We start from the raw sequence: 72,089 nt of genomic DNA on the forward strand, positions 1-72,089 counted from the left end.
GTGTTAGTTTTTCAATCAGCTTCAGGTTCTTATACCGTGTATTATGATGCCTCGAGGAAAGGCATTGGTTGTTTTTTGATGTAGGAGGGTAGAGTGATTACCTACACCTTGCGCCAGTTGAAGACCCATGAGAAGAATTGCCCGTTGCATGATCTTAAGTTAGCAGCCATTATTCGTGCCTTAAAGATTTGGCGTCATTATTTGTATGGGGTTCATTGTGAGATTCATATTGATCACCGGAGTCTGCAGCACCTGTTTAAGAAAAAGGATCTTAATTTGCTTCCGCAGAGATGGTTGGAGCTTCTTAAGGACTATAATATCACTATTCTATACCATCCGGGGAAGGCCAATATGGTGGCTAATGAGTTGAGTCACTGGGCAGAGAGTTTAGGGAGTTTAGCATATCTTTCAGCAGCAGAGAGGCCTTTAGCATTGGATGTTCAGGCCCTAGCGGGCCAGCGTGTGAGATTGGATATATTGGAGCCTAGTCGGGTATTGGCTTGCGTAGTCTCTAGGTCTTCTCTTTATGACCGTATCAGGGAACACCAGTATGATGACCCACACTTGCTCGTTTTTCAGGACAGGGCCCGGCGAGGTGATGCTAGGGATGTGACTATTGGTGATGATGGTGTGATGAGGATGCAGGGCCGGATATGTGTGCCTAATGTAGATGGGATCGGGAGTTGATTCTTGAGGAGGCCTACAGCTCGCGATATTCCATCCATCCAGGTGCCGCGAAGATGTACCAGGATTTTAGACAATACTATTGGTGGAAGAGAATGAAGAAAGATATAGTGGGGTTTGTAGCTCGGTGTCTCAATTGTCAGCAGGTGAAATATGAGTACCAGAGACCGGGTGGCTTGCTTCAGTAGATAGATATTCCAGAGTGGAAGTGGGAGCAGATCACCATGGATTTTGTAGTTGGACTCCCATGGAATTTGAGGAAGTTCGATGCTATTTGGGCGATTGTGGATCGGCTGACCAAGTCCGTGCACTTCATTCCTGTGTGTACTACCTATTCTTTAGAGCAGTTAGCTGAGATTTATATCCGAGAGATTGTTCGCCTACATGGTGTCTCAATTTTCATCATTTCAGATAGAGATACTCAATTTACATTGCAGTTTTGGAGGGCCGTGCAGCGAGAGTTGGGTGCCCAGGTTAAGTTGAGCACAACTTTTCACCCTTAGACGGACGGGCAGTCCGAGCGCAGTATTTAGATATTGGAGGACATGTTGCACGCTTGCGTCATTGATTTTGGGGGTTTATGGGACCAATTTCTATCGCTCGCGGAGTTTGCTTATAATAACAGTTATCAGTCGAGTATTCAAATCACTCCGTATGAGGCTTTATATGGGAGACAGTGTAGATCTCCAGTAGGTTGGTTTGAGCCGAGCGAGGCTAGGCTTTTGGGTACAAACTTGGTGCATGATGCTTTGGACAAGGTTAAAGTGATTCAGGGGCGGCTTCGTACCACTCAGTCAAGACAAAAGAGTTATGCTGACAGAAAGGTTCGTGATGTGTCTTATATGGTTGGGGAGAAGGTTCTACGGAAGGTTTCACCCATGAAGGGTCTTATGAGATTTGGGAAGAAGGGCAAGTTGAGCCCTCGGTTCATTGGGCCCTTTGAGGTGCTTCATAGGATTGGGGAGGTGGCTTATGAGCTTGCTTTGCTACAGAGCTTGTCGGGGGTGCATCCAGGTATTTCATATTTCTATGCTCCGGAAGTATATTGGTGATCTGTCTCATGTCTTGGAATTCAACACGGTTCAGTTAGACGGTGATTTGACTTATGATGTGGAGCCAGTGTCTATTTTGGAGCGGCATGTCCGAAAGTTGAGATCAAAGGATATAACTTCAGTGAAAGGGTAGTGGAGTGGCTGGCCCATGGAGGAGCTACTTGGGAGATCGAGCAGGAGATGCGGAGTAGATATCCACACCTATTTGAGGCTTCAGGTATGTTTCTAGACTCGTTCAAGGATGAACGTTTGTTTAAGAGGGGGAGGACGTAACGACCTGGCCGATCATTTCGTGAATTATAGCCCCGTTTCCCTTATTTCTACTTCTTTATGTGCTCTTCAGTTCTATTTTATCGTATCGTGCTGGTTGGTTCGGGTTCGAAGTGATTTTGGTGTGGAATGATATACCTAGTCTCCTATTTAGAAGTTTAAGTTGGAAACGTCAATCGGATATTGACTTATGTGTAAACGATCTCGAATGGAAATTTTGATGGTTTGGTTAGCTCCGTTAGGTAATTTTGGACTTAGTAGCGTGTTCGGAATGTAATTTGGAGGTCCGTGGTAGGTTTTGGCTTGAATTGGCAAAATTGAAAATTTGGTGATTTCCGGTCAGTATTGGAAAATTAGATATCAGGGTCAGAATGGAATTCCGGAAGTTGGAGAAGGTTTATAGTGTCATTTGTGACGTGTGTGCAAAATTTCAGGTCATTCGGAGGTGATTTGATAGGTTTCGGCGTCGTTTGTGAAATTTGAGAGTTTATAAGTTCTTAGGTTTGAATCCGAGGGTAATTCAGTATTTTGGTGTTATTTTGAGTGATTCGAAGGTTCGCCTAAGTTTTAATGATGTTATAGAATGTGTTGGCATGTTTGGTTTAGGTTCTGAGGGCCTTGGGTGTGTTTCGGATGCTCAACGAGACATTTTTGGACTTGAAAGTTGGCAGATTTTGCTAGTATTTATATTGCAGAAGATCCTTCTTCGCGATCGCGTGAGGGGGCTCGTGATCGAGTAGAGCATTTTTGGAGACCAGTTAAGCTGTTCTTCGTGTTCGCAAAGAGAGGGATGCGATGGCGTAGGGTCCTCAGGTGATGCATCGTGAATGCGTGGGCTAAATCGAGTTTGCATAGAGTTAAGTGGACCAGAGCTGGGGCCACACGTTTGTTCATCGCGAACTCTATACGTGGTTCGCAATCGCGTATAAGTGAGAGGCAGAACATCGCATTCACGTGGTGTTTAACGCGTTCGCATACGGTAAAGTCAGGAGTCAGTGAAGTTGTTCTTCGCGTTCACGAGGATGTTTCCGCGATCGCGATTTAGGAAATAACTGTGCAGAATTTTAAAAGTTCAAAACGAGGATTTGAGTTCATAATTCCAAAATTCAATAGAGAGCTCGGGAGAAGGTGATTTTTGAGGAGATTTTCAGAGAAGTGACTGGGGTAAGTGTTCTTCACTTGATTTTGGTTAAATTCCATGATTGTATCTTGATTTTCATCATCTAAATTGGAAATTTGAGTGTAAAATTGGGGGAAAATGGAAGAGGATTGGAGAGATAATTTTGGGGATTTGAATGGACATTTGATATCGGATTTTGATGAATTTGATATGGGTAGACTCGTGAGTGAATGGACTTTCTAGTTTTGTAATTTTTATCGGATTTCGAGACGTGGACCTAGGGGCCGGGTTTGAGCCAAATTCGGAATTTTTGGTCTAATTTGATAATTTTCATGTGGAATTCATTCCTTTAGTGTATATTGATGATAATATACTGATTTTGGATAGATTCGGATCATTCGGACACTGAGTCGAGAGGCATAAGCATCACGGGTTAGAGTTTTATCTGATTTGAGGTAAGTAACGATTGTAAATCTAGTCTAGAGGGTATGAAACCCCAAATTTCGTATCATTTTTACTATTTTGAGATGACGCACATGCTAGGTGACGGGCATGTGGGCATGCACCGTTGGGGATTGTGACTTGGTCCGTCATGTAGCAACTGTAGAGTTGCGTATTTTGTTGAAAATTATATAATATCTATGTGTTTAGAAAGAATTCTTATAACTTGGGCTGAATGCCATGTTTGGGCCTCGTGCCTGTACTGTTTGGACCTTCAGGGGCATTTTCTTACTATCCTCTCACTGTTTTGATTTGAAATCTATACTTAGTCACGATTTTGCTAGTTTACTGCATAATTTAGTTATATTACTCTGTTTTGATGCACATAAATATTGTTTTGGGCTGAGTTCTCCTGATTTTATTGAAATGCCCGAGCGGCTTGTGGGGTTTATGACTGAGTGAGGCTGAGGGCCTGATTTGTGAGGATATTATATGAGATTGGGTTGCACGCCGCAACATGTTTATTATAGGCCGAGGGCCTGAGTGATTGACGCCATGATTTGGGTTGTTATAACGCTTGGGCTGAAGGAGCTCCTCCGGAGTCTGTACACACCCCCATTGAGCGCAGGTACCTACTGAGTGCGAGTGCCGACTAACGAGCGACTAGGAGGAATGAGGGATGGTGAGATATTCCTGAGGGACTATTTGTGAGTGGCTGTGAGGCTTGCCGGAGGGGCTGTTTATGAGTGATATTTTGCCCGAGGGGCTATTTTTAACTTCATTATCTTCACTCTATTTTGCATTGAGCCTCTACTAAAACTGTTGGAAAAATATCTGTAAAATAATTTTCACTGAAACTGAATTTTTACAAGATGATTTGACTCGGATACTGATTTGTAAGCATATTGTTTACTGAGATTTCATACTATGATCCTTATGTGTTTTACTACTCGACACTGCTACTCAGCCTTTATTTATGATTGTTACTTACTGAGTTGGCATACTCACGTTATTTCCTGCACTTTGTGTGCAAATCCAGATGTTACTGGACGTTCGAGTGAGTGTTGATTCATCCACTGTGGATCTTGGAGTTAGCAAGGTAGCTGCATGGCGATCGCAACCGTGCTCTTCTACCTCATATCTTCCTATAGCTATTTGTTAGATTTTGTAGACTGTATTGGTCTTAGCTTATTCAGACTTGTATCATAGATGCTCATGACTAGTGACACCCAATGTCTTTTTTTTTTGGCAATCCGCTAGGCAAGCGCCTAGGGCTAGTTTTTTATTAACAAGAGAACAGAAAAATACAACAATTAGGAAGAGTACAAATAAGGGGGACAATAGCACCAGTATTGTTACCCATATGCCTTGGCTATATAATCACTCCTCTGCGCCTCACATTGCCTTATGATGGCAGCCTCATGTAGAGGATTCATGGGGTAGCCGCCGGCAAAGTCTCACGAGGGCATATAATCTCATAGCCTTGAGGATATTTTCCAAAGGCATAAGACCAAGGCAACACTAACCGGGCTAAACCTTACCTTACTATTCCTATTGAGGCTTTAAGTAGCCTCATCTACTAGCATGCATGTAAAAAATAAGAGCTGGAAATTACCAAATATTCAATGATCATCACAGAGTTTATAACATACTCTGTGATGATATTACAAATGAGAATACTAATATAATGGTAGAATAAAATGATGAAGGAATTAAAATGTTGTCCCTTCTTGTCTGCACTTATAATTTCTTCAATTTGTAACTCTTTTTCATCACAATCCCAATTCTTCAAGACGTATTCAAAATTCATGATTTCTTTTTTGAACGATTGGACTTTGTAGATGTAGTTGGGGAGGCCTTCTTTTGTTTGGCAACTCTCATTGGGAGTCGCCTAACATTTAAAAAATCACTAACCTTGTCGTCCCAACTATTTTTCCTTGTATGAGATTTCCTATTTTTTCCATTATGCATAGGTGACAAATCACCTTTTCTTGCTGCCTCTTCCCTACATTGATTTAGAATATCATCTTCTTCACCTTCTTCATATGTATCTCTGCCCACAAGCACCTAATTTTGCAAGTCTTGAACATGTTCTTGAATTACCACACTGTTTCCATCCTGTTTATTAACCAACGCTGCCTTGTTTTTGTGTTGTAATATGCTTTGTATTTTGTTCCTGCTATTATTCACTCGACCAGTGCTTAAAGCAGTAAGATTTAATGAGCTAGCAGGCTTTGAGCTTACCATTGCATCCAATAGCTTTCTTTCCGCTGGTGTAATAGTAGGAGTGGTTGTCATAATTTGTTGTTGCCCAGAAATTGTTGTTACTATTGATGTGCGATCAGCAATAGGTTTAATAACTGGATCATTTTGATTAAGTTGCTGCTCCATTAAATCAAAGATTGGATTATCTGTTACAATATGCTGCTGCCCAGATTTTATTGTAGCAGCTGTTTGATCAGGTTCAGCTGGGACTAACTGCTTTGTATGTGTTGTTGCAGTTCGCTTCAAGCATCTATTTGGAGAATTTCTGGGCAAAAATATTGGAGCGTTGATGTTCAATTTGCTCCTATGACTTGCTGCTGGTCCCTCATCATATTTTGCCATTGGTCAGGCTTTTATTTCTGCATTTTTTCCTTGTTTTGGATTTCTTATGAAAGATTTTATGATTAAATAGTTTGAAAATATATTTCTAAAATGAAACATTGCGTGTTTTGGGTTATGAATCGGCTAGTCTAGTACTACGATATGCATCATCACGACTGGGTAGTTTGGATCGTGACAGCTACACAAATGATTTTTTAGAATGATCATGTCCGAATGGTTTCACTACCTAGCAATAAAATGATGAATTGGGTCATTATTGATTTCTTTCAACTTTGAACGTACTCAAAATATTTGATGATTTACTTAATGTATGTTATTATTTTTAATATAAAAATAAACTATCTCATCGAAATATATCTTGCACTCACTTATTATTTATAACTACTTTAATATTATACTCTAAATTTAGATATAATAACTTTATCTAAAAATTAAGCTAAAATTATTGAATTGCCTAATGATATGTAGTTTTCAATCTAGAGAAAGTTGACATAAAGGATATTTCAAATAGTAAATATTCATTAGCAAATTGTGACGACTCGGTCAGTCGTCTCATGAGTTACCGCTCTGTTTCCCCCTATTTCAGCTTCTTTACGCTTCGTTATCTGTGTTTTATGTGATCGGGTTGATTCGTTTGAGTTCAGAGAGGATTTGGTAAGAAATGAGGCACTTAATCTCTTTTAAGAAGGCTTAAGTTGGAAAAGTCATCCAGATGTTGACTTATGTGTTAGAAGGCTCGGAAGTGAGTTCCGATGGTTCGGTTAGCTTCGGGAGGTGATTTGTGACTTAGGAGAGTGATCGGAATGGGTTTTGGAGTTGTAGAGAAGTTTAGGCTTGAATTGGCGAAATGGATATTTTGGCAAATTCCGGTTGACAAGCGAGATTTTGATATAGGGGTCGGAATGGAATTCCGAGAGTTGCATAAGCTTCGTTGTGTCATTTGGGATGTTTGTGCAAAATTTCAGGTCATTCGGACGAGATTTGATAGACCTTTTGATCGAAAGCATAATTTAAGAGTTCTTGGAGTTCTTAGGCTTGAATCCTATGTTAAATTGGTGATTTGATGTTGTTGTAAGCGTTCCGAAGTGTTGAACAAGTTTGAGCGATGTCATGGGATGTGTTGGTACAATTAGTTTGAAGTTTCGGGGATCCCGGGTAGGTTCCGGGATGTTTTAGGCCGAAAATCATAGCTGTAGCAGGTCCAGGAGGGTTCCAGGCCCCGGAACTCACCCACGCGATCCACACAAAAATGAGTGCACCTGCGGTGAGTGCTGTGCGGACTGCACAAAAGTGGGCGCGGCCGCGGTAGGCGTCGCGCGGACCGCACAAAAGTGGTCGCGGCCGCAGTGAAGAACCTTCCCGCTTGTCCAACTTCGGACGCTCATATCATTTGATCTACAAGGAATTTTGAGGTTATACAAAAACAAAAGTTGTAGCCCTTCGTGTCTAGTTTCCAGAAAGGTAAAGATATTACAAGTTGGACATATGTAGAGAAAGTTATGGCAAAATACCAAAGCCTTTCACTGCAGAGGGAGGCCTGCGCGGATCGCACCGGCTTGTGCGGACCGCGGTCGATTTGGTGCGGCCCGCGGTAGCTAAAATCTGAGGGGGTACCTATAAATACGAGGTTTTGGGTTTTTATTTAATATTTTGACCTAGAGAGCTCGGATTTTGGCTATTGTTCGAAGGTTTTTCAAGAAATTCATCGGGGTAAGTGATTTTAACTCAGATTTGACTAGAATACATGAATCTATCACTGAATTCATCATTTAATTCGTTATTTGGGATGGAATTTGGGAAGAAAATTGTGAAACCTTTCAAAAATATAAAATGATGAGTTGAAGTACCAAAAGGTATCAGAATTGGATAATTTTGGTATGGTTAGACTCGTGAGGATATCAGGATTCTGAAAATGTAAATTTTACTCGATTCTGAGACGTGAGGCCGGGGTTCGGGTTTTGCTAATTTCGGGATTTTGATATTTTTCGAATGTTTTCACTTGGGCTATGTTCCCTTAGCATATTGCGACCTATTCGTTCTGATTTTGGATAGATTCGATGTGCGTGGAGGCCAATTTGAGAGGCAAGGGCATAGCGAGCTAGAGTTTTGGCCAGTTTAAGGTGAGTAATTTTAAATAATGTCCTGAGGGTTTGAAACCCCAGATTTTCACAACGTAGTGCTATACTAAGTTGAGATACATGCTGTGTGACGAGCGTGAGGTTCAATGCTATGGGTATTGTGACTTGGTCCATCCTGAATGATATTTTACTACATTTTTGATTGAGACATATACTTTATTATTGTGAATCGAACTTGTTTCCATGCTTGGGGCTTTGTGCCGACCTGTAGAACCCTTAGGGGATTTTTGACTGGTTTTCCTGACTTATTTTGTTAAAGAATTTATATCCTCAGTCATGTTTCCAATTATTTAAAAAATGATATGAACCAGATTTTTGAAATTTTAATCATAAATCGAAAGAGATATGAGGGCTGAGATCCCGACCATACATTATGCCGGAGAGGCTGTGATTTTTAAATGACTGAGAAGGATCGAGGACCCAATAGTGAGGATATTTTATATGATATGGATCGGGCTGCGCGCCGCAGCAGATATATATATTATACATATTATGGATCAGGTTGCACGCCGCAGCAATTACCTATATGGATCGGGCTGCACGTCGTAACAATTATATAGAGCTTAGGCTGAAGGAGCCCCTTCGGAGTCTGCACACCCCCAATGAGCGCAGTCGACTATTATTATTATGGATCGGGCTGTACGCCACAACGATATATGGATCGGGCTGCACGCCGAAGCGGTATATATATTTATTGATTCGGTTATCGTGAGAAGTATATGAATTGAGAACTGAGGATAAGAACGAATAAATGAACTGGAATGCATGATGAGATGATTTATACTGATTATATCTGTTTTACCTGGTTTAAAGAATTTTACATGATTTCCTCATTCACTGCTGCTTAAATGATTTTACTGTTTTGATATAGAACTGCTTAGTGCCTTTACGTGATTTCATACTGTTAGCCATTATTTATTGTTATTACTCACTGGGTCGGAGTACTCACATTACTCCCTGCACCATGTGTGCAGGTACAGGTTTTCCTGAGGCATAGAGCGAGCTTTCCTGCCGTTCTGTTTTCATCGAAGTTATCGAGGTAGCTGCATGGCGTTCGAAGACCCGATTTCTCCTTCTATCTCCACTTATTATTCCGCATTTTAGACATATTTCTGTATTAGATTGTTGAAACCTTGTATTAGAGGCTCAGACTTGTGACACTGGATCAGTGGGCTATTTTACAAAGATTTTTCGTGATTATGGTTTCCGCACATTTCATCTGTTAAATTCATACTTCTATTTATATTAAATTGGTATTAAATACCGAAAATTCGTATTGAAATATAAAGAAAGAGATTGTGAGATGTTAATTGGTCGGGCTTGCCTAGCATTGTGTTGGGCGCCATCAGGACCGGGGTTGGGGTCGTGACAAGTTGGTATCAGAGCCTAGGTTACTTGGTCTCGCGAGTCATAAGCCGGTTTAGTAGAGTCTCGCGGATCGGTACGGAGACGTCTGTATTTATCCTCGAGAGGCTGCATAACCTTTAGGAAAACTTCATATTCTTGAAACTCTTGTCGTGCGAACTTGTTGATCCGAGTGATAAACTTCTGTTATCCTATTCTCTCGCAGATGGCGAGGACTGGCACTACCGGACGAGGTGGACGCCCACTAGTGCCACCCATTGAGGTCACCAGAGGCCGTGGGAACGGTCGTGGCCGTGGTAGAGGCAGAGTAGTGAGGGCAACACTTGTTGACCCACCAGCTGCCCCAACTCCGGATCAGGCTCCAGCAGCAGCACCGGTTTAGGAACCAGCAGTGCCCATCATGATTCCGGGTCTACAGGAGGCCTTGACACAGATCTTGACAGTTTGCACAGGCCTGGCTCAGGCAGTTTCAGCCACCACAACAGCAGCTACTTCACAGGCTGGGGGAGGCAATCAGACCCACATTGCTCGCACACCTGAGCAGGTAGTGTAGGGTTTACAGACATCGAGGGCACCTCCAGCTCAACCGGTTGCACCAGCTTAGGAGTTTGTTGTGCCAGTCATGCCGGACGATGAGCAGCGTCGTCTTGAGAGGTTTGGTAGACTCTAGCCTCCGTCATTCAATGGTGCTGAGGGGGAAGATGCCCAGGATTTTCTTGATAAGTATCAGTGGATGCTCCGTACAATAGAGATTCTTGAGACTAGTGGTGTGGCATTTACCACCTTTCGGTTTACTGGGGCGGCCTTCACATGGTGGGAGGCGTATGAGAGGCGTAGGCCGGTTGGAGTAGTGCCCCTTACTTGGCAGTAGTTCTCCACTCTCTTCTTGGAGAAGTATGTGCCGCAGTCCAGTAGAGAGGAGCTGCATAGACATTTTGAGTGGTTGCAACAGGGGGATATGACTGTGTCACAGTATGAGTCGAGGTTTTCTGAGTTGGCTCGTCATGCCATTTGGATGGTTCCGACTGATCGTGAGAGGATCAGGAGATTTGTTGATGGCCTTAACTATCACCTCCATATTCTTATGACCCGAGAGAGGGTGTTGGGTGCTACGTTCGAGGAGGTGGTCGATATCGTTCGTGATATTAAGACGTTTCGCCGTCAGGATAGAGAGGAGAGGGAGGCCAAGAGGCCTCGAGGCTCTAGCAGTTTCAGTGGTGCTCCTTTGAGGGGCCAGTTCCAGCAAGGTAGAGGTCATTCTTTTAGACCCGCTCAGTCGGCCCGTCCAGAGTATCGTGGGGCATCCTCAGGTCGTGGTTATCATGGGTCGCAACAGGGCCAGTCATCACTCAGTGCCCTTCCAGCTCAGAGTTCATCTCGTGCCCCATCAGTCCAGGGTTCTTCCATGGCAGGTCCTTCTTCTGGCCATTCTGGTTCCAGGGGTTCCCTTCAGTCCCCATCTCCAGCACCGCATAGTTGTTACGCGTGCGGAGAGTTTGGGCATATAAGGAGGCAGTGTCCTCGACTTTACGATGGTCAATATCAGCAAAGGGGTCAGCCCTCGACTTCTGCTCCAGTCACTTCACCACCCGCCTAGCCAGCTAGGGGTGGAGGTCAGGCAGTCAGGGGTCGCCCTAGAGGTGGAGGTCGATCAGGCGGTGGCCAGGCTTGTTTCTATGCACTCCAGGAAGACCCGATGCTATTGCTTTAGATGCTGTTATCACAGGTATTGTTTCAGTCTGCCACAGAGATGCCTCTGTATTATTTGATCCCGGTTCCACCTTTTCTTATGTGTCATCATATTTTGCTCGTTATTTGGGCATGCCCCGTGAGTTTCTTGTTTTACCTGTTCATGTATCTACCCCGGTGGGCGATACTATTGTTGTAGACCGTGTGTACCAGTCATGTGTTGTGACTATTGAGGGTCTGGAGACCCGAGTTGATCTATTGCTATTGAGCATGGTAGACTTTGATGTTATTTTGGGCATGGATTGGTTATCTCCGTGTCATGCTATTCTAGACTGTCACGCTAAGACAGTCACTTTGGCTATGCCGGGTGTACCGCGGATCAAGTGGCATGGTGTGACTGATTATATCCCTAGTAGAGTGATCTCTTTCTTGAAGGCCCAACGTATAGTTGGGAAGGGTTGTCTTTCACATCTAGCGTTTGTGAGGGATGTTGGAGCTGAGACTCCTAGCATCGATTCGGTCCCAATTGTGAGGGATTTTCCCGATGTTTTCCCTGCAGACCTGCCGAGCATGCCACCAGACAAGGATATTGATTTTTGTATTGACCTGGTGCTGGGAAATCAGCCCATTTCTATTCCGCCATATTGTATGGCACCAGCAGAGTTGAAGGAATTGAAAGTATAGCTTCAGGAACTCCTAGATAAGGGGTTTATTCGGCCTAGTGTGTCCCCTTGAGGTGCACCAGTTTTGTTTGTGAAGAAGAAAGATGGCACGATGAGAATGTGCATTGATTATAGGCAATTGAACAAAGTAACAATTAAGAACAAGTATCCTTTGCCTCGCATTGATGATTTATTTGATCAGCTTCAGGGAGCGAGGGTGTTCTCCAAGATTGATCTCCGTTTGGGTTATCACCAGTTGAAGATCAGGGATTTAGATATTCTTAAGACTACTTTCAGGACCAGATATGGTCATTACGAGTTCCTGGTGATGTCTTTCGGGCTGACCAATGCCCCCACAGCGTTCATGCACTTGATGAACAGTGTATTTCGGCCTTATCTGGATTCGTTTATTATCGTATTCATTGATGATATTCTGGTGTACTCGCGTAGTCAGGAGGAGCACGCAGAGCATTTGAGAGTTGTGTTGCAGAGATTGAGGGAGGGGAAGCTTTATGAAAAATTCTCCAAGTGTGAGTTTTGGCTCAGTTCAGTGGCTTTCTTGGGGCACGTGGTGTCCACCGAGGGTATACAGGTTGATCCGAAGAAGATAGAGGCAGTTCAGAGTTGGCCCAGACCGTCCTCAACCACAGAGATTCATAGCTTTCTTGGGTTGGCAGGCTATTATCGCTGGTTTGTTCAAGGATTCTCATATATCACATCGCCCTTGACCAAGTTGACTCAGAAGGGTGTTTCTTTTGTATGATCGGACGAGTGTGAGGAGAGCTTTCAAAAGCTCAAGACATCTTTGACTACAGCTCCAGTACTGGTTTTGCCATCAGCTTTGGGTTCATATACCGTGTATTGTGATGCTTCGAGAGTTGGGATTGGTTGTGTATTGATGCATGAGGGTAGAGTTATTGCTTATGCTTCTCGTCAGTTGAAGCCCCATAAGAAGAACTACCCTGTTCATGATTTGGAGTCGGCTGCTATAGTTCATGTATTGAAGATTTGGAGGCACTACTTATATGGCGTATCTTGTGAGGTATTCACAGATCATCACAGTCTTCAGCATTTGTTTAAACAAAAGTACCTTAATTTGAGGCAGCGGAGATGGCTAGAACTGCTTAAAAATTATGATATTATTATTCTGTATCATCCGGGAAAGGACAATGTAGTAGCCGACGCTTTGAGCCGGAAGGGGGTTAGTATGAGGAGTTTGGCATACATTCCAGTTGGGGAGAGGCCCCTTGTAGTTGATGTTCAAGCCTTGGCTAATCGGTTTGTGAGACTAGATATTTCTGAGCCCACTTGGGTGTTGGCTTATGTGGTTTCTCGGTTTTCCTTATATGATCGCATCAGAGAGCACCAGTATAATGATCTGCATTTGCTTGTCCTTAAGGACAGGGTTCAACATGACGATGCTAGAGATGTGACCATTGGTGATGATGGCGTGTTGAGGATGCAGGGCCGGATCTGTGTGCCCAATGTGGATGGGCTTAGAGAGTTGATTCTGGAGGAGGCCCATAGCTCGCGGTATCTATTCATCCGGGTGCCGCGAAGATGTATCAGGATTTGAGGCAGCACTATTGGTGGAGAAGAATGAAGAAAGATATTGTGGGATTTGTAGCTCAGTGTCTCAATTGTCAGCAGGTGAAATATGAGCATCAGAGACAGGGTGGCTTGCTTCAACAGATGGTTATTCCCGAGTGCAAGTGGGAAATGATCACTATGGACTTTGTGGTTGGACTTCCTCGGACTTTGAAGAAGTTCGATGTTATTTGGGTGATTGTGGATTGGCTGACCAAGTCCGCGCACTTCATCCCTGTGTGTACTACCTATTCTTCAGAGCAGTTGGCAGGGATTTATATTCGGGAGATTGTTCGGTTGCATGGTGTTCCGGTCTCCGTCATCTCAGATAGAGGTACTCAGTTTACTTCCCAGTTTTGGAAATCTATTTAGCGAGAGTTGGGTACTCAGGTGGAGTTAAGCACAATTTTTTATCTTCAGACGGGAAGACAGTCCGAGCGTACAATTCAGATATTGGAGGACATGTTGTGTGCTTGTGTTATAGACTTTGGAGGTTTATGGGATGAGTTTCTATCGCTTGCAGAGTTTGCTTACAATAACAGTTACCAGTCGAGTATTCAGATGGCTCCGTATGAGGCTTTGTACAGGAGGCGGTGTAGATCTCCAGTTGGTTGGTTTGAGCCCGGCGAGGCTAGACTATTGGGGACATATTTGGTTCAGGATGCCTTAGAGAAGGTGAAGGTGATTCAGGAGAGGCTTCGTACAGCGCAGTCTCGTCAGAAGAGTTATGCGTACCGGAAGGTTCGAGATGTGTCCTATATGGTTGGTGAGAAGGTCTTGCTGAAGGTTTCGCCCATGAAGGGTGTTATGAGGTTTGGGAAGAAAGGTAAGTTGAGTCCGCGATTCATTGGGCCTTTTGAGGTGCTTCGGAGGATTGAGGAGGTGGCTTATGAGCTTGCTTTGCCACCCAGCCTGTCGAGTGTGCATCCGGTATTTCATATTTCTATGCTCTAGAAGTATATTGGGGATCCGTCTCATGTTTTGGACATCAGCACGGTTCATTTGGATGATGATTTGACCTTTGATGTGGATCCAGTAGCTATTTTGGGTCGCCAGGTTCGGAAGTTGAGGTCAAAAGATATAACTACAGTGAAAGTGCAGTGGAGACGTCAGCCTATGGAGGAGGCAACCTGGGAGACCGAGCGGGAGATACGGAGCAGATATCCTCATATGTTTGAGGCTTCAGGTATGTTTCTTGACTCGTTCGAGGACGAACGTTTGTTTAAGTTGGGGAGGATGTGACGACCCGACCAGTCGTCTCATGAGTTACAGCTCCGTTTCCCCCTATTTCAGCTTCTTTATGCTTCGTTATCTGTGTTTTATGTGATCGGGTTGATTCGTTCGAGTTCGGAGAGGATTTGGTAAGAAATGAGACACTTAGTCTTTTTTAAGAAGGCTTAAGTTGGAAAAGTCAACCGAATATTCACTTATGTATTAGAAGGCTCGGAAGTGAGTTCTGATGATTCAGTTAGCTTCGGGAGGTAATTTGTGACTTAGGAGCGCGATCGGAATGGGTTTTGGAGTTGTAGAGAAGATTTAGGCTTGAATTGACGAAATGGATATTTTGGCAAATTCCGGTTGATAGGCGAGATTTTAATATAGGGGTCGGAATGGAATTCCGAGAGTTGCAGAAGCTTCGTTGTGTCATTTGGGATGTGTGCACAAAATTTCAGGTCATTCGGACGAGATTTGATAGACCTCTTGATCGAAAGCATAATTTAAGAGTTCTTGGAGTTTTTAGGCTTAAATCCTATGTTAAATTGGTGATTTGATGTTGTTGTAAGCATTCCAAAGTGTTGAACAAGTTTGAGCGATGTCATGGGATGTGTTGGTACAATTAGTTTGAAGTTTCGGGGATCCCGGGTAGGTTCCGGGATATTTTAGGCCGAAAATCATAGCTGTAGCAGGTCTAGGAGAGTTGCAGGTCCCGGAACTCACCTACGCGGTCCGCACAAAAATGAGTGCGCCCGCGGTGAGTGCTGTGCGGACCACACAAAAGCGGCCGCGGCCGCGGTAGGCGTCGCGCGGACCGCACAAAAGCGGCCGCAGTGAAGAACCTTCCCGCTAGTCCAATGTTGGACGCTCAGATCATTTGATCTACAAGGAATATGGAGGTGATTCAAAAACTAAAGTTGTAGCCCTTCGTGTCTAGTTTCCATAAAGGTAAAGATATTGCAATTTAAACATCTGTAGAGAAAGTTATGGCCAAATTACTAAAGCATGTCACTGCAGAGGGAGGCCTGTGCGGCCGCGGTCGTTTTTGCGCGGACCGCGGTAGCTGAAATCTTAGGGGGTACCTATAAATACGAGGTTTTGAGTTTTTATTTAATAGTTTGACCTAGAGAACTCGAATTTTGGCGATTTTTCGAAGGTTTTTCAAGAAATTCATCGGAGTAAGTGATTTTAACTCAAATTTGACTAGAATACATGAATCTATCACTGAATTCATCATTTAATTCGTGATTTGGGATGCAATTTGGGAAGAAAATTGTGAAACCTTTCAAAAATGTAAAATGATGAGTTGAAGGACCAAAAGATATCGGAATTGGATAATTTTGGTATGGTTAGACTCATGAGGATATGAGGATTCTGAAAATGTAAATTTTACTTTCCGAGACATGGGCCTGAGGCTCGGGTTTTGCTAATTTGGGGATTTTTGATATTTTTCGAATGTTTTCGCTTGGGCTATGTTCCCTTAGCATATTGTGACCTATTCGTTCTGATTTTGGATAGATTCGACGCGCATGGAGGCCAATTTGAGAGGCAAGGGCATATTGAGCTAGAGTTTTGGCCAGTTTGAGGTGAGTAATGATTTTAAATGATGTCCTGAGGGTTTGAAACTCCCGATTTGCACAATGTAGTGCTATACTAAGTTGATATACACGCTGTGTGACGAGCGTGAGGTTCAATGCTATGGGGATTGTGACTTGGTCCATCTCGAATGATATTTTACTAAATTTTTGATTGAGACATATACTTTATTATTGTGAATTGGGCTTGTTGCCATGCTTGGGGCCTTGTGCCGACCTGTAGAACCCTTAGGGGATTTTTGACTGGTTTTTCTCACTTATTTTGTTGAAGAATTTATATCCTCAGTCATGTTTCCAATTGTTTAAAAAATGATATGAACCAGATTTTTGAAATGTTAATCATAAATCGAAAGAGATATGAGGGCTGAGATCCCGACCGTACATTATGCTCGAGAGGCTGTGATTTTTAAATGACTGAGAGGGGTCGAGGACCCAATAATGAGGATATTTTATATGATATGGATCGGGCTGTGCGCCGCAGTAGATATATATATTATACATATTATGGATCGGGCTGCACGCCACAGCAATTACTTATATAGATCGGGCTGCACGCCGCAACAATTATATAGAGCTTGGGCTGAAGGAGCCTCTCCGGAGTCTGCACACCTCCAGTGAGCGCAGTCAACTATTATTATTATGGATCGGGCTGTACGCCACAGCGATATACGGATCGGGCTGCACACCGTAGCGATATATATATTTATTGATTCGGTTATCGTGTGAAGTATATGAATTGAGAACTGAGGATAAGAACGAATAAATGAACTGAAATGCTTGAGGAGCTGATTTATACTGATTATATCTGTTTTACCTAGTTTAAAGAATTTCACATGATTTCCTCATTCACTGCTGCTTAAATGATTTTACTGTTTTGATATAGAACTGCTTAGTGCCTTTACGTGATTTCATACTGTCAGCCATTATGTATTGTTATTACTCACTGGGTCGGAGTACTCACATTACTCCATGCACCATGTGTGCAGGTACAGGTTTTCCTGAGGCATAGAGCGAGCTTTCCTGCCGTTCTGTTTTCATCGGAGTTATCGAGGTAGCTGCATGGCGTTCGCAGACCCAATTTCTCCTCTATCTCCACTTATTATTCCGCATTTTAGACACATTTCTGTATTAGATTGTTGAAACCTTGTATTAGAGGCTCAGACTTGTGACACCGGATCAGTGGGCTGTTTTACAAAGATTTTTCGTGATTATGGTTTCCGCACATTTCATCTGTTAAATTCATACTTCTATTTATATTAAATTGGTATTAAATACCGAAAATTGATATTGAATTATAAAGAAAGAGATTGTGAGATGTTAATTGGTCGGGCTTGCCTAGCATTGTGTTGGGCACCATCACGGTTGGGGTTGGGATCGTGACACAAATATAGACAAAACACATCTAAGCAGTTAAATATTTTGCGAAATTTCCCTTGATGCTTGAGAACATTGATTAAAAGGTAATATTTTTTACACGATATATTCTATACAACAGTTAAAATAGTATAATATTAGAATTTTCTTATTTTTATCACAATTTTAATTGTAATGTTGGGCCCATGCATAACACGGGCTTTACTGCTGCTAGTAGGTTACATAAATCTATTTTTATTTTAATTGTGTAAATTTATATAACGTCTTTCCTTAGGAATTTAAAATAGAGTAAATTTTCTTATTTATAAATATTCTTTACGTAGAAGTATACTATGTATTTACCCAACTTTGACTTTGTTATATTTCCTTACTTAAATAAACAAACAAAATTTTAGTCTAAGGGTAAGAATCTTTCGGTTACAATTTGTTTCCAACAAGAATGATGTGAGGTTGTTATTATTTCATAAGGAATAAAATTTTATAGATATTCTTTTCAAAATAAAAGAGAGTTAGGTCTATCATGGGTTTCATTAGTAGAAGCCGAGCTAAATTAAATTTTCTTTACGAATTTCTGGAAAGAACAACATGAATTGGTTGTTCTGTACTTCTTGATGTTTGAATGAATTTTGATTTAACTTTATAAATCTATTGTATACTTTGCATGTACATAGTTTGCAAGTCAAAATTTTCTCTTCTTTCACATATTCAATATTGATTATATTTAAAGTGATCAAGTCCGAAGTGCCTTCAATTTTTCTCAATTATGTTTGCAATTCTATATAGTAGTTAGTGTACATAACTTTGAATTTAATTAAATTTACATGCTATATTCCAATAACATGATTACAAAATATTTGAATAATTAGAATTGTAATTAGTTGCACATGTTTTATACGCCAAAAATATCATCGATGTCACTTTTGCCTTCTCATGCAGATTTGATATAAGCATGTCAATTTTAGAAAACAAGCATATGCATCCATGGAGAGGTAAGAAATTTACTCTTATGTTTAATTTATATTGGTATTGTCATACTCCTTTTTCCTCGCGGAATTCGGGTTTCGATATTTTGGGACAACTCCTTTCCTTTTAGAATTGGGTAAGAGATTTGAAGAGTCACCACCTAACGGATTAAGGTGTGTTATGGCATTTAGAACAATTAACTCGTAAAACCAGTTTGCATTACCAGAGATTGGGTAAGAGGTCGAAATTACCTCGAGGGAAGGTGTTAGGCACCACTTGAGGTCCACAATGGTGGGTCCCGACCAAACTCAATTAAGCAAATTAGTCTTAAAGAAAAGTTAAACAATTTAAAACAAATAGACAATTACTTTAAAACAAGAATTAAAGGGGTCCTACGTTTTTTAGCCTATAGGATCACTTCCATGCAATACTCGGCAACCTTCCCCAAATTGAGGTGTTACGCGTAGCATTAGCACACAGGTCATCATCTTCTTTACTACCCAGTTACTATCTTTTAGTTGTTACCTATGTATTCTAATAGCTTCTAATGCGTACCTTATGCGTGCACTACCCGTCCTTTACCTATAGTCCTCGAGGTGTTTAGGACTTCTATTTTGGATAGATCTAGACTCAACTATGTTGCTTAAAAATGAGAAAACTAAGCGACAAACAAAATTTAAACAGGACTGTCATGTAAGGAGCAAATAAAGGGCTCATGTTAACCTCCACAAATAGCCACCCAATGCACGCAATTCAAACAAACAAAGTTTTATAGTTTAGGATACTATAGGCAGGATATCTAGATGAGCATGAACAAAATACATAACAGCTTTATTAAAGCGGGCAGCAGTATCTATCAGTTTGCCTACCGATTTTTGTTAATATTCTAAATCTAGACGTGTTTCAAGCAGCAGGAAATCACAGTTTTTTATAGACCCAGAATTCTTAATTACCCTACAGGCTTGCCTAAGTGAGGAGCAGAGCAACAACAACAACAACCTAGTAAAAACCCACAAGTGGGGTCTGGGGAGGGTAGTATGTACGCAGACCTTACCCCTACCCCGAAGGAGTAGAGAGACTGTTTCCAAAAGACCCCCATCTCAAGATAATAAGAAAAACAAAAGGAGAGAATATTAGTTTCACCATAGAGATCATAGGAAAAATAGAAACATAAAATGCAAAAGAAAAATACAAGGCAGAAATGATGGCTAGTAAATAGGTCCTGCACCGAAAAGAGAAAATATTAAGACACGATAACGCCCCTAGCTATTTTAGACAAAAACCTTACCAGAGTAGGCTCACAACGGTACAAAGTAATGCAAGACTTAACTACCTCCTAACCTACAACCGTAATACTCGACCTCCACAACTTCCTATCAAATGTCATGTCCTCGGAAATCTGAAGCCTCGCCATATCCTACCTGTTCACTTCTCCCCAATCTTCTTAGGCCGCCCTCTACCTCTTCTCGTTCCCTCCACAACTAGCCGCTCACACCTCCTTATTGGAGCATCTAAATCCTCCTCTGTACATGCCCGAACCATCTAAGCCTCGCTTCCCGCATCTTGTCATCAATGGAAGCCACATGCTCCTTCTCCCGAATATCATCATTTCTAATCTTGTCCATCCTAATGTGCCCACACATCCACCTCAACATCCTCATTTCTGCTACTTTCATCTTTTGGATATGTGAGTTCTTAATAGGCCAACACTCAGCCCCATACATCATGGCCGGTCTAACCACCGCTTTATAGAACTTACCTGAGTATCGTTGGCACTCTCTTGTCACACAAGACTCCAGATGCTAACCTCCACTTCATCCATCCTACCCCAATATGGTGTGTGACATCTTCATCGATCTCCCCTCCCCCATGGATAACCGACCCAAGGTACTTGAAGCTGTATCTACTTAGGATAACCTGTGATTCAAGCCTCACATCCATGCCCACTTCCCCCGCTCAGTGCTGAAAATACACTCCAAGTATTCCGTCTTCGTTCTGCTCAGCTTGAAACCTTTAGACTCAAGAGTTTGTCTCTAAACTTCTAGTCTCTTGTTAATACCGGTTCGTGACTCATTGATCAAAACTATGTCATAGGCAAATAGCATGCACCATGGAACCTCCCCTTGGATATGGTTTGTTAACGCATCCATCACCAGGGCGAATAAGAACGGACTGATCGCAGAGCCTTGGTGTAACCCCATTTCAACTAGAAAATGCTTAGAATCGCCTCCTACCATCCTAACCTGAGTCTTAACCCCATCATACATGTCCCTAATCTCCATAATATAGGGAACCGACACACCTTTTGCCTCCAAGCATCTCCAGAGAACTTCTCTAGGAACCTTGTCATACGCTTTCTCTAGGTCAATAAATACCATGTGCAGATCCTTCTTTCTCTCTCTGTACAGTTCCACCAACCTCCTAACAAGGTGTATAGCTTCTGTGGTTGAACGACCCGACATGAACCCGAACTGGTTGTCTGATATAGACACTGTCATCATTACCCTCGCTTCAATGACCCTCTCCCATACTTTCATGGTATGAATCAGTAATTTGATACCCCTATAATTCTTACAACTCTGGATATCACCTTTATTCTTATACAATGGAACCACCATACTCCACCTCCACTCATCTGGCATCCTCTTTGCCTTAAAAATAACATTAAACAACCTAGTCAACCACTCCAAACCTGTTCTCCCTACACACTTCCAAAATTCTACTGGAATCTCATCTGGTCTGGTTGCTCTGCCTCTAATCATCTTACGCATAGCCCCCACGACCTATTCAACCTTGATACGCCTGCAATGCCCGTAGTCATGGTGACTCTCGGAATGCTCCAATTCGCCTAGCACAATATCCCTATCCCTTTTTTTATTCAGAAGTTTATGGAAGTAAGTGTGTCATCTCCTCTTAATCTGGGCATTTTCCATCAGTATCCTACCATCTTCATCCTTGATGCATCTCACTTGGTCTAAATCCCGAGCCTTCCTCTCTCTCAACTTGGCCAGCCGGAATAACTTCTTCTCCCCGCCCTTTTCCCCTAGTTCCTCGAGCATACAACCATAAACCGCAGTCTTAGCCTCCGTGACCAATAGTTTAGCTTCCTTCTTAGCTACCTTATATCTCTCCATGCACGATTGCCTCTCCTCATCACCTATGTTCCCTAGTAAAACTGTTAATTGATGACCACAATTTATACACCAGTGATTGATTTTAACAGGCAGATTTTTTTAGATCCTATAGGCATGCTTTCTAAGTGCTGAACTGATTATAAGAATTATTTCCTATAGACATGATATCTAAACACAGAAACTGATTTTTTACACTTACTTCTTTTATGATGTCTAAGTGTCAAGACTGATTTTATATGTATTTCCTATAGGCATGATATCTAAGTGTTGAAACTATTTTTACGCTTATTTCCTATAGGCATGATATCTAAGCGGGTAAAGGTATTAACCAGTTGCCAAGCGAGTTCAATAAAGAAGATCCTAGAGACATGATCTCATATGCACATATGAGGTTTGAAAAATATGGTTCTTGATTCGGAATTGGTAAAACTGACTAGAAGCAGGATTTCTAGGATGCAAAGTGAAAATTCTGGATTACAAATAACTAGATAAGTCCTATAGACATGGTTTCTAATGGCATAAAGAATCACCACAACAACCTATAGGCATGATTTCTACTCGAACCCAACAAAGATATATAAAAATCCCTCCCAGCTTTTACTAGTAACCCCATATCTGTTTTTACAAGGATTATTACATTATTACAGATCATTATGAATAAATTACACAATGAAAAAATTATTATACTATAGGGAGCCTTGGCAGGCCCAATGTCAACCTGGAAGCGAAGCCTTCATGCAAGTCTGATGTCCACATGTAGTTAATAACACACAAATGGGTTTCTGGTGTGTCAAAGTTCCCAATGGCCTCAAGGACCCCGGGTAATGCTCACACCAGAACCTTTTCAAAGAAATAGTTTTGTAAAGAGTTTGGAAGGCCATCCCCAGTGTGTTAGAGTTCAGAGGAGTGTCATGGACCCTAGGTAGTGCTCACACTAAGGGTGGAAGGACCCTAGATAACTAAGAGTAAGAGTTTGAAAACAGTATACAAGGGTAGGGGATAGTTTTATGAAAAAAGCAGTTTATTTTTAGAAGTGAATAGAAACAAGTTGCAAACAGAACAAAACTATATTTCAGCAGATTAATTCAGATATAGTTACTAGTAGTTAAACAATCACAAAAAACAGGAACACTGGAATCATAGACATAACAGAGTCACAATTGAGTCAAATAAGGTTTCACATTGCTGAAGTTGACTTAGTCTATTAACTATTACTAAGTGGAATCATATAGACATATATTTAGCAGAGAGAAACATGCTGAAGTCAAATGACTAATCAGATAGCCATACAGAAAAGGTAGCAGGAATTTAAAGTACATTATTCTTGAAAGAAACACACAGAAACCATGAATTGATCCGGAACATGCTAAGGTAAATTATCAGTACATAAAAACAAGACATGAATTGGGGCATGCAAGTTGAGAAACATGTTAAGAAGTGTCATGGATCAAACAGGAATATGCTCAAGTATAAGACATGGCAAGTTAATAGGAAATAAGCCATGCTGGTTAAGAGAGCAATAAATAGGAAAACATGGGGGCAAACAGAAGAATGTTGAAGTTTAACTACATAGAATATAGAATGATAATAGAAATGGAGGCATACCAATTAGTGAGATAGCAAACGGGAAGGTGAAGGCAAGTAGAATCCAAGAGTCTAGCCTTGGCTTTCAGCCAACTAGACAGTGCAGCAAATAGAAGTAACAGAAAAAACTACGGTTGTGAGTGTGTGAGTAAGAGTTAGGAGTTTATGTGTGTAGGTATTTGTGTATCTTTCCGTGTGTGTTCGTGTGTTCTAAAAATCAGAAAGGGGAGGTTTATATAGCATTCAACAAAGTATAACAAATAAGGTAAAGAAAGTTAAGAGTTCACAAATAAGGCATGCAAATAAATTAACCAGTTAATTAGGGCTAGACCCAATCAATTAACACAGTAGGATCCGGGAAAGACCCTTTAAATTAGGGAGAATCAATTAATAGCCAGTTTGAGGTTTAATAAGGTAACCAAATAAATCAAAGACCATTTATGGGCCGGTTAAAACAATCAAATCCCAGAAATCAAGCTAGTAACCTAATTAAGGCAAGTAGTACCAATTATGAGTCACAAATAAGGAAAAATAAGTAAAATCGCAAAGAAATACTAATATCAACAGAAAATATAATATCGCACCTTAATTAGGCAAATAAAATAAGTTAATATCTATTAATTGACAGGGCCAAAAATAACGGGCAAATATCAGAACAAACAGTGAAATGATTAGAAATCCTAGGGATTAGAACATAGATATGAAAACCAGTCGAGAAAAGAACAAAGATCGGAGTTAAACACTCAAACTCTTCAGAAATTTTTTGCAGAAACGTAAAGATGAAACCTTAGCTTTAGAGAAAATCTAAAATCGGTTAATAACAAGAACAACAGAATATTTTTAAAGAGAAATATCAGATAAGCTCAAAATCATCTCAGATTTATAGAGATCTGAACAGACTCGAGTAGAAAGTGACTAGGGTTTTAAAAAATGACAGAGGTGAGAAAAATTCGGTTTGGAACCAGAGGTTTAAGCCAAAAACATGAAGATAACAATACTCACAAACATAAAGATGAACACAGACAGGTTCATCGAGAAAATGAAAGGTTTGGACCGAGTCTTGTTCGAATCTCCTTGAGATTCCATCAAAGAACAAAGAAATCGAACAACCAGTAGAGGTAGGAGGCCGGATGGGGCCTAAGATCGATGGAAAACCCCATGGATTGAAGGGTTCAGGTGACAACGGCTAGGTTTAGGGGAGAGTTTGAGAGAGAAGTGAGGAGGGAAGGGAAACAGGGGCGGCAGGTTATGGGAAATGAGTAGGGTTTGGGGGTTAGGGGGTTAGGGGGTTAAATAAAAAGGAAATAACATTCGGGACCGTTGATCTCTAAGATCAACAACCATGATTTGATCTGGGGTTAGGCGGGTCAATAATAGTATTTTGGGCCAGGTCCGAATTAAACCAAACTAAAAGAGGCTATTTGTTAAATACCTAATTAATTGATAAAATAATTTGTAAAAAATAGTTAATAAATAATAAAAATAATTTTTATGAATAAAAATGATTTAAAATAATTACTTAATCTTATAAAAACACCAAATGCCATTTTCCATGTAAATAATGTAATTATGCATATACGGGATATTATTGCAATTATAGCTTAAAGATACCAATATAATTATGCATAAAACTATTAAAGCTTAATATAAATATAAATGATAAAAAATCAAGTAAAAATCATCATAAAATTATTTGTGATGCAATTAGTAATTATTTGGATAATAAAATACTAGAATAAATTAATTAAAATCCTTTTAAAATTACAAAAAATTATGGAAAATACTAGTTGATGCTCATGCACTATTTTGAAAGTATATATGCATTTTTTTTAAAAATATATGAGGGAAAAATTGGGTATCAACAGCAGCCCCTCTTTATCTGGGAAGTATGAAAGAGTTGTCGGGTAAAGAAATGATGATTGATTTTGACCAAATGGGGTGTTTTGAAAAATATAGGCCGCACCCTAGTCTCTGAGCTGCCTACATATCCCTGGTTTTACAGAAATCAGGCCACATGTAGTTGTGGACCCAACAATGACTGAAACCGATAAAATTGTTATAGGAGTAATCATGTGTTTTAGAACGAGTTCTTTTGGGAAGGATAGTGTCGGATGGCTTTATGCTGAGTTATGATGGCAAATCTGAATCGTAATAGATGTATCATAGGGAAGATATCTGAATGGTCACAGAGTAACGGCGGGTAATTGATGGGAATCGGTTAAATGGAAGAGTATATGTGGTACGAGCGAAAATTGGAGCGAAGGTTGCTCCTATTTGAAGAATGGTTAGCTCCTGGATTTCCTGCAAAACTTAAAACACGATGCATGCAAGTATATAGATTACTGTGATAATTTTAAACATGATACAAATTCCCTTTGGACCATGAAGAATTTTCTTTGGACAGTGAAGATGACGTCCTTAGACCATGACGTCCTGGGCCATGAAGCATGAGATAAGGGATTCGTAGGCCATGAAATGATGTTCTCGGGCTATGAAAATGGTTCCTTTGAACCATGACGCCTTCGAATAAGGATGTGCAGTATTGAGAGATCCTCAGGCCATGACATGGTATCTTCAGGCTATGAGGATGATGCCTTCGAACTATGATGCCTTTGGACGAGTTGGCTATATATCAGCCTATGAAGTGAAAAGACATGGTACCAAAGGTGATAACAAGACAAGGCTTATCTTGTGCAGAGTTTGGGGGCAGAGCTTAGCCCCGAGAGAAAACGATAATGCAAAGTTTAGAATAGAGCAACACTTATGCAGAGGGAGACAAAGCTTAGTCTCACGAGAAGGCAGTGCTTAGCCTTATGCAAATATGAAGGCAAGGCTTAGCCTCATGCAAGAAAGGGAGACAATGCTTAGTCTCGCGCAAAGAGAAGGAAATGCTTGGCCTTATACAAATATGGAGGCAGGGCTTAGCCTCATGCAAGATTCGAGACGGGGCTTAGTCTCATGCAAAGAGACGGCAATGCTTAGACTTATGCAAATATGAAGGCATGGCTTATCCTCATATCAGATTTGAGATAGGGCTTAATCTCATGCAAAGAAGGAAATGCTTAGCCTTATGCAAATGTGAAGGCAGGGCTTAGCCTCATGCAAGAAAGGGGGACAATGCTTAGTCTCATGCAAATATAGAGGCAAGTCTTAGCCTCATGCAAGGTTTGAAATAGGGCTTAGTCTCATGCAAAGAGAAGGCAATGCTTTCTCATGCAGATATGGAGGCAGGGCTTAGCCTTATGTAAGGATCGAGACAGGGTTTAGTCTCATGCAAAGAGAAGGCAATGCTTAGCCTTTTGCAAATGTAGAGGCATGGCTTAGCCTCATACAAGATTTAAGATAGGCTTAGTCTCATGTAAAGAGAAGGAAATTCTTAGCCTTATTCAAATGTGGAGGCATGGCTTAGCTTCTTGCAAGATTTGAGACAGGGCTTAGTCTCATGCAAATAGAAGGCAATGCTTAGTCTTATGCAAATGTGGAGGCAGGGCTTAGCATCATGTAAGATTTGAGACAGGGACTAGCCTCATGCAAAGAGAAGGCAATGCTTAGCCTTATGCAAATATGGAGGCATGGCTTAGCCTCATGCAAGATTTGAGATATGGCTTAGTCTCATGCAAAGAGAAGGCAATGCTTAGCCTTATGCAGTGAATAAGTAGCAGATAGGAGTAGAATATTTCTTAGCTGGAGATATATTTGCATCTGATGGCCTGATAGTTATGAGGATAATGATTTTGATTTGTGTATACTGCGAATACTCCTGTTATGTTTCACTGTGCCTGCATCCAAAGAAAAATCGTGAGTTTTGTAGGGGAGGTTGGTTTATGCCCTTGTCTGCTTGCTTTGCTTTGCTCTGTTCTGGAGGCCCTATTTGAGTTACCCTGAGTAACACCTAGCAGCCATAGAAATAAAGTTTTCGAAAATATGTACTTATTGATAAAATAGAGTTATTTTAGAAAACATAGTGGTATATAATATCAATTAAATTAGATGAACTAATGAATGTAACACTTTTAGAGACATTGCGGCTTCCTTGCACTAGAATTTTGAGGGTCCTCCTCAAAATTCTGCCCCAGTTTGATCCTTCGGCCGTTTTGCGTGCAACGAAATTTGTTGGATCTTCTCTAGAATTTTGAGAATCCCTCTCAAAATTCTGACCCAGTTACTTAACCGATTTTTGCTTTTCTGGCATATGATGGCGTTGGCTGGACTTGTTCCGGAATTTTAAGGGTCCTCCTCAAAATTCTGCCCCAGTTTCTGGTTCTAGGAAAATGAAGATTTTATTAAGATATGACCAAACCCATAGGGCTGCCTAAGTATCCCCTCTTAAATGGGAATCGGGTCAAGAGTAGTTCAGTTACATCAGACGAACGAATGCAAACAATCTAAGCATAGTATCTTTTGACTGCATCTGAATTGATAGGTTTTGGCCAAACTTCTCTACCATTTATGCAAGTATGGGCGCTCCTCCTGTTAGAACCTGGTGAACCATGTAAGGACCTTGCCAGTTGGGTGAGAATTTCCCTTTGGCTTCATCCTGATGCGGGAAGATCCACTTCAGCACCAGTCACCCAGTGTGAATTGTCTTTGTCTGTCCCTTTTGTTGAAAGATTTGGACATTCTATTCTGATAAAACTGACTGATACTTCAAAAAATGGTGGAAGGTTCTAGACAGTGGCATGAAAAGCTGTCGTTTGCATTGCTGGGTTATCACACTACTGTCCATACTTCGGTAGGTGCCACTCCTTATTTGTTGGTGTATGGCACAGAGGTGATGATACCCGTAGAAATCAAAATCCCATCCCTTCGGATTGTCATTGAGGCAGATATTGATGACATTGAATGGGTCAAAACCTACTTGGAACAATTAAGTCTGATCAATGAAAAGAGATTGGCAGCAGTGCGTCACGGCCAATTGTACCAACAGAGAATGGCGAGGGCATATAACAAGAAGGTACGTCCACGGAAATTTGAAGTGGGTCAGTTAGTGTTGAGATGTATCGTGCCTCATCAGGCTGAAGCAAAAGGAAAGTTCGCCCCAAACTGGCAGGGGTCATTTGTTGTAACTAGAGTGTTGTCCAATGGCGCATTGTATTTGACAGATATAGAGGGCAAATGTGTAAAAATGTCTATCAATTCCGATGTAGTCAAAAGATACTATGTATGATTTCTCTTTTTGATTGTACTGGTTTGTATTTGGCATATTTCGAAGATTGAAATGACGAATGCGTTTTGTTCTACTATCTAAACACTTTATCCCTTGTCATCCCTATTTGAGCCTTATTTATTTTCTTTCATACCCCTCTTTTGGGATCAACGACACAACTCAGAAACGTAGGTGCGGAGGATAAGTAAGTGAAAGGAAAAAGAAAGAATCAACAAGAAAGGAAAAAAGAGAAGAAAAATGAAAAGAGAAAAGAAAGAGAAAGAAAAGAAAAGAAAAGAGAAAAGCAAAAAAAAGGGAAAAAAGAGGAGAAAAAAAAAAGAAAAACAACAGAAGGAAAAATAGAGAAAGAATTGTGACATACTACGTTAATTCGTTTTTCCATCTATGAGCGCTAGTTGCTCATAATGGATCCTTATCCATTCTACATCACTGAGTTCGGCTTCTTGTATGATTCTTAAAGAAGAAATTTCTACCTCGACTGGAATGACAGCTTTGGTACCATAAACCAGTAAATAGAGAGTTTCCGCAATTGATGTGCGGACCGTAGTGCGGTACCCCAATAGGTCAAAGGATAACTTCTCGTTCCATTATTTGTAATTTTCTACCATCTTCCTTAGTATCTTCTTGATGTTCTTGTGGGCAGCTTCCACAGCTCCATTCATTTGAGGCCTGTATGCTGTAGAGTTTTTTTGCTTGACTTTGAAGGTTTCACACATGGCTTTCATCAGATCACTATTGAGATTGGTGGCATTATCAATGATAAAGGACTCGGGAACCCTGAATCGGCAAACAATACGATCCTTGACAAAATCTGCGACGACTTTCTTGGTTATAGCTTTGTAAGATGCAGTCTCTACCCATTTTGTGAAATAGTCGATAGCCACAAAAATGAAACAGTGCCCATTAGAAGCGGTGGGCTCAATCAGACCGATGTCATCCATTCCCTAAGCAGCAAAAGGCCAAGGTGCACTTGTTGCATTGAGCTCATTTGGTGGTACCTTTATCATGTCTGCATGTACCTGCATTGGTGACATTTCTGGACGTACCTGATACAATCTGTTTCCATGGTCATCCAAAAATATCCAGCTCTGAGTATCTTTTTGGCTAGAATAAAACCGTTCATATGTGGTTCGCAAGTTTCAACATGTATCTCTTCACACAATCTGGAAGCCTCCTTTGCGTCAACATACCTTAACAACCCCAGATCAGGAGTTCTTCTATATAGGGTCCCTTCGCTTTGGAAGAACTGATTGGACAGTCTCCGCAGAGTGCATTTCTGAGTATGGTTTGCATGTTCTGTATATTATCCTTTCGCCAAATATTCTTTGTTGTCATGGAACCAAGGTTTTCCATCCGTTTCTTCTTCAACATGAACACAGTAAGTTAGTTGATTATGGTTCCTCACCGGGATGGGATTAATAAAATTCTTATATGGATGTTGTATCATTAATGACAAGGTGGCCAGTGCGTCTGTGAACTCATTTTGAATTCTGGGCACATGTTTGAATTCTATCTTTATGAATCTCTTCATCAATTCTTGCACATGATACAAGTATGGTAGTATCTTGGTGTTCTTCATAGCCCATTCTCCTTGAACCTGATGTACTAGAACATCCGAATCGCCAATTACCGGCAATTTTTCTAAATTCATATCGATGGCCAAATTGAGCCCCATAATGCAAGCATCATATTCTGCCATATTGTTGGTGCACGGAAACCTAAGATTTGTGGATACAGGGTAATGTTGACCTGTTTCTGATACCAAAACTGCTCCAATGCCCACTCCTTTGAAGTTTGCAACCCTATCGAAGAACATTCTCCAACTGTTGTAGGCTTCAGCAATGTCCTCTCCTACGAATGATACTTCTTCATCAGGAAAATATGTTTGTAATGGTTCGTATTCTCCTCCCACATGATTTTCAACAAGATGGTTTGTCAATGCTTGTCCTTTGACTGCCTTCTGAGTTACATAGATGATATCGAACTCACTTAACAATATATGCCACTTGGCTAACTCCCCGATTGGCATGGGCTTCTGAAAGATGTACTTTAGAGGGTCCATCCTAGATATGAGGTATGTGGTATAGGCAAAGAAGTAATGCCTCAATATTTGAGTTGTCCATGTCAAAGTACAGTAAGTGCATTCCAGTAGAGAGTATCGTGCTTCATAATGTGTAAACTTCTTATTCAAGTAGTATATGGCTTGCTCCTTTCTTACGGTCTCGTCATATTGTCCCAAAACACATCCGAAAGCCCATCTAGTATGGACAGATAGAGTAGCAAAGGTCTCCCACGTTCTGGCAGGACTAGGATTGGCTGTGTAGACAGGTATTCCTTGATTTTGTCAAAATCCTTCTGACAGTCCTCTGTCCAACTAGTTTTAGCATCCTTCCTCAATATTTTGAAGATGAGTTCACATATTATTGTGGATTGTGCTATGAAGCGGCCGATGTAGCTGAGGCTTCCTAAAAAGCTCATCACGTCCTTTTTTGCTTTTTGGTGGTGGTAACTCTTAGATAGCCTTAACTTTGGATGGGTCTAACTCGATTCCTCGACGCCTGACAATGAATCTCAATAGCTTTCCTGTAGGAACCCTGAATGCATATTTTGCGGGGTTCAATTTTAGATTGTACCTCCTTAGCCTGTAAATGAACTTTCTCAAGTCTGCTATGTGATTTGTGGCCCTCTTGGATTTGATGATGACCTCATCAACATATACCTCTATTTCCTTGTGTATCATATCATGGAAGATGGTCGTCATGGCTCTCATGTAGGTAGCCCAGCATTCTTTAGACCAAATAACATCATTTTGTAGAAGTACACTCCCCACAGTGTAATGAAAGCTATTTTCTCTATGTTTTCTTCATCCATCCAGCTCTGGTGATAACCCGCGAAGCAATCTATAAAGGATTGGAGTTCATGCTTGGCACAATTGTCGATAAGGATGTGTATATTTGACAGTGGAAAATTGTCCTTGGGGCTTACTCTATTTAAATCTCGATAGTCAACACACACCATGACTTTCCCATCTCTCTTCAGAACTGGTACAATGTTGGATAACTAGGTTGGGTACTCAACTACCATGAGGACTTTGGCTTTGATCTGCTTAGTGACTTCCTCCTTGATTTTCAAGGTCATATCTGGTTTGAATTTTTTGAGTTTCTGCTTCACCGGCAAACTCATTGGATTGGTGGACAACTTATGAGCCACTATGGATGTGCTTAGACCGGTTATGTCATGATATAACTGTGCATAAATATGCTCATATTCTTTTAGGAAACGAGTGTATTCTTCCTTATCTGCCGGTGATAAGTGAATGCTTATGCGAGTTTCTTTGACGGTTTCAGAATCTCCCAAATTGATTGCTTCGGTTTCCTCCAGATTGGACTTGGATTTGTTCTCAAAGGTCTCAACTTCCTCAGGCATTTCATCTTCTTCTTCTAAGTCACTATCCTTATATTGCGTTGTCTCATTACATGTCGCAGTCATCGATTCATCAGAAAAGGTAATAATAATGTTGTAGAAGAAAAATGTAAAAGATAATAATGAATAATAAATAGCAATGCATTAATTAAATTTGAAAATATCCAAAACATGTACGGCACGATGGCTCGAGCAATTATTTCGAAACAAAATGCGTCTTTAAAACAAAATTACTGAAAATATCTTAAATACCTAGCATGGCTATTAAAATAAGTCAGGCTAATTGCCAAGCTACCTAGGAACTCGGCGGGCCCAGGATGGTATGGCAGTCCAATTCTTGAGAATACCTCCCTTCTTTACGGTCTTAATGGTTAGTCCTTCTTCCTCATCCTCTTCAACTATCACATTGCAATCCATATTCTCGCCTTGTAGGAACAAATTTCTCAACCCAACCAAAGCTTCTTCCTCTGCAGATCCCCATATTATATTGTCTTGGTGAAAAGTCTGACTCAGATGTGGCACTGGCTGTTCGAGAGGGTAATAAGGACCACACCATGGTGGCGACCAATCATTATATTCTTGGCAGGTGTATGGATATCCTAGCCCGAAAGTTATATCGTGACGTTTCAACTGTATCGGTGTGCTAATGCCCTGGAGTATCTTCCCAAGCCCTTTGCCGGGTTCATACCCAGACTATGCCAGTATGCTTTCTATTTTGTTACTCCACCACTTGTCCTTCTCAATTGCGTTGACATATTCAATATGGTGGTAAGTTTCTCCACCCAGCCTTCTTCTATTCTCGATAATTGGGATAATTTGACTGGTGTAAATGGGGTTACTTTCATCTCCATGAATGATTACTTCCTGATGGTTCCATTCAAACTTCATAACCTGGTGTAATATGGAAGCCACAGCCCCAGTGGCATGTATCCAAGGTCGTCCTAATAGAAGATTGTATGTAGCTGATATGTCTAGTACTTAGAACTCAACATCGAACCAAGTTGGGCCCATCTGCAGACAAAGGCTAATCTCTCCAATCGTGGCCCTTTGAGACCCATCAAATGCTTCTACGTTCATACTTCCTGCCCGTATCTCATGGAAATCTTTGCCAAACCTTTTTAGAGTAGTCAATGGACAAATTAAGGCTTAAACCCCCCATCTATTAAGACCCTGGCGATGAATTTGTCCTCAAACTGTACTGTGATATCCAATGCCCTGTTGTGACTTAATCATTCAGGTGGTAGTTCATCCTCGTGGAAGGTGATCTTGTGACTCTTTAGTACTTGCTCTACCATGTTGGCCATCTCTCTACTGGTGATATTGTTGGGCACATAAGCTTCATTCAACACCTTCATCAGAGCACTCCTATGTGCTTCAGAATTTTGCAATAGCAACATGATGGATATCTGGGCGGGAGTCTTCTTTAAATGATAGACGACAGAGTATTCTTTCGCCTGTACTTTCCTCCAAAGATCGTCTGGTCCAGTTTCAATGACATGTTATTTGGTAGCGGCCTCCTTGCTTGATCCTCTCAAATTTTCAGGTGTATAGGTCCTTCTAGTTTTGGTCATCCCTTGTGCGGCACCAGATTCTTCCATCTTTGCTTTTCCCTTTCGCCTAGCTTCGGCAGTGTAATCCCAAGGTATGGTGTTGGACTTGAAAGGAGGTGTGTTTGCTACTGTCATTGTGAAAGGTGTGGCCACTTCTACTTCAAATGGAACAGGTATGGATATAGGTAGTGCTACCTCTACCTCAAATGGAACTGATACGGTTACCTCAAACTCAACTGGCGGCTATACCGGCACCATAATAAGATTGAGCATGACTGCGGGCTTCTTAGGATCGTTACCCTCTTTGATAAGTCCGATTGATCCCTTGGGATCCCATTCCTTGTCAGTTTCTATCACATTGATCCCTTCGCCCCTATGATCTGGAAGAGGATTGTCGCGGACGTTGGGTGCAACTTCTTTCGCTTGTATGACCTTATTATCAATTAATGTCTGGATCTTATCTTTCAATATTCGGTACTCATCAATAGTTTGCCCTTTCATACCGGAATGATATGCACAGGTTTTATTCGGGTTGACCCATTGAGATGAATTTTTCATTGCCACAGCGGGAATAGGGGTGACATAGCTAGTAGCCTTCAACCTTTCATACAGTTGGTCAATGGGTTCAGCAATGGCGGTGTACTGTCTGGGTGGTTTGCGATCAAAATTAGGTCAGGGTTTCTAGTAATTTGGACGAGTTGGAGGTGACTGAAAGTAGGATGGTCTAGAATTATATGTATGGTAAGCAGTGGTAGGTTGGGAATATCTGGGAGATGAGGGTTGGTATGTTGGTAGAGGTGTCTGGTATACGAAGGGAGTTTTGGGTCCTTAGGCAACCATTACTATTCCCACCTCTTTCGTCTTCGATATTCTACCTGATTGCAGTGCTTTATTCGTGGCCTGCAGTGCCTCAAAATTTGTTACCATCCCGTTTTTAGTACCCTCTTCAATCCTTTCTCCGAGTTTGTTGATATCGGAGAACTTATGATTCTCAATAACTAATAGACTTTCATAATACTGTGGGTCTTGTGCCCTGACAAAGAACTTGTTCATCTATTCCTCGTCTAATGCTGGTCTGACCTTGGCTGCTTCCGACCTCCACCGAGTAGCATACTCACGAAAAGTCTCAGCTGGCTTCTTCTTTAGGTTCTGGATATAGAAGACATCTGGTGTATTCTTCATATCAAACCTGAAGTGGTCCATAAAATCTGATGTTATGCTCACCTAATTGGCCCACTTCTTAGGATTCTGGCTTATATACCAGGACATGCATCTCCGATAAGACTTCTCATGAAGAGCTTCATTCAAATCCTTTCATCTTTTCCGATCCCCATGAGCTTATCACAATAAGTTCTCAGATGAACCTTGGGATCACCCGTTCCGTCAAACATTTCGATCTTGGGAGGTTTGTAACCTTTCGGTAGTTCCACATCTAGTTGTATTCACAAATCCTCATAGTTCAGACCCTCTATCCCTTTACCTCCTTAAATACCCTGAACTCGACTCGTCAACTTCTTGAGCTCCTCGACCATGTTCTTGATAAGAAGGTCCTTCTCAGCGGATTTTGGTGTATAGGAGATTGGTTGAGTAGAGTGAGGTAGGGTCTCCACGTATATGGGGTTGTTTTGGTAGGTGCCAGGGATTTGGGTGTAGTGGTGGTCGTTGGTTAAGTTTTAAGGATCGGGAATAGGTTGTGGTGTGTTATGAGGAGTGTGATAGGTAGTAGTTTATGGATACTGGGTTGATTGATGATGGTGTTGGGGAGGAGTTAGTACCGGTAGAGGATTGGGATTTTTAGGCGGTGTGGCATATTGATGGGGTGCGGGAGGATTTTGTGGATGTTGGTTTGGCATTTTTTAATGAGGTACTGGGCTTTGGGAATTTTGTTGGTTAACGTCTGGGATGTTTAGGGTGAGGGAGAGGTTTGCCAAGTTGCGGACCTGCTCAAGTTCTCCTTGTAACTCCAATATTTTCTGCTGCAATCGTAGGACCGAATCATTCTGGGCCGGAGTACTCCGACCGTCTAAAGTTTCAATATTCTCAGCATTTTCTTTTAGGATACCACTCAAATCATCCATCTTAGCTTTTTCTCTACTTTTCAGATTACTCAGAGGAGGAGAAAGTGGAGGGCCTCTAGATCTGGTGTGATATACTGATGATGCCAGTATGTGTGAACCAACCTTAGGGGATGTGAGTAATAAAAATAAAGAAATCAAAAGGTAAACAAGTTAGTAAGGATTCTAAAAATGTTTGCAGTATTTAAACACATATTGCGGGAATATAAATTCGCGTCCTAATTTGGGAGCCTCGTTGTGCCCGAGGTAGGCCTAGCGACACGTTGATTTGGAGAATTTTAGTGCCAATAATTGCCTCATTTCATTAATGTAAAAATGGATGAATCTAAAACGACACTAAATAAGATAAGTCACTGATGGCACTTGGCCTTATTATATTTGAAAAAGTAAATAAACCTAATCTACTTGGTCCCAGAAGGACCTTCTCCAGGCTTGATGTTTTTGGCTTCGTCGATCAAATTTCCCAGTTCGCGGAGGTTCAGCAATAGATATGCCCTTGCTAAATGTCCTCCTTTGCTTCCTTCAGCGTTTTGGCAATCGGTGACTCTCTTCCTCACTTTTCCCACCAATTCCATCAGATTGTACTCCAGATATTCCAACCTTTCGCTTGATCTAACAGCCATCTCCCTCCATTCATTAATTAGTTCCATATCGATCTTTTGTCGCTACAGATGCTCGACCTCGGACTCGTGAACTCTTTTGCGCAGTTTGTTATATTTCACCTGTGCTTCGACAACTTCATCTATGACTCTATTTCCTTGACCAACCCTTGGCTCGAATATTCCTACTAATCTTCCAACCATGACGGGTAGAAGTACACATGCCCCGTGTGATATCGATCTGGCTCGATGGTATCCTTTTCCATGATAATTTTCAAATGCCACATATGCTGAGCTTCACATTTGTATGGGACGTCATCATCCTAAAAATCTGCCCTATAGTGACTCATTGTAGCAACTCGTTGTATGACCTGCTTCCTGCCTGCCTGTCTCATAACCCTGATGGGAGCATAAGGGTATATTCCCCTTAACCCGATCAATACTAAGTATGGAATATCCCTAGATCTAATGATGAACTCGTCGGTAGGGAACCATTTGAACATCCATTGAACCTGATCCTCGATCAAATTGCTGAAAAACTGCGCCCATCCTATAGCATTTACGAGTTAAGCAAACTTGTCTGGGATATAATTCATTATCTTAGGATGATGAAATGCTATGCGATTATTCCATGGCCTTCACGGAAGCTCTTGACGGTATTGACCTTTTTGGAAATGCTCTAACAACCAAACTTATAGCAGGAGATTACAATATTCAAAGTATTTGTACCCTTTCTGATAGCGCTCTAAGGCCCGGTATATGTCTGATATGATCATAGGGACAATGGTATATGTCTGCCCATCGATCACATCCATCAAGGTTTTTGTTTACCGTGAAAATGGTAACAATAATTAAATTTTATTTAGTGGTTCTAAAAATACGTGATCTATTTTTATGCTAGTTGTTAGACAGTAGATGCTATGCGAAAGACTTAGAAACAAAATAAGAGCTTAAGAATGAGGTGTTAATCAAACCGAATCGATGTCAATTAAGGCCTCGAGCTTGCCTATTTGAGGGCCTCGGGGTCGAGTCTGAAGCTCGGTTGGGAGCTGTCGAAGGTGGTCGATGGTGAATAACAGTTACAAATAGATCAAATGCAGCTCTTTATGGCCAATAATGAGCAATAAATGGCGAATAATAAATAGAACACAATGAATGTGAACAATAAATGAGATAATCAAATCAAGAGAATGTGTTAAAGAGCAGAGAGAATGTTCTAGTATATTTAGTATGTAGCAACAGATGTTTACAAACTGACAAGGATCCCCTTTATATAAGAGGAGGAATCCCAACATAGTACAAGTGCATTTATTACAAAGATATGGGGATGGGACAGCTTGTTAATGCCTACGATACGGGCTCAGACTAACTTAATAGACTTTACTAGCTCTGACTTCATGCCTAGGGAACTCCCCACTCTCTGTCTGTGACCGTCGATCTCATACCGCCACGAGGTCGAGCGTCGATGGCCCTCGAGGGGTGGACTCGACCGTGATTTCGATCCTTCGAGACGTTATATCGATGGGAAATTGTACCCTCTGATTTTACCATATACAGATAGTCCTCGTGTTTGTCAGAGTAGAATGACGAGAAACGACCTTGATAACCATCTTTTCGAATCTCTCGCGATGACATCACACTGATGGCACAAGCCTCCATGACAACCGAGATGTTCCATCATTTCATCTTTCCAAAATCCTTCAAAGCATCATCATTTCTTCTTCTCCAAAGCGGTAACGTCGCCACCGGTTCAACTCCCAAGGATGAACTAAATACGCCTGATGTTATGTCTTTAGAAGATAATAATGGCACCATAGGTTATGCTGCCACCCCTCCTATAAATGGGAGCCTCCTGGAACCAATTTTTTATTCAAGTGTTCTTAAATTAACCTTTTTCTCGTTTCTTCTTTCCAGCTCCATCCGCTGTCATTTCCCATGTTTGAGGCCCGTGACCTCAAGGCTGTCTGGTGGCGTTCTCATCAGTTATGCCACGACTTTATCCCGGGACCTTTCTTTACCGAGCGAGATTATACAAACTTCTTGTTGTTGTTGTTGTCGAGGAGACAGGGGGACCGATTTCTCCTGACTCCAGGAAATATTTGGACTCTACACCACTGCTCACGAGGGAGTTCAGACTCTACGGTTGCTCAAAAGGGAGTTCAGACTATACACCGCTGTTCACCTCCCCCGATTACCCGGTGCGGTACCTCACTCCCTTTGCTTTCCGTGGAGTGAGGTGGTACTATCTACTAACTATTACATCCCGCACCGAGGCAACGTCCCAAGAAGTGGCTTTACAATAGTAGCACTGGTGAAATTCATACTAGCCAGATTTTTCACCCAGCCACTTCTTTGTTCCTTTCTGCCTTTTCTGCGTCACTTTTCTCTTCTCCATCACTTTACTCTTCTTCATCTTCTCCCTAGGAGATATCATTCTGGAGAACCAAGGTGAGACTCCGAAGGAGATGGCGCTCGAAGGTACTGCCACCGAGGATGCACCCTCGAGAATAGGCTAGGCTCTTGGCTTTTACTACATATGTACCTCTTTGCTTCTTTGTTTCTGTGTAAGGACCCCTTGTGTGCTTTTATAATCATATGTAAGGACTCCTTGTGGGATTTTGTAATCGAATGTTCATGAATGAAAAATGTTTCTTTAATTTGTCTCTGATGCACACTATTTTCTCTTTATCTTTGCTTGTGTAGAATCTAAGTGCATGACCCCATCAGTCGGTGCAAATATCGAGCTTGGGTTGGACTGATAAACTCGGGTCATCGGAACACTGACTTCAAGTTGAATGAGAGTAGGGCTTCGAACCCCAAAATCAAGATTTAGCCTTTAGACCCTGCGATAATATTTGAGGGGGGATTTTCTAGGAAGCTCAGGAATGGAGACTGGATTTAGGCTTTCAAGGGCAGTCCCTGAGTGAGGGTTAATTCGGGTCGTCTGAAGACTCGTCTTGAGCTTAGTGTAGATAGCCTTAAGGCATTGTAGATAGATCCCGGATGAGGGACTTCCCGGGTTTAGATGGTATCCCGAGGCCAAGCCCATACGAACAGAGTTTTAAGTGTTTGTTTTTCTCTTTGAGAGGAGCTTTCTAAATCGGGTACTATCTTGAGTCTTATAATGACATCAACGGCCCCTTAGAGAGATCCCCGAGATTGGGTACCATCTTGGGTCTGGCGGCGATGCTAAGAGGCTTCATGGAGGAGGTCCTCGAGGTTGGGTACCACCTCGGGACTGGTGATGATGTCAAAGGCTTCCTGGAGTCTAACTTCTTTTTTATGGAGGTCCTCGAGGTCGGGTACCACCTCGGGACTAGTGATGATGCCAAAGGCTTCGTAGAGCCTAACTTCTTTTTGATGGAGGTCCTCAAGGTCAGGTACCACCTCGGGACTGGTGATGATGCCAAAGGATTTATGGAGCCTAACGTTTTTTTGATGGAGGCCCTCGAGCTCGAGTACCACCTCGGGACTGGTGATGATGCCAAAGGATTCCTGGAGCCTAACTTCTTTTTGATGGAGGTCCTCAAGGTCGGGTACCACCTCAGGACTCGAGATAATGCCAAAGGCTTCATGGAGCCTAACTTCTTTTTTATGGAGGTCCTCGAGGTCGGGTACCACCTCGAGACTAGTGATAATGCCAAAGGCTTCGTGGAGCCTAACTTCTTTTTTATGGAGGTCCTCGAGGTCGGGTACCACCTCTGGACTGGTGATGATGCCAAAGGCTTCATGAAGCCTAACTTCTTTTGGATGGAGGTCTTCGAGGTAGGGTACCACCTTGGTACTTGTTTTGTGTGGGGGTTTTCGACCCTGAAACGTCGTATAGAGCTTGTCAAATTGGCGACATGGTTGTAAAGTGACTGAGGTGACCCCGCCGGCACATCTTCCCAAAGTGATTTCGGCCAACATTTTAATAGGCCTCTGGGCAAGCAGATCGTCGCCGCTTCTTCCATATATAAGGTTGTTTCGCCTGTTTGGAGATTCCACCGTTCTGGGGATTTAACCTTTTTTCCTGTGTTAGACTTTTCATTATTTCGGTATTGATGCTTTAGTGTAAATTGTTACTCCAGTTCTCCAATTTTGATGTAGCTATGACTGCTACATCAGGATCCATTTGGTAGGAGGAAAGAGTTTCGCCCCGGTTCTCGCCTTGTGGGCTCGGAGCATTTTGCTTCGAGAGGGGACTTTTCACCAGAAAATGCCTTGATACTCAGGATCAATGGGAGCATACCTTGCCGTTTACTTCCTCGATAGGAGAAGGACACCTTGAGTCGGTGAGGAAAGACTGTGGATAGGTAGAAGAGGTGGTATTGTAGGTACCTTCCTTGGATGAGGGTATTACGGACCGTGCCAAGGGATTTCTGAATGTGTTCACGTATCCTTCACATTGGGCCCCCTTGACAGGGTTTTGTTTGACTTCTGCCGAAAGTATCGGGTTACCTTGGCCCAAGTTCACCTGTCATTTTAGCAGATAGTGTTGATGGTGAGGTTCTTTGCGGAGAATGCAGGGCTTCAATTTACGCTTAGCCATCTCATCAGACTATACCGGCCCTTTTATCATCGAGGTCTGCTAGCCTTACGATGCCGATCGGGAACGCCTTTCGTTGTTGATGATTAAAAAGATAGGGATCGGGAGCGGATGAGTCGATTCATCCGAGTACGAACTGCAGATACTATTCCCGTGGAGTTTACGCCATTCCTAGAGGAATGGAATTATACACATAAGTGGTACACGTGTTCCCTTACAGTTCTTCATTTATGGCGAAGGGGTGTTCCGTAAGTGTGCCTTTTTTTTTCTGCAGTGAGTTTGTGGATGCCGGGCGAGGTTCTTGATTTGCCGGATTGGGTTCGGAAGTTGTTGACCCACTCGTCTCACAACGAGCATAAGTAGCAAGCTTTATCTAAGGATAAGTGGGAGGCAAAATACCACGGTATGCGTTGTGTGATCTGTTCCTTTCTTTTAGATGAAAAAACACTCTCTCTTTCTGCGTGCTAACCATGTTATTGTAAGCATCAAGGAGCTTTCTGAGGCGAGGTCATATCCCTTTGGGGGGAAGAGGGATCACTAGCTTTTGGGCTAAAGAATGATAACGATAAGCAGGAGATACCTTTGCAGGGCAATGGTGCTCGAAGCGAGGTGAACCTGGACTCGGGGACCAAAGTGGAAGTATTGATTGAGCCTGTTACATCCGTGATTTCTGATTTTGGAGAAATGGCTTATCCTCTGCCGTCGTCTTCTTTTTCCGTCGGATCTACTTTAAGGGATACTCGAAACCTGGGATCATATGCACCGAGCGACCGTGCCTCAGCTGGGGTTGACTCTTTTGGAGCTGAGGGAGCTAGGTTAGTAGATGTGCACTCGACCTTCGAGGAAGTGTAGCGACTTCACTCTATGGTGAGTTTTTGGCACAGGCCTTTCGAGTTTTGCGCCTTTCCTTCCTTACTAATTCTTCTTTTGCAGGCCTTCGACAAGCTTAAGTCTGAGCTGCTTCATCGTGAGGCCAGGCTTTGGAAAACTCTAGCCGAGGAGAAATCCTTGAGGCTCATTTGCGATGAAAGGGAAGTCGAATTGGCACGATTACGGTATGAGGCTAGTCGGAGCTCAAATTATCAGAGCTACTTGAAGGAGCAGGTAGTTTTTGTCTGAGTGAGAAGACGTTCCTCCTTCTAGCCCCCGAAACTAATGTTTTATTTATATCAGTAGTAGAGAAAGGTGGAGGTCTTGGAGTGCCTTCGAGATGAGGTTGGTCGAGCCAAGTGCAAGTATGATGAGTTAAAGGCTTAGGCGGATGCTCAGGCTTTAACGGAGGAGGGTGCTCTGGCTAAGGCTTCCGCCCTTGAGGTTCAACTTCATTTTGCTCGTGACAATAGCTTGGTTTGAAAAGATACGATTGCAAAGCTCAAGACTGATCTCTCGAAGATAAGGCTTGAGATTATGGATGCTCGAGCTGAAGCTGTAATGAGCTGAACTAAGGCTGACCAGAAAGTGCCAGTCTATTTGAAGGATGCTGCCGATGCTCAAGCTAAGCTGAGAAATATTCTTGGCCGTGAAGATATGAGCAAAGAATACGATCGGTATAAGTCTCAGAGGAAAACCCTCGAGGAGATCCAGGCTAGGGGATTTTACCTATCGGAAGAGTTAGCGCAGGCGAGGGCAGACGAGTGTGGTGCTCGGTTACTTCTGTCTGACGCCGAGGATAATGAAGGTGAGGCCGACAAGCCATAGCCCCCAGGGGGGAATGTAGATTTTTCTTTCTGATTCTCCGTATAGCATTCTCAAGGCACGTTTGTTAATGGAGCTTGTATTTTTCCGCATGTATGTATAAAGAAGAAACCTTGCGGTTTTGTTTCTCCTGCATTTCTTTTTGCCTTAATTTTAGCCAGACGGATTGGTCTTTGAGCCTAAGGGAATCGTTAGATTCATGGTATGGTCTTGAAGATCGTTGGGATGGCCCGTAGGCTCTTATGCGCTTTTGCTCTTAGGCATATTTAGGCCAACTGTTTTGGGCTCAGTCCCCGAGTTGGGCATCGACTCAAACTTATTTAACCCTCAAGTTGTCAAATTTCTGGCTGGCGACAGTGGCTCTAACGCTTTTGGCCGATGTGACCTCTTAGTGTATGTGGGCTGGCGACAATGGCTCTTATGCTTTTGGTCGATGCGACCTTTTAGTATATGTGGGTTGGTAACAATGACTCTTACGCTTTTGGTCGATGTGACCTTTTAGTATATGTGGGCTGGAGACAATGGCTCTTACGCTTTTGCCCTTAGGCATATTTAGTAAACTGTTTTTGGTTCAATCTTCGAATCGGGTTACGACTCGAGCTCATTTGACCCTCAAGTTTTAAATTGCAAGCTAGCCCTTAGGCTCTTACGTGTTGGGTCAGTACAACCTCCTATATATGTGGGTTGACGATAGTGGCTCTTACGCCTTGAGTCGATGCGACCTTTTATGTAGGCTTTATTTTTCCCTCGATAAGGATTTTTTTGAAATAGTGTTTGCCTGACTCTTCAATGGTTTAGTAAAAAACCTCGATTTTGAGTCGTTATATGGTGATGATTGAGCACCTCGGGAGGTTTGTCTCGGAGGCTGAGTATCTCAAATACGGTGTTTAGGAGATGACATGGTCAAAGCTCTTTTTCCTGTATCGAGGGTAGCATATTTAACTGGTTCTTTCCGAAGTATATTCGGAGTAATTGAAGTCCTATGATTTATAGCGATGGTCGGGCATCCCCAAGTCGCGTTAGTTTGACTGGTACAGCCTTGTGACCGGAGTGATTTGCATTTGCACGGAGCCTTTAATTCCCAAGTGAAGTAGTTTCGGCATCTATATCGAGGGTATATTTTTTAGGGGTCTTACAAGTTCGATATATAGCCGAAACTTTGAGATCGGGTTGATGCCTTTAGTAAGGTCTTACAAATTTTTTAGGCTTTTGAGGTCTTACAGTTTTGGATACTTGATACAAGTATGATTCATGCCTTGCTTGAGTAATTACATGTATTGATGTTGCCTTATATAGGTCTTACGAGACCGAGGTTGCCCGCATGTGGCCTTACGACCTCGAGTTTCGATAAGTCGATAGAGATGGCGCTTGACGGTAGTCCCCGAGTCGTCGAGGGTTTCTTGACTCAGGAGCCATTACTTGTAAACTTGGTATTGCCTCATTGAGGGCTTACAATTTTGGAATTTCTGACCCGGAGGTCATTTGGGTTTTTGACGCCAGTCCTTGAGTGTTGGGGTCGTCTTTTGTCTTTGGAACCGTTTTTGCAAAAAATGTCGAGCTTTCTTGACAAGTAAAAATGCTTTTGTGAAGTATTCTTTGATTACTTGGTGTAAGTACACATATCGTTATTGTTTAAGGGCTCAGTTGTTCTATACGGACACGGTTCGTTCGACCGTTTGGCCCGACACATTATCTTCCTATCAAGACCCCACTTGATGCGTCTTGGCTTTCCCCGAGTAGGTGTCCTCCCGTAGGGATGCCTCCCAGTATTCGAGGTTGATTGCAAAAGAATCCTTGAATACTTGTTGAGTCTTCCTTAGGTAGCATATGGATGTTGCCACGTTAAAAACCTTGTCGGTAAAACCCTTTTCGGGATAAAAACTCGGTCTAAGGAAAAGAGTGCAATGGCTGCTTTAAAGCCTTAAGGTCTTCGAGCCGGGTTAGCGCTTTTGTCGTCTCAATCAGGAACCTGCATAAAAGTGGGTACGAGATGTAACTTAAAAAAAGGAGATGGTTGTACCTTAGTGGCGATGATGCTTTGAACCTCGGTAGGCCTTCAGTTATCTGCTCGAAGGGCGCGGTATGGCCCTTTATTTGTTCATTCGGAAATAGCCGAAAACATGCCTTATGAACGCCATGTTAAATTCGTTGAGGGTTCGAGGGGCGGGCATAGTTTGGTCGAGTAGTCCAAGCTGCTTTGTTATCTTTGACCTGATAATAGTGGCCGAGCTACCTGGAAACATAAGCATAGGTTTAATTTGAAATGCATTCACAAGAAAAGAAGTTACCAGTGCGTCGTTACGGGGCCGAGATAGAGCCTCGAGTTTTCCTCTTCCTGGTGAGGGATGTTTTCGTTCTCTTGGCCGTGGGTTCCTGCAGGGCACCAACACCTTAAAAGATCATATGGGTGACATGTTACAGCTCATTTGCTTTGTTCTTTTTGGTCACCTTTATTTCCCAGAACTGGTTTTTGGCTCGATCGCTGAGGAATTCTCGGAGGTGACCTTTGTCGAGTAGTCGGGCTACCTCCTCCCGAAGTTGTCGGCAATTTTCGGTCCTGTGACCGTGCGTGTTGTGAAATTCACACACGAAGTTATGGTTCCTTTGTGAAGGATCTGATTGTACGGGCCTCGGCCAACTGGCGTCTTTGATTTTACTAATGGCGAACACGATGTCCGATACATCGACATTGAAGTTGTATTCTGACAAGCGAGGTGCCTTGTGAGCACCTAATTTTTTACCATATTTAATTTTTGTCACCTTCTTCTATTTAAATATTTTTAGAGGTTTTAGTCTACAATTTTTAACTTTGTTACATTTTTTATTATAGGGTAAAAATATGAAATTTTAAAAAGGTGAATTATTACTATTAATATTATTTTATTTTTATTTTAAAATAATTAAAAAAATAAAATCCGAAAATATTAATTTTTTTAATTATTATTTCGGAGAGAGATTAAATAAAAAAAGGAAGTAGGGAATTAAAAAAATAAAAGTAAAAGTAGGTAGAATTCTCTTTTAAAAAGTAAAAAAAAAAAGTGGAAAATTAAAAATATGAAAGTAAAGTTTTGTGGAAATTTAAAAAATAAAAAGTAAAAGAAAGTGGGAATTAAAAAATAAAAGTAAATATGGCTGAAAATTAAAAAAAAAAAAAGTAAAAGAAAGTAGAATTTTTTAAAAGAAAAGTAAAAGAAAGTGGATTTATTTTAAAGAAAAGTAAAATAAGTGGAAAAATAAAAAAAGAAAAGTAAAAAAGTGGGATTTTAAATAAGATAAAAGTAATTAAAGTTGGAATTTAAAAAATAAAAGTAAAGAAAGGTGGGAATTCTTTTTATAAAAAGAAAAGAAAAGCAAAATGTAAGTGGGATTTTTTTAAAATAAAAAAATAAAAAAATAATTAAAAAACAAATCTGAAAATTTTCGAAAATACTCCTATAAATAGAAGAGAAATATTTGGGAAACAAAAAAAAAAGGAGGAGGAGAGGGAATTGAGAGAAAACATATTTTCTTCTTCTATGCAAAAATAGAATTTCTACTATTTTCATTCTTTCTTCCTATTTCTTTCAAAAACAAAAACATCAATTCATTATCTGTTTTAAGATAAAAAAGAAACCAAAAATTAGCTCTTTAAATACCTTAAAATTAGCCCCAAAATAACCATAATAATTCGTGGCATGAACCCATTTTCCTTCGAGTTTTAGTTACAGTCGAGTAACGAAATTTAATCCGTCGAAGTTGTCGGTTCAAGGTTCAGTCAATAGCTTGTTATATCCAACTCGATTTGGAGTTTTACATTTGGAAAATATTGAGCAAATGTACGTTCTAATCTTTGCCAATTTTGTGTACTTGCATGAATAAATTTACACTATACTTAATGAATATTGTTCTATTTAAATTGTGTTTTGTAAGTTATATGTTAAGTTGTATTATTCTTTGAACATTTTCATGTTATCCTTCTTAATAATAAAATTTGGAAAAAAAATATTCATTGATTGGGTTATATATATATAATCATCCATTGTGGCCATGTTTAAATATTTTGTGTTAATTTGGTGGGTATGTTTTGTGGTGGGGTTATGAGTTTATTTGTTTGCTTTAGATTTTATATGATCCATGAAGGTTGTTTTTATTTATACTATTTCTTGTGTTTTTTCACATATTTATTATTTTAAATTTATAAATGTTAGATTGGTCAAAGATAGAAAAATTTAGGGGTTGAATACTTTTAAAAAGAAATGTTAAATTGGTTAAAATAATTCAATAATTTTCATCTACCATTTTTTTTAACAACTTTGATAATTAACACACTATCATGAGTTGCATATGACATTCAATATTTGAAAGATCGTGCAATTCCTTTTTTTAATTTCGTCTTTTCTTAAATTTTTTGAGTATTTTCTTTTCTTTTCTTTTCTTTTTTCTTCAAATTTTTACTAAGATTCTTAAATTTTCTATGTATTGGAGTTTTTATTAATCTTAAATACATACACTTTATATAACCTTTACATGATCTTTGAGTATATAATTCCATTTTTTGAAATATTTAAGTAAATAAATCATGACCGTCACATTAATCTCAAAGTAATGTAGAATAAATACTTATGAACATCGTAGTTTGGTTTTAGGCGTGATTAATAAATCATCGTGACTATGAGTACGGTTCGCATGGCATGACCATGATACATAATCCCTAATTCGGGTGTGCATTTCATGTGACCCGATCATAACAACTTCGAATAATAAAACCCCTTTGAAATATTTTGAGGCGTGCCATGCGAAATAAAACTTGTAAGCCCATGGCCCTTGCAAAACTAGTTAGCTTTTTTATAGAAAATTTGAGGTGTGCCATTTTCATTAAATAATTCATAGCCCTCATGTAAGTAATATTAACTCTTTAAAAATTGAGGTGCGCCATCAATTAAACTCTCCATGGCTCTCACAAACTTTGTTATTAATTTGGACTTTCGTAGTTGCATTAGGCGCGTTCTTTAAATTGATTTTCTTTTGATGACTAATTTCGGGTGTGCATTTCATGTGACCCAAATTCTTTTCTTAACAATAATTAAAATAAACATGTAGCGAATCACGGGTGCATTTCATGTAGCGTGGTTTGCGGTGTGTTCCAAAACGGCAAGTGTACGACAATCGTAACTTGTTCAAGAAATAATTCCATAAATCCTAAAAGCGGTTTAATACAATTAAAAAGCGATTATAAAGCTAAAAATGTACAATAGGCTTAAAATATGTAGTAAATCATATAATAGCCCAATTATTAATAGTTTAAGCGACCGTGCTCGAACCACGGAACTTGGGAATGCCTAACACCTTCTCCCGGGTTAACAGAATTTCTTATCTAGAATTTCTGGTTCGTAGACTTCAAAAGGAAAGTCGAATTTCCTCGATTTGGGATTTTAAAATAAACCGGTGACTTGGGACACCAAATAAACTATTCCAAGTGGTGACTCTAAATTAAATAAAATAATCTCATTTCGAATAATGTCACTTTAATTGGAAAAACTACCTTATATTACCCTCGGGTGTGTAAAAAGGAGGTGTGACAGCTTTGTAGACTCTGCCGGGGATCCAAAACCCAGAACTTCGGTTCAGGGTTCAAGAATTCGAGCTTAGAATAACTGTTATATTTAGCTTTATTTATTATCTAATTTTTTACATGTTTGAGCCTAATGTGCTAAATATCGCTTTTTACCGCTTTGATATTATTTGGACTGTATATAAACTGCTACGAAACCCTCTTCTCTCTGAGTCTTCTAAATCATATGGGAAGTGTGCACTACGTGTGATTTCTTTTTTGTTAGAGTCTTATCCCAATTTTAGAACGAGGTTCGAACAAGTTGCACAGCCGGTGAAGCTTCTATATTCCCGATCGCTGCCACTCCCCTCGGCTCGAGCTGTCCGCTCGGGTAAGCCAGGTCTAGAACAATACATCCAGGTTTTAAACTTAGTATAACAAAACCTCATGATGGATCCCTAGTAGAAACGTTTGTTTGCGTCACGTGCATTTGACTTTGGAGACTCAACACATGAGTTGGGTCTGTCTAGGACATGTGTACCCGAAATGAAAAGACCATCGTGATGCATTCTCCTTGCTACTTGTGCATTTATTTGCTTTGAATTTGCATGTTAACCGGCTTCTGAATAATAAGAGAAAAGTTGGAGAAGGAAAAATCAATTTGAGGGCTAGAGAGATAATTACCTGTTTTTGAAAAAAACAATGTCCAAAAAATACCGAAACACTGCCAAAATTTTGAAAAAAAAAGAAAAAGAAAATCTTGTTTTAAAAAATAGTTAGTGTTGTATTTATTTTGTCAAATCTGCCCAAACTACGCCAGTTTGATTCTCACCGGATGTGAGATATGTAGGCAACCCCCATCGGGTCCAACTTCATTTTTGCAAAAATAGCCCAAAAAGAACAAAATATTTTATTGTTTTGTCATAAATAAGTAAGGTGATGTCATTCTTGTCTAGAATAGGCGAATGTCCCCAAAAGGGCGCCGGAAGGCTATTTTTGCAAGAACGGCCACCTATGGTCTCTTTTTCAACTTTTTGGCCGGTTAGCAAACACAGCCCTAAAATCTTCTTCCCCGAAGTGCTGAAGCGCTGTATTTACAAAGCCGGGTGTTTATTTTTTAAATGAATTTTTTTAAAAAATGGTGATAAATTTTCTTGAGTCAAAATGAATCATGATCCTTTAACTAAATCACTCTAATAAATGTGCAGGATGAGCACAAATGAAAATGAACCCTTCACAGCTCTTGAGAAAATTCCCTTACAGCTCCATATGTGGTGGAACGATTTAGGAAAAGGCAGCAGAGGGACTGTGGTAAAAGTTTTAGGTGGTCTCGTGGGACTTCTGAAAATCAAGCCAAGATTGGATGTGATTGAGGCCTTGATACCTTTCTAGGATCCGACTCATAATGTGTTTCGCTTTTCTGATTTTGAGCTCACTCCCACGCTAGAGGAAATTGCGGGGCTATGCCGGCCTTAGCAGGAATCTCAGAAGTCGGTACCCGGTGTCACCAAGAACAGTGTCTCCTCACAAGTTTCTAGATATGTTGAGTATTAGCCGGGAGGTTTAGGATGGGAATTTATCCGAAGGGTTTGCACTTTCCAATTTTTGTACCAGCGCTATAGCAATCCCCAAGGTTTTGAAGCACCGAATACTGGTTTGACCCATGCAAGAAACAAAGATAAATGGGAGGCACGATGGGGTTTTGCCTTTATAGTGGCATTTTTGGGTGTCATAATCTGTCCGAGAATGGACGACAACATAGAATTAGGTTTTGTGGGAATGGTTGATGTCATGATCAAGAAAGCTAATGGCACCCTTGTTCCAATGATCTTAGCTGAGATTTACCGAGCCTTAACCATATGCCGAGAAGGGGGAATAGTCTTCCAAGGCTGTAACCTACTCCTACAACTCTGGATACAAGAACATCTCTGTCACCGTGTTGGGTATATGAACTATGACATGACTGGTTTGAATTGCATCGAAGAGTACGAAAACCGAGTGGGGGGTGTCACACCTCCTTTTTGCGCGCCTACCCCGAAGGATAAATGCGTGAGGGAGTTTTTCCAATTTAAGTGACAATATTCGAAATGGGATTATTTATTTAATTCAGAGTCGCCACTTGGTAAAGGTTTGGCTTTTTGTGTCCCAAGTCACCTGTTTATCTTGAATCCCAAATCGAGGAAATTTTCGACTTTCCAAATGAAGTTTGCGAACCAGAAATTCTAAGTAAGGAATTCTGTTGACCCGAGGGAAGGTGTTAGGCACCCACGGATCCCGTGGTTCTATCACGGTCGCTTAAATTGTTATAATGGCTAAATATGTGATTTTAATACATGTTATAACTTGTGTGCCTTTATTAGGTTTAAACCGCTTTTATTATTATTTTTTTTTATGGAATTGCAACATCATGAAAATGCATCTCGAACCACGTCGCAATCAATGCACCCGTGGTTGTTAATACATTCCGATTTCATTGAGATTTGGATTTGGGTCGCATAAATGCGCACCCGAATTGAAGAATGTAATTTAATTAAAAATCGCGCCTAAAAGTCTAACGTGTTATTATCTTTGACGAATGCCGTAAAATTCGCTAAACGGCCCATCCCAAATTCTAAGTATTTTATTATGACCAATTATTGAGGGCCCCGCAATTTGCATTTTTGTTTGGCAAGGCATGCCTCATTTTTGTTTTAAAAGGATCGACCTATAGTGACTATGTTTTCTATTTCGTTTGTCTCTATAATGAAAGAAAAAGAATTCTAATTTATTTACATGCTCACGAGTTATTATAGTTGAGTTTCGAAAGTGAGTCGTTTAAAGAGTTTACATGGGCAGCGCATAGAATGTTCTAAATACAGATAGTAAAAGAAAGAAAAGACTACATTAAACTACAGCTTCAAATCTTTCCCATTTTTTGCATTCATGCTTCGAGTAGCTTACAAGATGTACCAGTGTATCAGTTTGTGTACCTGGTATTTGGAAAGCAAGGAAAGAAGATGAAGATCAGTGGAAGCAGCAGTAGTGTAAATACACAACAACAAACAGGTTCAGCAACACAGCAAAACCAGTAACGACCAGTAGAATAACCCAGTAACAGATTGAAAAAAACCAGCAGTACCAGAATGCAATCTCAGTCAAAGCAGAAGAGAGACGGATACAAGACACAGTAGTTTACTGATTTTTAAATGACACTCAAGGAAAAGCAGCCTGAAATTATTCAAGTAAAGTTTCAGCTTGTTTTTCTCTTTTTGCTCTCAAATTATGATTTCTCAAAATTCAGTCAACTCTCTCAACTTTTTTTTTCTCTATCAGTCTCCTCTAAGTCTCTTTTTATCCTCCTCAAAAGTCTCCCTTTTGTGTCAAAGAATGACTCTATTTATAACAAGACTCTTCTCTTGAACCACTCCCCCAAATATTCCCATGATTGCATGCTTTGTTCCCCACTACCTTAAACAAATGAATTATTCCCCACTATTTTGTGTCTTGTCCCCAATTATATTAAACAAATATATCACCTCCCCACTAATTTATGTCTTGTCCCCCACCATGTACTATTTTAATATTGTTAATGCCTAGTGGACGGAGCACTCAGATTAAATAATTGTTTAAATTTTCAATTCCAAAAATACCCCTCCGAACTTACTGAAATTACCATTTTACCCCTGAAAATACTGCAATTTACCATTCTACCCCATCAGCTATATCCAATCCGCCTAATCAATTAACCAAAATATAGCAACTATAACCAATTTTTAATCCAAATTCAAACTAAATGATGAACAACAAAGAAACAACTGGAATTATTTTGACTAAACAATATTTTTTAACAAACATCCTATTTTCAGATTCAACAACAATAACAAACAAACATATTCAATCAATTTTTTTAAAAATTCAAATTAAGCTTAAACGGAACAAATAAACAGATTCAAATCACTAAACTGAATAACCAATTGATCCTCAAACTAGATCTAACAATATTACAGTCAAGACGAAGGATTCAAGTCATCAAACTAACATATTTCTATATTAAAAACTAAATCCTTTTAAATTAATAAGAACAAACTGAAGAAATAAATAATTGAACTTCAACTTAAATCTAACGACATTATAATTAAACTAACAGTTTCTTTATTAAAAATAAACAATAACAAATGAAACAAACTGAAGAAATAATCAAGAAACGATTAACACGAACAAAAACAAGAATCAAACATCTACTGATTTCAGATCCGAGAATATCAAAACAAAATACAAACAGAAATGAAACTTAAACCAACTAACCGGATCGGAACGACGATGAACTCGAACGAACACAAATCTGCCAGGAAACAATTATCGCACCAAAATAACTCGATGCCGAAGACGACCACGAACGGACCATCGAAGAAGATGGTCATTTGGTGTCGTTTGAAAAACGAAGCAGTTGCGAGGAGCCTTGGTTTTGGATCAGATGCTCGACGAGGCAGCAGCAATGCAGCAGAAGCAGATGCTGGACGAAGCTGGACGAAGCAGAAAAATGGTGGTGGTTTGGGCAGTGGTGAGCGGAGGCAGCCATGGGAGCTCGAGCTCGAGCTCAACGAAGACGAAGAAGATGAAGCAGCAGCAGTGTTTGGATGGTGAAGCAGAAGAAGCAACAGCGGTAGAGCTTGGGGCGGAGCGACGACGAGTTGCTTCACGTCGTTGCTGCTGCGATAGGCGGACATGGCTGGAGCTCGTCTGGAGGAGGAAGATGGTGGAGGGTGTTCATGGCTGCTTGCTTGGTGGAGCAGTTGGTCGTGAGGAGGAAGATGATGGTGCTGGTTTGGTGTCGTCCATGGCTGGACGTAGCAGGAGGCAACTATGGAGGTGGCGAACATGGAGCTCGATGAAGAAGGTTGCCATGGGAGCTCGAGCTCGAGCTCGACGACGAAGAAGAAAGCAGCCTGCTTGGCTTTTGGTTTGGAGCTGTGTGTGTGTGCGCTTGTGTCGAAGAAGACGATGCAAGGGCAGCCATGGATGGGGCGTGAGGAAGCTTGGAGAAGATGGAGAGAAAGAGAGGGGGGCGGATAGTTTTTTGGTTTAGGTTTAGGAAATGAAATGAAGATTAGGAGGGGTTAGGTCATTTGGGGTTATGGGGCGGACCGGGTCGACCTGGGTTGAAATGGACCGGGTCATGGGGAAGGTTGGGTATCTTTGGGCTTGTGGTTTGAAATTGAAGAAGAGGCCCAATTCCGATTTTCTTTATATTTTTTGCTCTATTTTCTTTTACTTTCTAATTAATAAAACTAAAATTCTAAATTAAGTTATAAACTAAATTAACTTATCAAAAATACTAACTAATTCCTAGCAACATTTATCATACATAATTAAACACCCATTAAAACAAAATTGCACAATTTGACATTGAATGCTAAAAATGCAAACGATGCATATTTTTGTAATTTTCATTCTTGTAAAACAAACTTAATTACTTCTAATTGTAAACTTAAATCCTAAATGAAAATGTGATGTATTTTTGTATTTTTATTAATTTAACAAATAAACATGCACAGACAAAAATACAAATAATAGAAGAAAAATAACACAAAATTCACAACAATTGCAAACAAACAAAAAATGATTTATTTTTGGAATTTTTGGGAGTGATTCTCATATAGGGCAAAAATCACGTGCTTACAGCTGCCCCTCTTTGTCCGAAAACACGAAGAGTTTTCGTGCAAAGATAAAGTGAGCGATTTTTGCCCATCCGAGTACTCCGTGTGAAGCATTTTGTTTTTGAAAAAGATTTGACCGAACCTTTGCTTCAAAGGTTTCCTACATATCCTGGGTTAAACAGGAATCAGGTCAATGTAGTTCGGGAAGTTTTGGTAGCTGGGACTACCATGGGACTGCAATGTTGCTGTTACTGCTGTTGCATGCTGTTACTACTGCTTTACCGACCTCCTTATTACACCAAAGGAGAATTAAAACTAAGCCAGCTATGTCTATCAACTACTAGTTACAAGATTCCTATCTATAATTCTTTCGCAACTTGATCTTGAGTCTTAGCTGATTTTGCTTGTAGACTTCGATTTGAATCTTGATGCTTGCAAGTTGTAGGTGCTTGTTTATTTCTGCAGCATTGAGTGAAGCGGGATTGGCGGAGCTCGTGACTTCAATCAGATTTTGAGCGATCTGCACTTTGTTTGCTCCAGTATTTGGGCTCATCTTCTTTTGTTCTTTCCTTCCTTTCTTTATTCTGGATTGAGACTCACTCCGTAGGTTATCTCGATCCCTGTGCTTCGAGGTCAAACCTGCTCAGACAACAAAACAAACAAACGAACGAAATTTTTCTGCCCCAGTTTCACTAGGAAAATTTCGTGAGTTAATTGCCATAAAAATCTACAGAATTGATGAGGGGATTGGAAACCTCAAATCTAAAAGACGCAACTCAGGGATTGGAGCCCTAATGTCGGCTAAAGAAAAATCGCTCAACTCAGGGATTGGAGCCCTAATGTCAGCTAAAGGGAAAATGCTCAACTCAGGGATTGGAGCCCTAATGTCGGCTAAAGGAAACTTGCTTAACTCGGGGATTGGGGACCTAATGTCGGCTAAAAGAAAACTTGCTCAACTCAGGGATTGGAGCCCTAATGTCGGCTAAAAGAAAAATCGCTCAACTCAGGGATTGAAGCCCTAATGTCGGCTCAAGGAAAATTGCTCAACTCAGGAATTGGAGCCCTAATGTCGGCTAAAGGAAAATTGCTCGACTCAGGGATTGGAGCCCTAATGTCGGCTAAAGGAAATTTGCTCGACTCAGGGATTGGAGCCCTAATGTCGGCTAAAGGAAAATCGTTCAACTCAGGGATTGGAGCCCTAATGTCGGCTAAAGAAAATTGCTCGACTCAGGGATTGGAGCCCTAATATCGGCTAAAGGAAACTTGCTCGACTCAGGGATTGGAGCCCTAATGTCGGCTAAAGGAAAATCGCTCAACTCAGGGATTGGAGCACTAATGTCGGCTAAAGAAAAATTGCTCAACTCAGGAATTGGAGCCCTAATGTCGGCTAAAGGAAAAATCGCTCAACTCAGGGTTTGGAGCCTTAATGTTGGCTAAAGGAAAATCGCTCAACTCAGGGATTGGAGCCCTAATGTCGGCCAAAAGAAAATTGCTCAACTCAGGGATTGGAGCCCTAATGTCGGCTAAAGGAAAATTGCTCAACTCAGGAATTGGAGCCCTAATATCGTCTAAAGGAATATTGCTCGACTCAGGGATTGGAGCCCTAATGTCGGCTAAAGGAAACTTACTCGACTCAGGGATTGGAGCCTTAATGTCGGCTAAAGGAAAATCGCTCAACTCGGGGATTGGAGCCCTAATGTCGGCTAAAGAAAAATTGCTCAACTCAGGGATTGGAGCCCTAATGTCGGCTAAAGGAAAATTGCTCAACTCAGGGATTGGAGCCCTAATGTCGGCTAAAAGAAAATTGCTCAACTCAGGGATTGGAGCCCTAATGTCGGCTAAAAGAGAATTGTTCAACTTAGGGATTGGAGCCCTAATGTTGGCTAAAGGAAAGTCGCTCAACTCAGGGATTGGAGCCCTAATGTTGGCTAAACGAAAATCGCTCAACTCAGGGATTGGAGCCCTAATGTCGGCTAAAAGAAAATCGCTCAACTCAGGGATTGGAGCCCTAATGTCGGCTAAAGACGACTAGGGAATGGAGGCCCTATGTCTAAAATCTCAACTCAGGGATTGGAGCTCTAATATTGGCAAAGGTGACTAGGGAATGGAGGCCATATGTCTAAGCTCTCAACTTAGGGATTGGAGCCCTAATGTTGGCAAAAGGCGACTAGGGAATGGAGACCCTATGTCTAAAATTTCAACTTCGGGATTGGAGCCCTAATATTGGTAAAGGCGACTAGGGAATGGAGGCCCTATGTCTAAAATCTCAACTTAGGGATTGGAGCCCTAATGTTGGCAAAAGGCGACTAGGGAATGGAGGCCCTATGTCTAAAATTTCAACTTAGGGATTGGAGCCCTAATGTTGGCAAAAGGCGACTAGGGAATGGAGACCCTATGTCTAAAATTTCAACTTCGGGATTGGAGCCCTAATATTGGTAAAGGCGACTAGGGAATGGAGGCCCTATGTCTAAAATCTCAACTTAGGGATTGGAGCCCTAATATTGGTGAAAAATAGGTTGATATTGGGGATTCTAAACTAACCCTTTTTTTTAATTTTCTTCTTATTTCTCTTTTCTTTTTTTCTTTTGTTTTTAATTATTTTTGTTCAGTAAAAATGCAGGAAAGAATTTGGAGGAAACTTCCCTTTTGGGTTGATTCCCTTGTGCAAAGCTGTTTCTTGCACTTGTGCATTTCTTTTCCCTCTTGGTTGCACGTGCTTCTTGCACGGTTGCTTTGGATTGCACCTGTTTTAATTTTTCAAACAAAGAACAACTGTTAGTTTGAAACAGTGGTTGGTTTTGTGGCATTGATTAGTTTTGATCACTCGATCCCGGCCCAATTTCGTTGATGAAGATCTCAACTGCAACTATTTGCTCCCTGGGATCGATTCATTTCAGGCCCTGGAGAACCTCTGATTATTCCAGACTTTGCCATGATGGTTGGTCGGTGAAACTCAACCTTTTCGACTTTATTTTGCCTTTGTAGGCCTTTCCTTTCTGACTTCTTTTTTTTTTTTCCTTCTGACTTCATTTTTTTTCTTCGGAACATTGGGGAACCTTTGGCTCTTCAAACTTTGCTACAACGGCTAGTCGCGTGGGACTTAACCTCTTTAAACTTTATTTCGCCTTTATAAGCACTTCGATTTGATTTTCTCCTTTCAAGAGTTTTCAATTCCGGAGCAGCGGCCCACATGGCCAATCGAGGTCGACTTGATGCACCTGCTGAGGCCGGGTATCATTTGCACATTAGCCCGCACCAAATGAGAACTCTGTAAATCAGTCTTGCCATCTTTTCTTTGTCTCAGTTTCGAAAGAGTGTTAGACCAAAAGGGATTCAAAGAAAACAAACAATGAAATAGAGAATGAGTTTAAAAAAAGTGTCCCTTCCGGGGAAAGGAAAAAAGGACTTATCTGGAGTGCATGCGAACTTCAATGAACATGACATGCCTTTTGGACTAGATACCTGATCTGTGTAAACCGTCTGACTCTCAGAAATTCATCACAACTTTGCCTTGAAACCGAGGAACCTTGCCAGGACTCTATTGATGCTGATAGCTGTGAGGATCTTATTTTCGATCATGGGCGCCCTTTATGGGTTTTCACGAGCTGACCCACCCCACTTCTCTTCTCACCATCGCCTTATAGTGCCCGTATGGGTTTTCACTAACAAGACTCTCATTTTAATTTTCTCTGCTTACCGTCGCCTTACGGTGCCCGTGTGGGTTTTCACCAATAAGACTCTTTCATTTTATTCCTCTCATTTTGTTGTATCAGATCCAAATAACTCCATCCTCCCATTTTGAACCGCTTTGCCGATTGATCAGAAGGACTTGAACAAGGTTTGGGGTGAAAAAAATTTGGATTGAACTACAACTTTGGAACCTTTTAGGCGGGATCATTGCCGAACCATTATAACTTCTGCCCCAGTTTCACTTTTGGGGGACTTTGGATTTTTATTTTGGTGTGACTGAACCCCAGAGAGAGGCCGCCTACGTATCCTTTCGGAATCAAGTCAGACGTAGTTTAGACAACTTTTGTTTTTGGATTTTTTTTTTGTGTGTTTTTTTGTGTTTTTTTTCTATTTTGTTTTCTTTTTATTTTTCCTTTCCTTTTTCATTATTTTTTTTCATTTCATTTATTTTTCTCTTTTCTTTTTTTTTTTCTTTTCCTTCTTTTTCATTTTTCATTTTTCCAATTCTTTCTTTTTTCTCTTCTTCTTTTTGTTTTCTTTTTTTTTCATTTTATTTGTCTTTTCTTCCCTTTTTTTCTTTTCCTTCTATTTCATTTTTCATTTTTCCAATTCTTTCATTTTTCTCTTCTTTTTTTCAATGACACTTTTAGGTTCCAATGAGGGTAGTCAAAGAATAGTAACCGGCTCAAAGGGTTTGCAAAGGGTTGATAGTATTTGGGTAGCGAGAATAAAAGCCTTCTTCATCCCAATCGGAGAATATTAATGCTATATGGAGGATCAAATAGAGTACCTTTGACTGCATTTGCATTGACAGTTGTTTTAGGGACATTTCCTTTGACGTGTCCCAAGTACAATGCACTCTTTTGGCAGTACTCTTGTTACAATGTATGGACCTTTCCAATCTAGAACCAATTTTCCTTCAGATGTTCCAACTCTTTGTCTTATTTCCTTAAACTTTATCATTGTGATCTAATCATTGATTCATTATTTCGAGGTTTGACAGCTTTCAGGATCTGGGCATGAAGTCTGCAAGCATGTCATGTTTTTGAAATCTGCATTTAACAGAACTAAAAAGAGAATAAGAAAGAAAATGACAAGATTAAAAAAAAGAAACATTCCTAGACAATGAAATATTAATTTCATTTGAATTTTTGATTTTTTTTTATTGTTTTGATTTTGTTTTAATTTTTGAAGATAGAAGGGCTTACATCAAAAAGTTAGACAATAAAGTAAAACATCCGGATCACACCTTGAGATAATCCAGACGCAGAAAGGATAGCAAGACTGGCTACCGAGACTCCCGTCTAATGGGGAACTTTCATGCTTGGCGATCATTTTCTGGCTTTTTTCCTGCCTCAGCAATGGCTGCAATGGCCTTCAATGCCGGATCAAAATCCTCAACTTCACAAATCATTCCAACTATTGGCCCGATGTTGTAGGCAGGCCACAGATTGTTCATCACATCAGGAGTTTCTTCATCGCGTAAAACTATTCTTTCAGCTTCAATCAAATCTGCAACTACCCTTTTGAGGTTCTAATAGACCTTTGTACTGTGCCCTATTGCGCCAGAGTAGTATTTACATATGGCATCAGATCGGTGCGAGGGGGACTCAGGGTTCATCTGATTTGGGGATTATATGGAGCTTGGTAAGGATGGGTAGTTGTAGGAAGTGGAGCTTGGCTTTGTGTATAATGTTGTGGCCGTGTGCAAAGTTGCGCGTTCATCACCGCATACCTACAAAACCAACCAACTGAACAGAACCTGGCTTATTTGCTCACACCAACAACCTGGTTAGTTTTGAGACATTTAACATATAGGAAATCACACGTTGGGATGCAATGCACCTAACAGTTAAACGCTTCTACCATGTATTTGAACGGTTGCATTTTTTCCACTCTTTTATTTTTTGTCGCTCTCTTTTCTTTTCTTTTTCTTCCTTTTTCACTCAATTTTTTTTTTCACTTTGTTTTCGGTTTATTCTTCACTCCATTTATTTATGGCTATGATCGAATCCGATGGGGATTGCCTACGTATCATGACCCCGCATGAATCAGATCTTGCGTAGTTCGGGAGATAGTGAATGGAGTAAGTAAACTAACTCTTTTTTTTTTCTTTTTGGAATTTATTTTTTAAAATAAAATGCTTTAAAAGAATAAAGTTTTTTTTGGATTTTTGTTTCTTTTTGGATTTTTCTAAAAAAATGCTTTAAAAGAAGAAAAGGATATTTTTTGGATTTTTGAATTTGACTTTATTTTTATTTTTTGAAAGAAAGACTTCTAAAAATTCCTTTTCTTTTGATTGGAACTTTGAGAATTTTAGAAGTAAAAAAGAAAATATTTTTGTTTGAATTTTCAATTGTTCTCTCTTTTTCTAAGGAAGAAAGAAAATAATTTTTTTTGGATTTCGGATGTTGCCTCTTAATTTTCGAAAGAGGCACTTTTAAGAAAATATTTTGGATTTTTGAGTTTTTTTATTTATTTATAAAAGCACTTCTAAAGAAAAGCGAAAATATTTTTGGACTCATGTTTTTCAAAGTTTTTATGGATATTTACAAAATAAAGACAGCTAAAGAGCAATTATTTTTGGATTTTTGTTTCTGATATTTTTTTTTGGATTTTTTTTGGAAAAATACTTCAGAATGAAGGAAACCTGTATTTTAGATTTTGATTTTTATTGATTTTTTTTTGTATGAAAGATATTAGAAAGAAGAAAACCATTTTTTTTTTGAGTTTAAAAACTACTTCTTCTTTTTTTAATTTTTAAGGAAATATTTTCAAAGAAGGAATTGGAAGAAAATATTTTTGGATTTTTTTTGAAAATTGGGGTCGGAACCGATGAGGTTTGCCTACGTATCTCACATCCGGTGAGAATCAGACCCCGCGTAGTTCGGTCTAATTTTGACAGAACATGGCAATTGAAAACTTTGGCTCATTTGGAGATGACTTCTTCTTTTTTTTCGGAATTTCGGTAGAGTTTCAGAATTTTCTAAATACCTACCTCTCACTCCTATATTATTATTATTTTATTTTTTTGATTTTTTTTTATTTTCTTCCTCTGTTCTAGAAGCTGGTCAACATGCAAGCCGAAACAAAAGATGCGCAAATAGCACGTAAGATGCATCAGGATGGTCTTTTCATTTGGGTACACCTGTCCTAGACAGACCCAACCCCTGTGTTGAGTCTCCAAGGTCAAATGCACATGATGCAAACAAACGTTCCTACTAGGGATCCGGCATGAGGCTTGTTATACTAGGTTTAAAAACCTGGGTTTATTGTTCTAGACCTGGCTTACCCGAGCGGACAGCTCGAGCCGAGGGGGGGCAGCGTACCGGGAATACAGAAGCTTCACCGGCTTTGCAACTTGTCCGAACCTCGTTTTGAAAATGGTATTGACTCTAAACAGAAAAGAAGTCACACGAAGTGCACCCTTCTTCATGATTTAGAAGACTCAGAGAGGAGATGAGTCTCGACACAGTTTATATACAGTTCACAAAATATCAAAGCGGTAAAAGCATCATTTTGCATATTAAGCACAGATCATATGAGAATATGAGATAATAAAGTCAAAATACAACAATTTATCAAGCTCGAATTTCTAAGCCTGAACCGGTGGTTCTGGGTAAAGCATCCCCAACAGAGTCGCCAGAGCTGTCACACCTCCTATTTAAGCTCCTACCCCGAAGGATAAATGCGTGAGGGAATTTTTCCAATTTAAGTGACAATATTCGAAATGAGATTATTTATTTAATTCAGAGTCGCCACTTGGGAAAGGTTTGGCTTTTGGTGTCCCAAGTCACCGGTTTATCTTGAATCCCAAATCGAGGAAATTTTCGACTTTCCAAATGAAGTATGCGAACCAGAAATTCTAAGTACGGAATTCTGTTGACCCGATGGAAGGTGTTAGGCACCCACGGATCCCGTGGTTCTAGCACGGTCGCTTAAATTGTTATAATGGTTAAATATCAGATTTTAATACATGTTATAACTTGTGTGCTTTTATTAGGTTTAAACCGCTTTTAATATTATTTTTTTTATGGAATTGCAACGTCATGAAAATGCATCTCGAACCACGTCACAATCAATGCACCTGTGGTTGTTAATACATTCCGATTTCATTGAGATTGGATTTGGGTCGCATAAATGCGCCCCCGAATTGAAGAATGTAATTTAATTAAAAATCGCGCCTAAAAGTCTAACGCATTATTATCTTTGAGGAAGGCCGTAAAATTCGCTAAACGGCCCATCCCAAATTCTAAGTATTTTATTATGACCAATTATTGAGGGCCCCGCAATTTGCATTTTTGTTTGGCAAGGCATGCCTCATTTTTGTTTTAAAAGGATCGACCTATAGTGACTATGTTTTCTATTTCGTTTGTCTCTATAATGAAAGAAAAAGAATTCTAATTTATTTACATGCTCACGAGTTATTATAGTTGAGTTTCGAAAGTGAGTCGTTTAAAGAGTTTACATGGGCAGCGCATAGAATGTTCTAAATACAGACAGTAAAAGAAAGAAAAGACTACATTAAACTATAGCTTCAAATCTTTCCCATTTTTTGCATTCATGCTTCGAGTAGCTTACAAGATGTACCAGTGTATCAGTTTGTGTACCTGGTATTTGGAAAGCAAGGAAAGAAGATGAAGATCAGTGGAAGCAGTAGTAGTGTAAATACACAGCAACAAACAGGTTCAGCAACACAACAAAATCAGTAACGACCAGTAGAATAACCCAGTAACAGATTGAAAAAAAACAGCAGTACCAGAATGCAATCGCAGTCAAAGCAGAAGAGAGACGGATACAAGACGCAGTAGTTTACTGATTTTTAAATGACACTCAAGGAAAAGCAGCCTGAAATTATTCAAGTAAAGTTTCAGCTTGTTTTTCACTTTTTGCTCTCAAATTATGATTTCTCAAAATTCAGTCAACTCTCTCAACTTTTTTTTTTCTCTATCAGTCTCCTCTAAGTCTCTCTTTATCCTCCTCAAAAGTCTCCCTTTTGTGTCAAAGAATGACTCTATTTATAACAAGACTCTTCTCTTGAACCACTCCCCGAAATATTCCCATGATTGCATGCTTTGTTCCCCACTACCTTAAACAAATGAATTATTCCCCACTATTTTGTGTCTTGTCCCCCATTATATTAAACAAATATATCACCTCCCCACTAATTTATGTCTTGTCCCCCACCATGTACTATTTTAATATTGTTAATGCCTAGTGGATGGAGCACTCAGATTAAATAATTGTTTAAATTTTCAATTCCAAAAATACCCCTTCGAACTTACTGAAATTACCATTTTACCCCTGAAAATACTGCAATTTACCATTCTACCCCATCAGCTATATCCAATCCGCCTAAATCAATTAACCAAAATATAGCAACTATAACCAATTTTTAATCCAAATTCAAATTAAATGATGAATAACAAAGAAACAACTGGAATTATTTTGACTAAACAATATTTTTTTAACAAACATCTTATTTTCAGATTCAACAACAATAACAAACAAACATATTCAATCAATTTTTTTTTAAAATTCAAATTAAGCTTAAACGGAACAAATAAACAGATTCAAATCACTAAACTAAATAACCAATTGATCCTCAAACTAGATCTAACAATATTACAGTCAAGACGAAGGATTCAAGTCATCAAACTAACATATTTCTATATTAAAAACTAAATCCTTTAAAATTAATAAGAACAAACTGAAGAAATAATTAATTGAACTTCATCTTAAATCTAACGACATTATAATTAAACTAACAGTTTCTATATTAAAAATAAACAATAACAAATGAAACAAACTGAAGAAATAATCAAGAAACGATAAACACGAACAAAAACAAGAATCAAACATCTACTGATTTCAGATCCGAGAATATCAAAACAAAATACGGACAGAAATGAAACTTAAACCAACTAACCGGATCGGAACGACGATGAACTCGAATGAACACAAATCTGCCCGGAAACAATTATCGCACCAAAATAACTCGACGCCGAAGACGACCACGAATGGACCATCGAAAAAGATGGTCGTTTGGTGTCGTTTGAAAAACGAAGCAGTTGCGAGGAGCCTTGGTTTTGGATCAGATGCTCGACGAGGCAGCAACAACGCAGCAGAAGCAGATGCTGGACGAAGCTTGACGAAGCAGAAGAATGGTGGTGGTTTGGGCAGTGGTGAGCGGAGGCAGCCATGAGAGCTCGAGCTCGAGCTCGACGAAGGCGAAGAAGATGAAGCAGCAGCAGTGTTTGGATGGTGAAGCAGAAGAAGCAACAGCGGTAAAGCTTGGGGCGGAGCGACGACGAGCTGCTTCACGTCGTTGCTGCTGCGATAGGCGGACATGGCTGGAGCTCGTCTGGAGGAGGAAGATGGTGGAGGGTGTTCATGGCTGCTTGCTTTGTGGAGCAGCAGAAAGATGATGGTGGTGGTTTGGTGTCGTCCATGGCTGGACGTAGCAGGAGGCAGCTATGGAGGTGGCGAACATGGAGCTCGATGAAGAAGGCAGCTATGGGAGTTCGAGCTCGAGCTCGACGACGAAGAAGAAAGCAGCCTGCTTGGCTTTTGGTTTCGAGCTGTGTGTGTGTGTGTGCTTGTGTCGAAGAAGACGATGCAAAGGCAGCAATGGATGGGGCGTGAGGAAGCTTGGAGAAGATGGAGAGAAAGAGAGGGGGGCGGATGGTTTTTTGGTTTAGGTTTAGGAAATGAAATGAAGATTAGGAGGGGTTAGGTCATTTGGGGTTATGGGGCGGACCAGGTCGACCCGGGTTGAAATGGACCGGGTCATGGGGAAGGTTGGGTATCTTTGGGCATGTGGTTTGAAATTGAAGAAGAGGCCCAATTCCGATTTTCTTTATATTTTTTTTTGCTCTAATTTCTTTTACTTTCTAATTAATAAAACTAAAATACTAAATTAAGTTATAAACTAAATTAACTTATCAAAAATACTAACTAATTCCTAGCAACATTTACCATACATAATTAAACACCCATTAAAACAAGATTGCACAATTTGACATTGAATGCTAAAAATGCAAATGATGCATATTTTTGTAATTTTCATTCTTGTAAAAAAAAATTAATTACTTCTAATTGTAAACTTAAATCCTAAATGCAAATGTGATGTATTTTTTGTATTTTTATTAATTTAACAAATAAACATGCACAGACAAAAATACAAATAATACAAGAAAAATAACACAAAATTCACAACAATTGCAAACAAACAAAAAATGTTTTATTTTTGGAATTTTTGGAAGTGATTCTCATATAGGGCAAAAATCACGTGCTTACAGTGGGTGTTCAATTTTCAGAGGCTTGGTTTGCGCACTTGAATTCTTTAACTTCGGACAAAATTGAGTGGACTTTCCGATGGCTCCCTGTCACCAAAGTCATATACATGTCAGCCGAAGTGTGTTATCTTCTCATAATGGGTCTCCGGAGCATTCAACCATATGCTCCTCACCGAGTTTTTTGCCAACTGAGTAGGTTTCAAACTATTCCCCATGATGAAGATCTGAGCCGACAAGTCGTCGAATTGGGCCCAAAGGTTGTATTCCCAAAAGGAAGAGTTCGTCAAGTTTGGAATGAGTGCAGATTTCTAGAACCTAAGACTCTAGTGTGGGATCTAGCTGAGAGTGAGGTAGACCCTAATTACATGAATTGGTTCGGTAAAAGGTTTCAAGTCCCTCGAGAGCCCGAAAGGCCTGCTAAAAGACCTCACATCCAGCAATTCACTGACGACTCGCGGGAGAAATGGGATTGGCTGACAAAAGAAGCAAGCTATAGGGCCAAGATAAGTATATTGGAGGGACAAATCAGGAACCTCAAATTTGACAATATCGTCCAAGCTGCTGCCGATGAAGGGGAAAAGAAGAAGCTAGTTCAAGAAAACCAAGCTCTTAGAGATCAGATCCAGAAAATGAGAATAGCTGCTAAAAACTAGGAAAGAAGTCGAGCAGGTGAAAGGCTTATAAGTGGTCTTCGAAAGAAAATAATTGAGTGTCAAGATGACTTAGAAAAATCTGAGGCTAGTCTAACAAGAGTCCGAGCACAACTGGCAAAGAAAGCAAAAGGACGTACGGAATTTGTGCGGCAGTTGAAGAGAAAATATGAGGGGACAGTCACCGATTTGAAGAGAAAGTTAACTACCTTTGAAAATGAGGAGGCCAAACAAGCTAGGAAATTTAAAGCCAAAAGGGAACATTACTATGCTTTGATGGCCCGGAAGATATGCAACAGTTGCAGAATCAAAACTATCATGACACCCAAGTGTTGGAAGCTCGAAATCTGCAAATCGGGCATTTGCTCCAAGAAAAGGGTATTATCCAGGAGAGGGTTAGAGCAATTGCTGACTACATCATCGTGAAATGCCACGAATGTGAGGACATGACTCGAACCACTTTCTTTGATGCAGTAATGATATTTGTCCGGCAAATAATGAGTGATCTGGAGCGGCTTCAAGGGGATCTTGCACATAGGCCCGTGGCAAGACCGAATGATGTCCCACGGGCCACAGGAGTCGAAGCACTTATGTACTCTTGATTTTCTCTTATCGAGTTTGTATTTCAGTTTTTAGTTTAAAATTTGTTTTAAGTCTGTTTGTAGTCTTTAAAATTCCAAGAAATGAGTATGTTGGAGTCTTTTGTAATAAAAAAGTTTAGGAGTTTTTTTAATGAAAATTGAAAATTCCCAAAAATTGTTTCCTTATTGTTCGTACTTATTTTCTTAAACTATGTAATGATATGATTCACGCGGCGGCGTGATACGTAGGCAATCCTCATCGGATCCGGTCAAAATATTTTGTAAATAACTCGAATAAAGAGGGATGCGGAAGGAAAGAATCGAAAGAAAAACCAAAAAGAAAGAAAAAGAGAGCCAAATAAAAACCAAAAGAAAGAAAAACGAAAAAAAGAGAGCAAAGAAAGAGAGGAAAGAAAAGAGAGGAAAATGTGAATAAGAGGAGAAACAGAAAGAGCCAAAGTGTAAGGAAAAGAAAATTGGGAAAATAAGCAGAACCGGGATGAAACATGCAACCATTGCGAAACATGTCGAAACACATTTAACTGTATAGGTACATCATACCCCAACGTGCGATTACCTATGTGTTAATTGCTTCAAACTGACCGGTTTGTTGTCTACTGTTAAGTTCCAGGTTTTATATTAAGGTAGTTGGTTTTGTGGTAATCTAGTTTCACATCCGTACTTCATAAGGTCAAAAGAAAGTGTTGAAATGTCTTCGGAAAGTCAGCTGGCAACAATCCCTATCCCGGAGGATAGCCCGATCTCGGCCATCCCAACTTTTGAGTCAGCAATTGCTGAAGACAATAGAATTCCGTGTCTCCGCATGATGGAAATGTGGGACGCCTGGGTCAATGGAAGAGAACCACCAAGTGCGATACCTGGATTCCCTGAGTTATTTCCTAGGGAAAATGGGACTTCCAACATCTCCATAAGTTATCCAAATACCATACTGGGATATCCTATTATCTCAGCCCACTTTGCTAGAACACCTTCTGAGGCCCGCCCCCAGGTGTCAATGTCAGGTGCGACCTCAAAAATATTCACTGCACCGCCTTGTTCAGCTGCGACACAACCCCACTCTACCTAGGCGTAGTTTTGACCCGTCATCCTTCACCTTTCAAGCACCATCGTTCCCAATGGAATCAACCTAGTTCACTACTAATTCCTACCCTCAGCAACCCCGGTACGAGTTTACCACAGGGAAGGAGAAAACCACACAAACCCCTGAACAAGAGGAGATTACCAGAAAGATGAGGAGCATGGAGCAGAGTCTAAAAAATATACAGGGTTTGAGCGGGCAAAAGAGTGTATCCTACGCTGACATGTGTATGTTCCCACACATGCACTTACCCTTGGGTTTCAAAACCCCAAAATTTGAAAAGTATGACGGGCATGAGGATCTCATAGCCCACCTCAAGAGGTACTGATACCAATTGCGGGGAGTAAGTGGAAAAGAGGAGCTTCTCATGCCTATTTTAGAGAGACCCTGGTCGCCATTGCTTCTGAATGGTACATGGATCAGAATATATCTCGGTGGCATATCTAGGATGACCTGGCTCGGGACTTTGTCAGGCAGTTTCAATATAACATCGACATTGCCCCTGACAGGAATTCACTGTCAAATCTAAAGAATAAGTCCTCGGAAAGCTTTCGAGAATATGTTGTCAAATGGCGCGAACAAGCGGCCAGAGTCAAGCCTTCAATGGACGAAATAGAGATGGTTAGTGTCTTTCTTTAAGCCCAAGAGGCTGATTATTATTAGAACATGATGTCTGCGATGGGGAACCCGTTTGCCGAGGCCATCAAAATCAGTGAAATAGTTGAGAATGGTTTAAAAACAGGGTGAATCTTGAGTCAGTCTGCTATAAGGGCTACCTCCCAAGCAATTCAAGGCAGGTCTGGAGGTGTAGCAAACTGAAAGAAGAAAGAGGAAGTGGCAATGGCAACTTCAAGTGTAAGAAAACCCCGTCCACCCAGACCGTATTTCTCTGAAAGAACCCCACAATATTACTATCCCCATCAGGAAGTGGCCTACGCTATTGTTCCTCAGCCATACGCAGTGATGAATGCCCAACCCTACGTTAGGCCACAACAACAATTCAATCAAAACCAAGCTCCAATTCCTAGAAATCAACCTCTTCACCAAGCTCATCATAATCCTCGACCTCCACAAAACAACTTTTGTGCCTGGGAACCACCCAAGATGGAAAACTTCACACCCATTAGTGAGTCATATTCTAGCCTTTTCCCCAAACTTGTCCAGATGGGTTTGTTGCAGCCTGTACCCCAAACCAGGCAGAACCCAGCGTCGCCCGCTTATAGAGCTGGTACTCAATGTGTTTACCACTCAGGGGAGGAAGGGAATTATATAGATGACTGTTGGACCCTGAAGAGGGCTATGGAATACCTCACAGAACAAAAGCGAATAGTACTAAAAGACGAAGGCGTTCCTAATGTAACCAACAATTCACTACCGGCTCACAATAACGGGTCGGTTATTGGAATGATTTGTAAAGACAGAGAGTTTGACCTAGATCTTAAAGCCATCATTTCCTTAGCCGATGTGTAAAAGAAGCCAAAGGCTATTGCAAAACAAGACAAAGGGGAGAAGAAGAGTAAACCCACCCCTCAGAATACAGAAAAGAAAGTGGAAACCGAAACTGGGGCAGCACCCTCAATAGAAGCAGTTCTTTATGTTCCCCGGGGCCACAAGAAAGAACAGATGTCATTGAGCCCTCCAAGAAGGTTTGAGCTAAAAAAGGGATCTAAAATGTATGTGCCTAAAGGGACCTACGTGGTGCGGGGGCCAGTAATTTCACCAAGGCTGAATGAGACCGTGGTTATTGGTCGCGCACCGCAGAGGCCCATGACAGATCCCACTGCCATTCTATGGAATTACAACAAGGCAGTAGTAACTTACAAGGGTAAAGAGATCTCGGGAGAAGTTAAGGAAAATAACCTGGCGGAGAAATACCTCAATCTGGAGGAAGTGAATAATGCCATGAAGAAGCGTTTCCCACTCAAGAAGCCAGTGAGTGCTGAAGAAGCAGAAGAGCTCTTCCGAAAAATGAAAATGGCGGACTACGAGATAATTGATCAACTCCGGAAGTCTCCTGCTCAAGTCTCTTTGTTGTCTTTGCTAATGAATTCAACTAAACATCAAAAAGTATTGATCAAAACTCTCAATAAAGCATACGTACTCATTCAAACCATTGTGGAACAGCTAGAGATTATGGCGGAAAGGTTTTTGCAGTCAGTTAAATCTCTTTCAGCAAGAATGATTTACCCCTGGGAGGGGCCGCCCACAACAAAGCCCTTCATTTGACAGTTAAATGCAAGGGGTATTATGTGAAAAGGGTCATACTAGATGGTGGTTCTAGGGTAGATATTTGCCCTCTCTCAACTCTACAATGAATGGAAATCGGTACTGAGAGAATCAGGCCCAACAACGTCTGTGTGCGTGCCTTTGACAGCATCAAGAGAGATACAATAAGCGAGATTGATTTGATTCTAACTATCGGCCCGGTGTATTTCGAGGTGACCTTTCAGGTTTTGGACATGGATACTTCCTATAATTTCCTCTTGGGAAGACCTTGGATTCACGCAGCAGGGGATGTACCTTCTACTCTCCACCAGATGGTGAAATTAGAACATGAAGATCAGGATATTGTAGTTCACGGAGAAGATGAGCAGTCGATCTACCGGGACCCGTCAGTCCCGTGTCTCGAAGCTAGAGAAGGAAGTGAACATATAGTTTATCAGACTTTTGAGGTTGTGGTCGCTGAGCAATGGGAAGAAGGAAACCCTTGCCCTCAACCCTTTCTTTCAAATGTGACAATTATGGTTTTCAAGGAAATGATCAGGCATGTTTACAAACCCGGGAAGGGGCTCAATACGTCATTGCAAGGAATCACCGAACTTATTACTCTGGCTGCTAGCAAGAAACTCTTTGGGGTGGGATTCTAGCCCACACCTGCTGATGACAAATGGGCAGATGAACGAAAGAACAATGGTTGGGTCTTGCCTCATCTGATTCAGCATTTTTATAGAGCATTTGTCAGGCCTAAGTACAATGAGGAAGAGGAAGATGAGGCCTTCACGGCCGAGGAAATTGAAGAAATCAATGGGGCTATGAGGCAGATGCTGTATGAAACTCACATGGTCCAGCCGGGAGAAGGCTCAAGCACCGTTGAGGTGCTATACATGAAACCCAATGCCAAATTACAAAATTGGAAGGCTACTCCATTCCCAATCAGACGGGAATCCCGGTAGTCCAGTCCTGCCACTTTTTCTGCATCACGAGTTATTTCAGGGTGTAACTCGGATGTTTTCTTTAGTTTCCTATCTTTAATATCCAATGTAAACCCTTTTATCTTTAAATTCAATGAAATAAAATCAATATTTCATCGTTCATCTCTCTTCATTATTTCTGATATTTGTTATTTTCCTTTCTTACTTCTTCTTTCAGTTATAATAATACGGCTTAAATAACATGACATGCTTGCGGTCTTCATGCCCAGATCCAAACACGCTATCTAATTGTGAAATAATAAACCAAGAACCGTAATATGATGAAGAAGAGGCTTTTAGGGAAATAAATTAAGAATTGGAACAATTTGAGGATAAACCTAAGCCAAACTTAAATGATGTCGAGCCGGTTAATTTGGGTAGTTCTGAAGAAGTCAAAGAAACCAAGATAAGCATTCATACGGATGAAAAAACCAGGGATGCATTGATCCAACTTTTGTTTGAATTCAAAGACGGTTTGCTTGGTCGTACGATGACATACCATGACTAAGTATCGATTTGGTGGTTCACAAGTTGCCAAACTACCCCGATTATCCCCCTGTCCAGCAAAAGCAAAGAAAGTTCAAAAATGATATCAGTGACAAGATTAAAGAAGAGGTTACAAAACAGTTGAAAGCGGGGGTGATCCGAGTGGTTCGATACACCACATGGTTAGCCAACGTAGTTCCAGTGCCAAAGAAGGACGGGAAAACTCGAGTGTGTGTGGACTACAGAGATCTGAACAAAGCAAGTCCCAAGGATAATTTTCCTTTTTCAAACATCACATTCTTATTGATAACTACGCCAAACATGAGATACAGTTCTTCGTGGATTGTTACACAGGATATCACCAGGTGTTGATGGATGAAGAGGATGCGGAAAAGACAGCTTTTACCACACCCTGGGGCACCTACTGTTACAGGGTCATGCCTTTTGGTCTGAAGAACGCCGGGGCAACTTACATGAGGGCCATGACTGCCATTTTTCATGACATGATGCACCAAGAAATTGAGGTGTATGTAGACGATGTGATCATCAAATCCAGGACCCAGGACGATCATGTTCGGGACTTGAGAAAATTCTTTGAGCGGCTGCGTAAATATGATTTGAAGCTAAACCCAGCCAAATGTGCATTTGGGGTTCCATCGGGCAAACTGGGCATCAAGTTAGACCCAACAAAGATAAAGTATATTCAAGATTTGCCTCCTCCAAGAACCAAAAAAGAGGTTATGAGCCTGTTGGGAAGGTTGAACTATATTAACCGATTCATTGCTCAGTTGACTTCTACATGTGAACCCATCTTCAAGCTATTAAAGAAAGATGCAGCAAGTAGATGGACAGACGAGTGCCAAGAAGCCTTTGACAAAATCAAAGAATATATGTCGAACCCGCCAGTTTTGGTCCCACTTGAAACTGGGAGGCCTTTGTTTCTGTATTTAACAGTCTTGGAGAATTCTTTTGGATGTGTCCTCAGACAACATGATGTGACCGGGAAAAGAGAGCAGGCGATCTACTATTTGAGTAAAAAGTTCACAAGCTATGAAGCTAAATATACCTTGTTGGAAAGGACTTGTTGCGCTCTGACTTGGGTTGCTCAGAATTTGAGGCATTACTTATTAGCCTACACCACTTACCTCATTACCAGGTTGGACCCTTTAAAGTACATATTCCAGAAGCCAATGCCCACAGGGAGGTTAGCAAAGTGGCAGATCCTGCTCACTAAATTTGACATAGTCCATGTCACTCGCACAACAATGAAACCCTAGGCTTTAGCAGATCACCTGGCCGAAAACCCTATTGACGACGAATACCAGCCTTTGAGTACCTACCTCTCGGATGAAGAGGTAGTAGAGATAACATCAGAAGACACCAATGCTTGGAAAATGTTCTTTGATGGAGC

This window comes from Nicotiana tabacum, chromosome 1, assembly GCF_000715075.1.
Source record: "Nicotiana tabacum cultivar K326 chromosome 1, ASM71507v2, whole genome shotgun sequence".
NCBI lineage: Eukaryota > Viridiplantae > Streptophyta > Magnoliopsida > Solanales > Solanaceae > Nicotiana > Nicotiana tabacum.